This window comes from Stegastes partitus, unplaced genomic scaffold, assembly GCF_000690725.1.
Source record: "Stegastes partitus isolate 25-593 unplaced genomic scaffold, Stegastes_partitus-1.0.2 Scaffold49, whole genome shotgun sequence".
Taxonomy (NCBI): domain Eukaryota; kingdom Metazoa; phylum Chordata; class Actinopteri; family Pomacentridae; genus Stegastes; species Stegastes partitus.
Window position 1 is genome coordinate 1 of NW_007577780.1, and position 70,331 is coordinate 70,331.

At 41.4% G+C, this 70,331-nt stretch overlaps 7 protein-coding genes across 8 annotated transcripts in view; 5 read left to right on the forward strand and 2 right to left on the reverse strand.

Annotated features, from left to right (window-relative positions):
- The first annotated feature begins 258 nt into the window (after positions 1-258).
- gusb (glucuronidase, beta) lies at positions 259-11,789 on the forward strand. Its single transcript, XM_008306890.1, has 12 exons — positions 259-545; positions 1,942-2,127; positions 2,266-2,447; positions 2,668-2,810; positions 3,011-3,198; positions 3,307-3,459; positions 3,666-3,844; positions 5,051-5,197; positions 6,470-6,554; positions 7,557-7,733; positions 8,649-8,784; positions 9,265-11,789. The coding sequence occupies exons 1-12, from the start codon at positions 354-356 to the stop codon at positions 9,459-9,461; spliced, it is 1,965 nt and encodes a 654-aa protein (XP_008305112.1). The 5' UTR covers positions 259-353; the 3' UTR covers positions 9,462-11,789.
- A 2,023-nt stretch (positions 11,790-13,812) lies between these two features.
- vkorc1l1 (vitamin K epoxide reductase complex, subunit 1-like 1) lies at positions 13,813-24,664 on the reverse strand. Its single transcript, XM_008306889.1, has 3 exons — positions 24,419-24,664; positions 21,126-21,235; positions 13,813-18,794 (listed from the first exon to the last, which is right to left on the reverse strand). The coding sequence occupies exons 1-3, from the start codon at positions 24,640-24,642 to the stop codon at positions 18,568-18,570; spliced, it is 561 nt and encodes a 186-aa protein (XP_008305111.1). The 5' UTR covers positions 24,643-24,664; the 3' UTR covers positions 13,813-18,567.
- Positions 24,665-28,957: 4,293 nt separating this feature from the next.
- On the forward strand, positions 28,958-31,227 carry znhit3 (zinc finger, HIT-type containing 3). The gene is made up of 5 exons (XM_008306892.1): positions 28,958-29,137; positions 29,808-29,839; positions 29,955-30,020; positions 30,607-30,684; positions 30,838-31,227. Exons 1-5 carry the CDS (start codon positions 29,070-29,072, stop codon positions 31,038-31,040), a joined length of 447 nt encoding a protein of 148 aa, XP_008305114.1. The 5' UTR covers positions 28,958-29,069; the 3' UTR covers positions 31,041-31,227.
- A 274-nt stretch (positions 31,228-31,501) lies between these two features.
- myo19 (myosin XIX) lies at positions 31,502-44,609 on the reverse strand. Its single transcript, XM_008306893.1, has 24 exons — positions 44,399-44,609; positions 42,359-42,506; positions 40,794-40,942; positions 40,182-40,295; positions 39,512-39,644; positions 39,361-39,430; positions 39,158-39,260; positions 38,969-39,065; positions 38,778-38,854; positions 38,450-38,540; positions 38,068-38,233; positions 37,771-37,844; positions 37,563-37,684; positions 37,252-37,365; positions 36,770-36,946; positions 36,546-36,683; positions 36,353-36,460; positions 36,188-36,258; positions 36,024-36,097; positions 34,099-34,238; positions 33,810-33,939; positions 33,403-33,488; positions 32,994-33,317; positions 31,502-32,900 (listed from the first exon to the last, which is right to left on the reverse strand). The coding sequence occupies exons 1-24, from the start codon at positions 44,456-44,458 to the stop codon at positions 32,787-32,789; spliced, it is 2,880 nt and encodes a 959-aa protein (XP_008305115.1). The 5' UTR covers positions 44,459-44,609; the 3' UTR covers positions 31,502-32,786.
- A 494-nt stretch (positions 44,610-45,103) lies between these two features.
- Positions 45,104-48,959, forward strand: pigw (phosphatidylinositol glycan anchor biosynthesis, class W). Its single transcript, XM_008306894.1, has 2 exons — positions 45,104-45,220; positions 46,946-48,959. Exon 2 carries the CDS (start codon positions 46,949-46,951, stop codon positions 48,446-48,448), a length of 1,500 nt encoding a protein of 499 aa, XP_008305116.1. The 5' UTR covers positions 45,104-45,220; positions 46,946-46,948; the 3' UTR covers positions 48,449-48,959.
- A 3,195-nt stretch (positions 48,960-52,154) lies between these two features.
- Positions 52,155-63,294, forward strand: ggnbp2 (gametogenetin binding protein 2). The gene is made up of 14 exons (XM_008306895.1): positions 52,155-52,235; positions 53,063-53,189; positions 53,473-53,553; positions 55,448-55,701; positions 55,870-55,968; positions 58,143-58,256; positions 58,345-58,554; positions 58,690-58,864; positions 58,949-59,137; positions 59,271-59,409; positions 59,531-59,656; positions 60,707-60,855; positions 60,938-61,150; positions 62,499-63,294. The coding sequence occupies exons 2-14, from the start codon at positions 53,097-53,099 to the stop codon at positions 62,700-62,702; spliced, it is 2,046 nt and encodes a 681-aa protein (XP_008305117.1). The 5' UTR covers positions 52,155-52,235; positions 53,063-53,096; the 3' UTR covers positions 62,703-63,294.
- An 817-nt stretch (positions 63,295-64,111) lies between these two features.
- dhrs11a (dehydrogenase/reductase 11a) overlaps positions 64,112-70,331 on the forward strand; it is a 24,772-nt gene continuing 18,552 nt past the window's right edge. For both annotated transcript variants that reach the window (XM_008306896.1, XM_008306897.1), the window contains exon 1: positions 64,112-64,446. In XM_008306896.1, coding sequence (XP_008305118.1) covers positions 64,315-64,446 — 132 coding nt within the window. In that variant the 5' untranslated portion in view covers positions 64,112-64,314. The remainder of the gene's footprint in view (positions 64,447-70,331) is intronic.

Sequence of the window (70,331 nt, forward strand, 5' to 3'; positions counted from 1 at the left end):
TTTAATGGGAGGGTATGAATACATTTGAGCAGAGATCACAGCCTGTGGAGCATCTTAACAGGAGACCGCATACAAACCTGACACTGTATTGACGAGTCTTCTTATTAAACCAGATTTAAATCTAATCTCTAAAACCTCGAACAGACTGAAACCTGCTGGAAACTATCACTGCAGCTTTTTGTCTCTGCCGCCTCACGTCTCAAACTCTCGTTACCGAAAACAACGCGAGAAACTGTGCGGTCACGTGACTACAGGACTACTCACGTGGCTGACTTAGCAACAACAACCGCGTAGTTCCTGCGGTAGTGGGGAGCAGTGGAGCCGTTCAGGGTGTTTTACCTGAAAGACTCGGGATGTTCCGTGTTTTGTGGCTGGTTGCCGTGTTGGACGCGGTGGTCCCGCTGGACGCCGGCATGCTCTTCCCCCGGGAGTCCTCCTCCAGGGAGCTGAAGGAGCTGAACGGGCTGTGGCAGTTCAGGGCTGACAGGTCCGCTAACAGGAACCAGGGCTTCGAGAGAGCCTGGTACAAAAGTCGGCTGGCTGAGGTGAGCAGGACTGGAGCGGACAGCAGCTCTGACCAAACGGAGCAGCTCACTTTGTTAAAGTGACAGTTTAAGAGATTAAAAAACAAACAAAAAAAACATCCTGCAGGCAATAAATCAGAAATCAGAAACAGATTTATTGCCAGGTGTGGTTTGCACAATACGAGGAGTTTGTTCTGGTGGGTTGGTGCAACAATAAATATACACAGTGAGGAGCAATGTACAAGATTAAAAATAAAAATAACTGTAGTAGTAAATAGTAATAGTAAATTGTGCCATAGCATGTATAAACATTAAAGAAACGTACTGCTTATTACCAGGCTTTTAACACAGGGGTCTCGAACTCCGGTCCTCGAGGGCCGCAATCCTGCATGTTTTAGATGTTTCTCTCTTCCAACACACCTGATTCAAATGATCAGGATCCTTATCAGGCTTCTGCAGAGCTTGATGATGAGCATTTGAATCAGGTGTGTTGGAAGAAGGGAAACATCTGAAACTTGCAGGATTGCGGCCCTCGAGGACCGGAGTTCGAGACCCCTGTTTTAACAGAATCACCCTTAATCATCTCATTATTGGACACTGCTTCCTATAGTCTTGTCAAATTGTGCTCATTTCTAAGAGGTTTAGATGTATTTGGAGATTAACATATTCAATATTCCAAAAGAAGAGAAACAAAAATAGAAGACGAGATAGAACTCTTGTCTTCTGGTGGCCATCCAAGACACTCCTGCCCCATTCACAGAGTATTCATCCCACAGTGTGTCTGTAGAATCTCAGTCCTCCAGGTCGTGGTAACCCTAAACGCTTCAGCAGCTGAACTTCTCTTTTTTGGTTGAAAGTGTTTTGCTTTTTCGATGAGAGGTGATGCAAGGACGAAAAAAGAGAAGTTCAGCTGCTTTCTACTGAAGCTCTTATAACAACCAAAACTATCTCAGAATAAACAAGTGAAATAGTTTTGATCGCAGCAATATTACTGCTAAGGATTATTATCGGTATCAGTAGTAACTACAAAACTCACCCAATAGGAATTTTATTTATTTAACTGTTATTTTACCAGGTAGGTTAGCTGAGAGCTGGTTCTTATTTTCAATAACGACCGGGTCAAGAGGCGGCACACAAACAAGACAAACAACAAATACAGATAACATGTACAGAAAATCACTTGTAAACTAGAGAGGCTAAAAACAGGGGCAGTGGTCCTGACGTGTTGCTCTAGCTGATTTTTTTAAACGACGAGAGCGGTACGTATGAGGTCAGCTTTAGGGAATGTTGCAAAGACTTTCAGTCATTAGAAAACTGGAGTGAGGATCGATCGAAAGTGGTACGGACTTTGGGAATGTGGAGGTTAATGAGACTGTTATATACTGGAATAACAGTGTTGACGTTTAATGCTCCTCAGACTGGTCCAGTGATTGACATGCCAGTTCCTGCCAGCTTCAACGACATCACACAGGACCCCTCACTGAGAGACTTCATCGGCTGGGTGTGGTATGAGCGAGAGGCGGTGGTGCCTTCCCGCTGGATCACAGACCAGGGAACCAGAGTAGTCCTCAGAGTGGGAAGTGCTCACTATAATTCAGTAGTGGTGAGTATGACATGCATCTTCCCACGTTGTCTGACCCATACAGTGGGATAAAGAGGAAACGAAAAGTCATCTGCATGCAGCTCATCCCTTCATAGTCATGTCTTGTAACAAGGTGGTCACTGTCTTTAACCTTTGCAGTGGGTGAATGGGCAGAAGGTGATGGAGCATACAGGTGGCCATCTTCCTTTTGAGGCAGAGATAGGCAGTTTAATCCGCAAGGACCCGACGATGACATGCCGGATCACCATCGCTGTCAACAACACACTGACTCTGGAGACGCTTCCTCCAGGAACCATCCAGCACATGAGCGACCGCTCCAAGTAACCTCATTGTCTTTAGTCTGAATTAAAAATAAGAGAGCTTAACTTTATTTTTAGAATTCATGTGACGCTTCAGCTGCTGTCATCACTTACAGCTAAACTTATGTGATATTTGCAGCTCTTTTATTTGCTGCCACTTAAACTCAAACTTTAGCTATTATTGCCAAACTAGCACATGTGAGAGTATTTCTATAATGAGGAGGATGTAATTGCTCTGCAGGTATCCTGATGGGTTTTTTGTGCAGAACATCTACTTTGACTTCTTCAACTACGCTGGGATACATCGTTCTGTTCTTCTGTACACTACTCCTAAGGCATATGTGGATGACATCACAGTGGTGACTGACTTCCTGGATAACACTGGTGAGAAGAAAAAAAGCACATAAATACAATGATTGCTAAAATCAGTTTTACCACCTCACCCATCACAACCACTTAAGCATCTGTAATAGAATAAACCTGTGGTGTCTATAAACATCACAGAGTGAGAGAATGATCTACATCACATGTAACTTATGGTTTAAGGCCATTTAATAGACAACGCTGTCTCCTCTGGATTCTAGGTCTTGTCAGATACAACATATCAGTCCAAGGTGCTGCCGCAGCCACCATGAAGGTTACTTTGATGGACAAAGACGGTCACTGTGTGGCCTCCTCCAACGAGGCGTCTGGAGTGCTCAAGGTGGTCGATGTCAAGCTGTGGTGGCCGTACTTGATGCACGAGAATCCAGGTTATCTTTACTCTATGGAGGTAAGACAACATGAACGCCGCTGCGTATTCACACAAGACTACATCTTCCAAGTTTGCCAAAACAGATCCAACAAAAATACTTCCTACCTTTTCTGCTTTAACATCCAGGTTCGCCTAATGGCAGGCGATGAGAGAGCAACATATGAGGATGTGTATGCTCTACCAGTGGGCATCCGCACAGTCAAAGTCACCAACACCCAGTTCCTCATCAACAACGAGCCCTTCTATTTCCACGGAGTCAATAAGCACGAGGACTCTGATGTGAGTACCACTAGAGGGAAGTAAAAGCTTTGCAGAAGACTCAGCCTAATGGAGCTTTGTGACACCATGTCTGTTCTAGTATTCACACAGATTACAGTTTCTGATAAATAAACATGAAATTTGCATCAAAAAATGTGGACAAAAAGGAAAATCTCATTCAAAAACCTAATCCCCATTTTTCTGTTTCCGTCTTTTTTTTTTTGTAGATTCGAGGTAAAGGCTTTGACTGGCCTCTAATCGTGAAGGACTTTAACTTGATAAAGTGGTTGGGGGCCAACTCTTTCCGTACCAGCCACTACCCCTACGCTGAGGAGATTCTGCAGATGTGCGACCGCCATGGCATCGTGGTGATAGATGAGTGTCCGGGGGTGGGCATCAAAGACATGTAAGTGTCACCGCTCACATCTCTGTGACCTTTGGGTGTGTTTGAGGTTTCAGGGTTGGTCAAGAGTGTAAACATCTAACTGTTACAGTGTATGAATACAAAGGACAGACTTACATGTTCATCAGCACTGATACTGAACACCTGACATGTTGAAAGGTCCTGGCTGAGTATCAGACTGGACACACTCACTGGAACATGGAGTCTACAGAACACATGCTTAAAGGGAATGTATGGAAGGGAATGTAGATGCTAAACGTTAATGTGTTAGGGTGCATCTCAGTACCTACACTACAATACTATATTGTGTGCCAAACAAAGATTTGGTTTGTCCCAATACACAGTAAGTCAAATGTAGTACGCCAAAAATACCAGGAAGTCTGACTACATCCAGTCACAAATTGCAGCATGTAAGCTAACATGCTTTTCTGGCCAACCTGACCATAATCCTCGGTGCAGTTATGTCACATATTTGGCAAGTACAAACCAGCTTAAGCTGCCAAGCACGCACAGACGGACGATGGTTAAATTCGCATTACAGACTGTGATGGTCAAAGTTTAGGGCGCTGTATTATGACAGAGTAGCATGTCCCAGTTGTATGAATTCTCATTAAAACAATACATAGTGTGTGTGAGGGCTGCTGCAGTACGTAATTAAAGTGAAAAGAAAAAGTACGACATTTAGAATGCAGTCGTAGTGTTGCCGTTCTTGGTGTGTTAGCATTTAGCTCAAAGCCCTGCTGTACTGTAACAGTAGAGCCTGTCATGGCTGCTAGTTTGACTGTGAGGACAGTTTTTAGGAGCTGAACAGATTCACATCTTTACAATGTAAATCTAGTTTGTAAGCATCAGGTTAGCTTCAGCTGAACTTTTTTTGCATTGACTTGGATAAAGTATAACATTTTCAGAGGATTATTTTAATCATAGAGCTCATGTGCAGGTGTTCCATCAAAACAATATCACTCGTCACTATCATGAGGGAACACTGAGGCTGCATCCTGGGCTTAGCCCCGCCCACAATGACAGGCCAGATATCAAGGGATGTGAATACATTAAATTTTTCCCTTTGTGAAATACTAAAAGACACTTTAAATGTTTCTGACAAGCAGAACAGTTGGAGGCTTTGTCTGGTTAGTAGCTGGAAACTTTGGATGGATCTGGTCTGTTGGTCTGTCAGCTCAGTGTGTCTTTTGTGCCTTGCTGATATAGTCGCAGTTTTGGAAACGCCTCTTTGGCCCACCACCTGGATGTCATGGACGAGCTGGTACGTCGGGACAAGAACCATCCTTCTGTGGTCATGTGGTCTGTAGCCAACGAGCCCGCTGCAGAGATGAAACCTGCTGAATTTTATTTCATGTGAGTACTAGAGATTTTCTTCTTAGATGTGAAGCACTGAATATATCCAGTCTTCAAATGTTCATTACTACAGAGACAAACTTTTGTAAACATGCAGTGTGTCTGTAGATGAGATACTTTCCTGTTTGCCAGTTAGTCGGTCCCTATACTGAGGAATGTAGGAGGAGCACTACTGTACCCATCAAGTAAAATGGTTAGTGTGTCTGTGAATGTAAACACACTGATCAGCCACAACATTAAAACCACCGGCAGGTAAATGAAAAACATTATTATCTCATTACAATGGTACCTGTCTAGGGGTGGAATATATTAGGCAAAAAGTGAAAAGTCAGTTCTTGAAGTTGATGTGTTGGAAGCAGAAAGAATCTGAGCAACTTTGAAAAGGACCAAGGCCCGTGGAGGCAGTGTTACACTCTGGGCAAGGTTTTTCCGAGAACTTTGGATCCTGGTTTTAATGGGGATGTTACTTCGACACAGACACTGTTGCTGACCGTGCACATCCTTCATGGCAGCAGGACTCTCTGATGGCAGCATGATGCTCTCTGCCACACTGCAAACAGTGTTTAAGAACGGTTGGAGGAACATGAAAAAGAATTTAAGGTGCTGACTTGCCCTCCAAATTTTCCAGATGTCAATCTATCAAGCAGCACATGTGTGGGATGTGCAAAAAACCAAGTTTGATCCATGGAGGCCCTACCTTATACCTTCCAGGACCTAAAGGGATCTGCTGTTAATGTATTTGTGTGTGATGCCACAGGACACATTCAGAGGTCAGGGTTTTTCCTGGTTTAGAACGGGCCATTTGGTGGTGACTGTGTATGACAGGAAGCAAAATCGGTCAGTTAACAGTTAAGGTAAGGAGTCTTTGGTACCTATTTGACAAAAACCTCTGCCTTTTCCAGTTAAGCATAAGTATGTATATAAGGCTGAATTAAATGAAATCCATTTTGGGGGGGATTTATATAACTTTTAATGGCAAAAATCTCTTTTGGGAAGCTAAAAAATTTGGTCTGCTCTCGTGGAGTGTATGCCTTAATCTGCTGTTTTAGCAGCATGAATGGGAGCTACACCATATTTGGTATGTTGTGGCTGATCAGTGGATTTTTCTGCATAAACATGTGCTTTGTCAAACCACAGCTGGAACAGACAAGCTTCAGATTACACTACAGCAACAACACTTTGCCTGTCAGCGGTTATATGTGATACCTGGATAACCCCCTCACTCTGCACTGCGCTGACAACATAGTCACCTGCATTTTGTTTTTCTTGCAGGACTTTGATAAAGCATACCAAAGCTCTGGACCCGACCCGGCCCGTCACCTATATCACAGACAGTAACTATGCCCGGGACAAAGGGGTGAGTCGCTGCTTTCACCTCAGTATCAAAGTGAAAGCTTCCAAGTTGTGTGAGGACATCACTGCTGGGTGTGGTCTGAGACAAAAGAGAAACTACTGAACAACCTTGTTTAAGTGACGATTTAAAATGCATTTAAAATAATGTAAAAAAAAATGTTGGCTACCAGTTAGCAGAATGTGTGAGCTGCTAATAAGTCATATTTTCAAATACTGAAACTATACTACAGTATGTGTGACAGTGCTCATTTTGATGCAGCTCACTTGTCTGAATTGTGTAGCAACAAACACACACTGAGGGGCGCATACTGATGATACACTGAGACACAAGCTTATATGCATTCGGTTTAGAGTGAAGACGACTCACGCAAGAGGTATGTGCAGATAAAAAAGGCAAAATATATCTTTGTGCCTCTCAGTGCTGCAAGTCGGATCATGTCACCTCCCAGAATGTTCTCATACGTTAACACAGGGGCCTCTGGTGAATGAGACAGAGCCAAATAAACAGTGAGGGAGGCAAAGTCAAATTGTGCAGGTATCTTCACGGTTTTATCTGTTTGAATTCAGAGGCCCATGTTGACCCAATGTCTAACTAAGCTGTTGACATGCCTGAGATTTTCACATTCCTGCACAGTGAGGAATATCTTTCAGCATGTTCTCAGTAGCTTAAAGGAACCAACTTTCCTGCTTCTTTGTAAAGACCTGTAGCTGAGTTAATACCTCTGAATTCACTAATCATTTATGGAAGAGCAAATAACAGCAGTGACAGCTACTTTACAGACTTTCATATTAACGTATTGATAGAGTTCAAAAAGGTGACCTTTGCCTTCAAAAGTGTCAGATTGTCATGAGTGTCAAATATGAATGATTAGGTCGGTCCACATGAAGTCATCGTCACTGCCTTTAACATAAAATACTGATCGAACCAGTTTAACAGCAAGAAAGTCAAGAACACATTGAAGAAACAGCTCTGCAAGTCTCTCTTTGTTGTTTGTCTCGTCTCCAGGCTCCCTATGTGGATGTGGTGTGTGTAAACAGCTACTTCTCCTGGTACCATGATCCAGGTCACTTGGAGGTCATCCCTATTCAGCTCAACGCTCAGTTTGAGAACTGGTATGGAAAGTACCAGAAACCCATCATCCAGAGCGAATATGGAGCGGATGCGGTGTCGGGGCTTCACAGTGTGAGGAATCTCATACACACACACACACACACACACACCTACCTGGCTGTGCTGCACCTCCAGTCTTATTTACTTTTTTTTTTGTGTGGGTTTTTAAGGCTGCGCTGAATGCAGATTGCAACAACTGTGATCGGCCCACTTGGTAGTAATATGCTGGTTTAGCATGGCACAGTAATTTGTGCAAGATAATGCTTCAGTGAAACAGCATGTAATATGTAACAGGCTCTAACTGTATCTGGCTTGATTATAAAGCAAACACAAGGGCCATTTATCTGACACTGTAGCTATTTGCTGTTTCTCAGTTTTCAATGCGTCACCATTCGGTTTATAGACGGAAACAGCTCCGGTGTCTTCTTTCTTTTCTGTGCTGGAATGATTTTGTTCAAATAACTGCTGAACATTTATTAAGCGCAGCTCCAACATGATCTGCTCTGTTTCAAGTACATAACGAAGCTCAACACATCCATCTGTTATCTACACACCACTTAATCCTCACTAGGGTCACAGGGGGGCTGGAGTCTATCCCAGCTGACTCAGGGTGAAGGCAGGTTCACCTGGACAGGTAACCAGTCTATCACAGGGCTACACTTAGAGACAGACAACCAAGCACACTCACAGTCACACCTACGGACAATTTAGAATCACCAATTAACCTCAACATGTTTTTGGACTGTGTGGGAGGAAGCTGGAGAACCTAAAGAGAACCAACGCTGCACAGGGAGAACATGCAAACTCCACACAGAAAGATCCCGGGTGTCCTAACTGAGATGTGAACCTTCTAGCTGTGAGGCGACGGTGCTACCCACCGCTCCACCGTGCAGCCCAAGCTCAACACAGTGGCATTAAAAACACCATCGTTAACTAGCGTTTCACTGGTGACACTGCAGAGCAATAAGGTTTATTTTCCGTCCTCAGGATCCACCCATGATGTTTACTGAGGAGTACCAGAACGCAGTCCTTCAGAGCTACCACGACGTATTCGACCAGAAGAGGAAGCAGTATGTCATTGGAGAACTTATCTGGAACTTTGCCGACTTCATGACTGCACAAGGTACTGCAGCGTAAATTTGCCTGTTTATACAGTCCTCCTGTTTGTGTACTGAAGCAACGTTTGCTGCTTATTTTACTTTTAAAGAAGAAGTTGTCTCCTCCTGGTGAAAGTTGGTTCATACATACATTTTCCAACATGTACTGTGAGTGTTGCAATGATAGTTGTAACTTAAATGAATATCTAATTAGATTTTAAGATAAATTTATTTATAAATGCAGACAGTTCCAAAGAGTTCACATACTTTTTCCTCACACTGGACACAGGGAGATTTAGTTGGCATCACTTTAGCATCATTTAAGCCTAAAATGGGTTGAAAATGCCTCACAAGAAATCACTGACAAATCTGAACAATAAAACTATTTTTGCTGTTTTTGCTCACTCACAACTACTTATACTCAAATGCTTAACTTCCGAAAACCTCTAGTCTTTTTCCTGCTATGTTCATGACCAGGTTCTTGTCGGTCTGTCTTGTGTCTGCAGGGATCACTCGTGTGGTGGGGAACAAGAAGGGTATTTTCACCAGGCAAAGACAGCCCAAAGCAGGAGCATTCATCCTGAAGAAGAGGTACTGGAGGCTGGCGAATGAAACGGGCAGACTTCCTCCTTGGACCAAGTACCCTGTTCACTCTGACATGTTGTTGAGGTGTCCAGAACGTCAGAGGCTTGATCCCATGTAAGAACTACGCCTTCTGGAAAAGTGCTGGCCCTGAAACATTTCAGTGTGTACACACAAGGTCAGGCCGTCTTGAATTACAAACAGCTACGCTATTCCTTCAGTGTGAATCTAAAGAACAACTTGCAGGTCAGAAACCCCCTTTTTATTTTATATGTAGAAAAATGAAAAAAATATCTCAGTATGTCCACTACAGAGAAGTTTTAGTTTTTTATGCCAGTCTCAAAAACAGAACTTGGTCATGATGTCACAAGAGGGAGCATGGCCAAGCTAGCTCAGGTTTAATAATAAGAAATATGGTTCCTAGAAGTAGTTTTGACATTCAGGAGGTCATAAATGTTTATTCAGAAATATGAAAACAATTAGTCCTGGAATCATGAACCTGCCAGATGTCAGGAGATCAGGTGGATTGTGGTGTGAGGACAGAGCAGCTCAGGTGTCTTGCTGAGTGAGTGACGTTTGATAACTGAGCTAACGTTGTGTTGCACCTCCGTAAAGTTTGCCGTCATCTAACCGGGTAGAACAGAACTAGTGTTGGCTGCACTGATCAGCTGGTCGTATCAGGCCTGTCTAACACAAACCGACAGTTTTATGCTGCCTCATGGTGAGAGAGAGCTGACAAACAGCACCACAAGCTGCGTGAACTGAAGGAACCGACCAGCTATCAGTTCACATGTCCAAACTTAGACATCCCGTGCTGAACTTCATCGTATATCTGGAAACATAATCTCCTGTCTGAAGTGAACGCTGCACGTGTCTGTGTTTTACATTTCAGTCACAGCACCAGTGAACTCTTGTCTCTTCATGTGCTCAAAGCTGGCCCCAGCAGGAGAGCAGCTTCGTTAAAAAAGTACAAAAAGTGTGGACTTGACATCCTGACCAGCTGTAGTTTGGGGAACGCGCACAAATACGATAATTCACCATGATGAGAAACTGTGAAATGCAACACAAAGGGAAACTTTCTAAATTAGAGCCGCTTAGACTCACGACGACTCCCTCCTGTGACGAAAAGAGATTCTAAGAGCCCTGTTTAAAATCCTGCATCTGGATTTCTGCCTTTCTATCTTAAAAACATGAAATCGTACATTAACTTTTCAAATGACCAGAACAAGAAATATTGAAAACGTAACCTGCAAGTTGTTCTTGGAGAACTTCAACAACTAACACTATAATCATTTTTCCAGTCTGGAGCTTTCTGCAAACACATGTAAGACATTTTTAATGTACGTTAAAAATTAGCCTCTAGTGCCTCAACAAAGGTGAAGAGTTGTGACGTGGTGTCCTAGAGCCTGACCAATACGAGTAGGCAGATATTATAACGCTACCATAGCTGATATATATACAAAAGACAGATTGATACCAGATTTTTTTTTCCCCCATGAAATCTGTAATGAAATTGGCCCCAGTATCAGTCAGGCTCTACTGAGGACACACTCTGCTTCACAATGACATTTTTTTTAAGTTGAATTTTATAAATTGTATAGAATTTTGTCTTAGATGAGTTTGTTTCAGGTTTCACACAAAATAAAAACTGATCCACGTATATGTCCACACAGTAACACTGACTGGACCAACTGACAAACATTTGGCTCATCATTTGTGGTTTATTGATAATATTGTAGAGCGAGCAAAGGGAAGAGCTGGACAGTAAGTGTGGTTGCTTTTTGTGTTGTTATGTTACTAATTTTGTCTGAAAAATGTCTTCAAGGAGGCACAGATTCCTGCTGGAGCTACTGCTGTAGTTTGGTCAGCCATACTTGTAGTTTTCATTTATCCAGAATTTAAAGCAAATGAGTCCAAAGGTGCAGATAAATGCACACGTTTCACTGAAGTGTGACTATTAGTTCAATGGAAGCTACAGTCAGTGTCCATGTTTGTGAGACCAGAGCCTGAGTGAAGACTGACAAGTTCTAACAGGACATTCTGATAGAAACAAGTCAAGTGGAGCTTTCTGCTGTTGTCATTAATGAGGGCAGGTCAGAACCAACTACATCCATCAGTGTGAAGCTCTGCCCTTTGCTCCAGTGTGATATGAATCCAGCTGATAGAAGGGAGTGACCACGCTGTCCCCTCTCATTTATGTGTCTCAGGAGAGAATTTATAAACTAAACAGAGTTCGATGTTGGACGTTTACAAAAAATGTAATCTGTCATTTCTGTGCGTTGCGCGACCAATCAGAATGTATGTTTTTATGAAGGCGGGGATGTGATTTATTGTAATGCTGAATCAAACCAGAAAGGTTTTATTTTTTTAAAAGAGAAAATCAACAGATATTCTATTGCATTTGAAATGTTATTTCCATCAAGGTATTAAAGACAATATGCAAACTGTATTACTGTTTCATTATTACCTACATTGTACTCACAGTGCAGTTCTAATGTGTACTCCGGTACTTTGGCTCGATCCACTGGGCCCGAGTGTGTTCTAAAATCCACATACAAATAAACAGTTAATGTTTGTTTGTGTGAACGGTGGCGTGACTGCAATCAGACCACACATTATCAGCGACTTTTCCTGAACCCTCATCACACGGCTGACCTTTGTGTTACTGAATATTTACCCTCACCTTCTGATTACTTTGGACTTACAGTAGCTAGCAGTGCATTTACTTACCTCATAGACGAAATCTACGACATGAAAAACAATCAAAAACAGTATCTTTAGACACTTTTTTTCCTCCAGTATTTTCAAGACTTTTGGATTCGGTCCAGCTGTAATTACCGTTCACGATGACTGAGTTTCATAAGTGGATGTTGATGTGTCATTAAACTCACACTGGAACACGTCCATGCACCAATAAAACCTATCAGCACTTATTACACTTCAGGGCTGTCTGCCAGGCATGTCTGATCCACTGTAGATACCTGTTCTAAGTTACCCGGTCATCAAAGTTCACACACATGGTTGGAGAGATGATGAACAGTCATTCTCAAATGTATTCACAGCCTTCCATTAAAGAAAAGCCAAAACTCACAATAGTCACTCAAATAACTAGAAACTGAAAAAAGTAATAATAAATAAAAATTTGCATCAATTATAATTTAGTGAAATAAGACGTTGCTTTTGAATTGTGGTTGAAAAGAATAATTAAAAAAAAAAACTCCTGGACAAATTAGAGCACTTTGCTGATGAGCAGTGAAATCAGAACACCTGTCAACAGGTGCAGACGTCTGACTGAGAGTTACAGAAAACACCTGATGGCAGTGATTAAAGGGTTGTTCAACTAAATATTAGTTTATGGGTCCCATTGTGCTTGTTTTTTTGTTTTTTTTTAATATTTCTGTTGAAAAGCAATTTGTCAAAAGCAATGTCATGATTTTAATACAATTTTTATTTATTATTACTTTTGTCAATTTCAGCTTATTTCAGTGATATGAAGTTGGTGTTCAGCAGAATTTTACTGCATCTGCACCCATCGTTGAATTAATTATTGAATCTGAATCCCTCCCAAGTCCTTCATCAGTTTGGTGCAGGTTACAGAAATATTTGATTACACACGATTCAATATAAGAATGTAAACATGAAGACTGATACTAAGAACCAAAATAACCTACTGGCAGATTAGATATAAACCACTTTGGGAAATTATCTCTAAAGCATCTTCTACGAGGTTCTTTCTTAATTTGGAAAAAAAGACTAGAACCTTGTAGAAGATTAGAACATTGTCTGAAACCCAAAGTCAAATACATGATCAAGCAGGCTATGTTTGACAGGTTGCTCCCACATTGGTGTGTTCTGCCCTGGAGTTCCCAGTCAGACGTCATGTTTCCAGAGACAGAGCTGTTGAGGCCTTTCAACAACCAAAGCGTGACGTCACGGCGGCTGCATCCATCTTCTAGTACAGTCTGTGCTTGACATCATCTGACGCCTTCAAACTTGGGATATTGTAGTCAGGGTATATGTGCAGCTTCAGTTTTAATGATTTTGTTTTAAATTTGTCGCTAGTGAGTATCATCGTTATTTTACCAAACAAACCAGATGAAAATTAAACCTCAATCTTGAAGGTTGATGCTTGCTGTAACCATCGGTACTGGTCTTTAGGAGAAGTCCCTCGAACAGAGTCTGAATAGAAACGAAAGGGGAAATCAATCCCTCCTTGTGTTTCCTAGTTGTTGCTGACTGAGCAATACCAACACAGAGAGAGGCAGTGCTAAAAAAAAAAACTTGAATACATCATCTTCACTCAATCTGTTTAACACAGACTGCTCAAGCCTCATATTTGCTTTAAGTAAAAGCACTGGACTGTTGTTCTGAGAAGGGTTGAAAAAAAAAACTGTTGACTTATTATTCAGTGTCAGCAATGTTTAGCTCCTTTTAACGCTATTTACTTTTAAATGACTTAAAGTGACAGAAGGTTTCAGAGGGAATGTTTTAATGGTAGATCATTTCCACATGACAATGACACAATTAAAAATGTTCTCATGTCAACCTTTTCCACAGTTTTCCCTTAAGGTAAGCTGGATTTAAACAGATTTTTTTTTCCCCGCACCCTCCTACCATTCATGTAACACTTTTCCATGTAAGAAAATACAGCATTTTAAAACATATTTGGCAATACAGAAGCAAACCCAGTAAGTTTTCCTCCACAAAGAAATTTAATAAACATTTTATGCTGACACATGGATTCCTAGCCCTCCAACCCTCGACTTTTTTTTTCTTTTTTTTTTTTACTAAAATAACCCAGAATGTTAACAGTCTATACAGCTAAGGGACATAATTAATGATGGAGAAGAAAAAAAAAAAGAACATTACAATCGTATCATTTGCACAGAGTGTAGCTAACGAACTAGACAAAATAAAGACGATGATTATAGTGGAGTTCAGGAAGGAAAAAAAAAGGAACGGCCATTGATTTGACAGGGCATTTTTATCTGGCAATTTCTGAATGGATTTTTGCACTGATACCGGACATCAAATCTTTGGGATTTACCAATTTATCAGGTTACATGTTAAGGAAGGCAAGCACAAGTGCCTGTTGCAGTTACCATTCTTCATTTTACAAGGCTATTACTGTTGCTCGTCTTTGGCTCAAGGCCTAGTGATCAAACAGAAGGCACTTTTGTTGGCATTGGTGATGCAACTAACATGGCAGTTATACCTCAGGGCCTAAATGAATATTTATGAGAATGTAGTATTGATCAGTTTCACCTTCTTCTTTTTTTTTTTTTTACATTAAGTCTTCACACAACATCCTCTTCTCAGGATTTCACAAACTTTTGACCTAACACCTAAATTCCTCGCCCATTTCTTTAAAGTAACTTCACACAACTAGTGTAATAGGCTTGCATATGACTGGAATCGTGAACATAACGATAGGCTACCTACTTGTCAGTTCTATGTCAGTACTCACAGGACTCATACTTGTTGCCAAAAAAAAATAGCAAGTTATGTCAGTTTGACTTCTCTAAAGAAAAAAAAATAAAATTTGACTTGTGCAAGTGAATCCATAGGAGACTTGTCTTATGTAAGAGTGCACAGGCTTTCCCAGAAACAGGACAAAGACAAAACAGTGTGTGGTTGTTAATCTCATTACGAGCTGAGATCAAAAAGAACCTGACGTAAGCCGGACGAGACAATACTGTGTGTAAGGGAGTCCTTACAGAAGACCTGCTGAGATGGGATGCAAACAGTTGAGTGGTTCTACTGAGGACCGCGGTTTGATAAACAAGTCCATCGGTTCTTGGATGTTTTTGACACTTTACTACCCAATCATGTTAACCGGCGACCATTTTCCAAAGCAAACCAGTGTTTAAATGCAACGGGCTTTTCCTGAATTGGAATTTAACCTGCACCATTATCAAAATAAGAACTTAGAATAAAAAAATATAAGAATAATTTAAATGTTGTAACATAGTTTTGGTAAGTGGAGTTTCATTTAGTCGAGCATAAGAGGCATATCTGTTTATCAAATTGTCATAAATAAGAAAAATGCATAGGTGCCTGTCTAGTAAGGTAACAAATACTCGTAGCCTTTGGTCAGTCTTATTTACTATCGTGTGTCGTCTCCCCACAAAGGCCCATTCTGAGCCTGGAGAAACCCTGGACAAGTTCTACTCCAGGCAGTGATCGGCTCCCGTTCTATAGTAAATGGCATGGAAGTCAAGTTTCAGAAACTTTACATGCGCTTAAAGGAGAACTCACAGATTACCATGACAAATGTAACACCCCCAAATCTGTGTCAGTCAAGCTGAGCTGCATTGTAGGAAATTAATTAATTGCATAAATACTAATGTTTTTTTTTTTGTTTTTGTTTTTATTCCCACAATCAGACCCAGTTTGTTCTGATGTATCAGTGGAGTGCTATGAAGTGATGCTACCCATCAGAGTGACGCTGAAGCCTATACTTAGCTCGCAGGCTGACATTATTTACTTAAAGATAAAGGACAAATATTGACATGGTAAACAGCATATTGGAGCTTTACTGTGAAGGATCCACCGATTATCACTGTTACACAACGTATGCTTTGGAAAATGGTCAACAGTGAACAGCCTGCACACCAATCAGCCACAGCATCAGAACCACTGACAGGGGAAATAAATAACATGGATCATCTTGTTCAAAACCTGGGATCCTGGCGTTCATGTGGATGTTATTTTGACAAATATCTCCAACCTAAACATTGCTGCAGACCACGTGGCAGCAGCACTGTCCCAGCAGAACACTGTGTCCTGCCACACCGTGGAAACTAAGTGCCCAGGACCAGCTCGAGGAGCATGACCAAGAGCTTAAAGTGTTGGCCTGGCCTTCAAACTCTCCAGAGCCCAGGTCAATAAGCATCCACAAGATGCGCCGAAACAAGCTTGATCCAGGGAGGCCCCGCCCTGCCACCCACAGCACCCAAAGGATCTGCTGCTAATATTCCAGTTCCAGGTAGCGCAGACGCTCTTCGAGGTCCATGACTCGGTGGCTCAGAGCTGTTTTGACAGCACGAGGAGACCTTCATGATAATAGGCAGGTGGCTGTGATGTTGTGGCTCATTGGTGTAAATTGATGACACATAGAAAATGGGTCACCACGGGCAAGACCAGAAATGATTTTACAAAACTGATGATTCCAGAATTTATGGTCAGAAGCACATGACTGAAATCACTTTGCTGACAGCGGCTAGCATCCACACTCGAAGACTCCCCATGAAACAGCTGTCCAGGAAAACCTGAATTCTACTAAAAGAAGATGGAGACTAGCAGTGATAGAAACTATTAACAAGCTGGTTTATCACCACAGATGAATCACTTCATTACAGTTAATACTGCGACAGATCTTTGACGGTAAGATTGTCCGATGGCCAACATGATGCTTAAAGCCAGGAGATAGTGTACCATGCACGTGACCAGTAGGACACTGGATGGAACAGAGACCACAGTCCTACTGCCACTTCTATACGGGTCCTTTTATCCAAACAGTGATGTATCTCGGCTCAAACCTCGTCATGTTAGATCAACCACTTAGTGTATTAGCAACCTGGATCGTTCCTGCTGGAGCAAAAGAACCCCCCCCCCCCGGACTCCACATATGGCTTAACACACCGTTTAGTTTCCTCACACCTTGTTCCGTTTCAGCTGTCAACACAGCGTTTACATTTCCCATGTTTTGTTCACGTCCTGCAAATGAACTGTAACTCAGCTTGGCAAGATCACCGTTACTGTTCAGTTGACATCAAACGTATACAGAAGCCAGATGAACATAAACCCAAACAGCGAGATAAGAGACGCTTCTGCCACCAGGCCGCTCTACCCTTGAGCAGACAATCACAGTGTAGCAGCCTTTTGCTACCTCATGAGACTATTAGGGAGGGAGAAACACTTCACTGGTATCTTAATTTACAAAATTATGATCATAAAAATAAAGCCTTGGACCTGTGACAATAAAACAATGAGGAAAAAAAAAAAAATGTGGTGTTAACATGACATTACCCGCCCACACCCAAAAGAAACAAAACAAAACAAAAAGGTAATTCACCTTAACACTCCTTTAGGCACATAAGTCTTTATGGATCCCACTTGTGTGGTGGTCAGGAATGCTCTTCACACAATAACAAAAATAAGAGTGAGGGTGCCTTTATGCGAACTTGGTGAAAAGAACCTGCAGTTCTCTTTGAAGGACTTGTGTCTGTGGCTTCGGATGAAACAACAACCACTTAGAACAAAGAAATCCACACACGTCTGAACTGCATGCCTGACCAGGATTACAGGACGGGAGGCGTCCCGAGCGCGTCCACCCACCTGTGACCTCCTCCATCACTTTTTTTTTTTTTTGTTCCAGATTTACTCCTGTTTTCTCGTTGGTTGTTTTTAAAATTTTTCCTTAAAGGTTGGTGTCAACACTAAAAAAATCACAATCTAGCCTGGAATATTGCTCAGCAGCTATTTACAGAATTGCAAAAACAAACAATCTGACTGATCTACACACAATATCTCACACTGTCCCGTCTGGATTTTTAGTGGTCCTCTTCAAAAAGAAACGTACTACAAAGTGTAAACATGGAAAACAAAAAAAAAAAACTATCCTGTAGAAATGTTAATAATTTCATCGCCCCCCTTCTCAGCCTTGTCCGCAAACTGTGAGATAACCTAATGAGTGTTGTTTTTTTTCTAATTTTGGGACCCTTTATTCGGCTCCGAGTTTTAGTGCAGATGCGCTGTGCAGTGATAGGAGCTCTCTAACCATTTCAACCTCTTCAAATGTCCCGTTTTTGTTTTTTTTCTTCCGTTCCACGATCCTTTTTGTTCGACTGAGAGCTGTCCTCCATCGCTGTGTATTGTGGCCTTCTGCCTCTGCTTGCTCGGGTTGTTGTGTTTCCCTCAAACACACACACAACCAGCTCCCTTCCTTAAGTGAGTACAATGTTAAACAAGGACAAAGAAATTCAAAGAAAAAAAAAAAAAATCACCTTTCACTTACAAATCCTTCCGTGTTTGCAATCAACATTGAGATGTCAGGCCCAACATTTAAGTTAAATTTCTTCATTTTTTTTGTTTTTTGAACACACAGCAGAATAAACATTGTTTGGAAGCAAGGTCTCCTGGTGGCAAGTCAAATGTTCAGAGGTCACATTTCTCTTTTTTTTGTTTGTTTGTTTGTCGTATTTTTCTTGCCGTTCTTCGGCAGCTTAGTCCTGCTTGGCCTGGAGCTGCTGCTTCCAGGCCTCGTTCAAGTAAACCAGTCGCTTGTAGTTGAGGATAAAGAGAATGAAGTTCAGCGCATATGTGGTGACGCAGATGATGCAGAAGTCCTTTAGGACAAAGTAGAGGATGTAGCCCAGGTAGAGCGAACCCACCACCGACAAGATGGATGTCGTCATGAGAATAAGGGCGGCCATTGCACTGACAGTCATTCCTACGGCAAGAAACACAAACTAAGGCTTAGGCAAGTAAAGTGAAAGAAAAAAGAAGAAGAAGACACAACTTTGCAACACACAGGCAACCTGATGAGTCTTCTGTTTTCACAGAGCGTTCAGCCTCTAAAAGGTCCTCTATTTTTATGATCGGCCTCCTCGTGATGACATTCAGCCTGAACGCTGAGCAGACTGCTCGTACTATTCCGCTGTCACATGAGGTTCAGTCATACTTCTGAGGCTAAGTCTCCTCACTGTTTGTGCTCGTTGTGCGTCGCCAGGCTGCAGCTAACGACTATTTTCACTGTCGATTATTTTCTCGATTTATCAATGAGTTGTTTGGTTCCCAAAGCCCAATATGGCGTCGTCTAATGTCTCTATTTATCCAGTTAACGGTCACAGAGGAGTAAAGAAACCAGTCAGTGTTCAAATTTAACAAGCTAGAGTTTTGTTTTTCACTAATAAACAAACTGATTAACTGATTGTCCAATTTTGTGGCGGTTAATCTAATATTTGGCAGATAACTGATGAACTGTTGTAGCTTTGGTTTGTAACAATCACACCCAGACAACAGACGAGGATTCTTGTTTGCTACCAAAATTATTCATTTACTGCCATTATTTAATCTTCCCTTTCCACCTGATATGTATTTAATTTATAAATCTAGGCTGTTTTATACATGATCTCTGACTAGCAACACACACAGCTACGTCTGCTAGAAGTGGACGGATTGTCGTTACACTTTTCTGATTAACTGCATTGTTTTTTTTGTTTGTTTTGGTTTTTTAATGCATTCAGAAATGCCCTACGTTGGCTCTGATGCAGCTGCTGGTCTCTGTCTGTAGTCACCACTGTGAAGTCTCGACTAGCATTTGGTCTGCAGCCCTATCAGAATGCTTATTACCGATCGACGTTGAAAGACGGATGTTGAAAACGCCTTTGAATTAAACGCATGGAAAACATGAAGGCGTTTTAAAAAGTTTGGTGTCGGAGTTTGTGATATTTTAAATTCCGAGATATTCATTTTTATTCCAAATGTATATAAATTCCAAATGCCGGCGATCAACATTGTTGTAAAGGCCCTGAATACAGCATATCGTCATGGACATGCTTGACTCACATGCAGAGGTGACTCTTAAGGCATGAACGAACCGTAAATCTGAAGGCTGTGACAGACCACAGGACCCACTGTGAGGCAGGCGGGTGTCAACGGATGTGCCTGATTTCATGTAACAGTGTTCAATCATGCGATAAGTAGATTTAATGGAAAGAAACTTGATCAGCGCCTGTTTTGATAGTTTTCTGGATGACCCAAAAACAATCAGTGTGTTTTATCATTTAACAGCTTCTCAAATAAACACGGTATCATGACATATACCTACATCACAGTGCATAATGATTCCCTTGATACTGCTTAATGAGAAAAACTCTAATAAAAGTGATTACAGACCCTGTGCATGAGCACCACAGAAAGCGGCCCAACTATAGCATTAATTTCATGTTTTGCAACAACAGTTCCAAGCTGTACACTGGCATTGATCACAGATTAAAGCCCTGCTTATGCAGATTTTGGAGTCATGCCTGCTGACAAATATTGGCCGCCACGAGGATAATCAAGGTTCTGAGACCAACTGGTCTCGTCTTTAATATGGAAATCTTGACCCGCTGTAGCAGTTTGGGTTGACTGGGATGCTATTGTGTTAGTCAAATGAGTGGTAACTGCTGCGGCTAAAAGGACCTCTTGTTCTGTGCCAGCGCCAGGTGGCCAAGCGGGCCTACAGACCACTCGGCAGGCAAACATGTCAAACCAGCATGACTGAGTCAGCAGCACCATCTACGTACTGAGGGGAGGAGAACGTTCATGTAACGGAGGCAGGAAAAAAAATCATTCAAGTTAAAACAAGTCGCACATGAGGAGAAATATCTACAGTCTAATAGTGACTGAAAAGTCCCCATGAGTGTGTGACAAACACAAAAGTATTACGAGATAACCCTAAAAGGACGACGCCACTATCTGGAGAAGCTTCTGTATTCTTATTACTTACTTATTATTATTATGTTCTTATTTTATCCCTGCAGTCTGCATTGAAATGCATTTATAAAAACATAACTTTTTCAGTTTAGTAGGATGAGCATCTGACAGTTATTTTGAGCGCATAACTGTATTTATACCTGCTCTCTTAATGCCAAAGTCATGTGAGTCAGTCAAATATAGCTGTGACACAAGAAGTCAAAGAGTTGAGTCAGCACTTGTTGCTCTTGCACAGGCCAGGGAAATGTGTCACCTACATTTGTAATGTTAACAGATGACCCTGAATAAAACGCCATCTTACCTAGTAGAAGCTGAAAGGCATAAAAGACGATCCCATAGACACTGTTGGGTTGGTTCAGTGCGCTGTCGTTTCCAAAGATTGAGCCCAAGAGTCCAAATCCTCGACCCCACCTAAAACCATAAAAACAGCATCAAAGACGACAGTTACAACTTTATTTAAAGATGAGTGATGTCGAAACTCCCTGAGTCACACTAATGAGTGCAGATAAGATTACAGACAGAATACAGCAATCAGACTCAAGTCATGTGATTGGTGGAATTATTTCCTGGTTTGTCTTCTAGCAAGTTGACTCACCAGCTGTGCGAGATTTTCTGTTTATCAAAACTGTGCATCAGCGTAACTCACACAACAGCAGCTTAGTGTACAGTGAACTAATGATTACAATTGAATAGATTTGACTTTATTGTTATTGTGCAAGTACACAGTCAATAAAATGCAGTTAGCGTCGAGTGCAAACGATTAAGTGCAGGTAAACATACTGCAGCATCAGGAATCCATGTGTTCAGTAAATACGGTGTTACTGACAGTAATAGTGACACTTAAATTGTAACTAACAATAAGTATAAGTTGTTACCTATTAAATTAATACCCATCAATTTTGATTTGCAATTACTTGGTTCCAGAAAATTTTCAATGACAAAAAAAAATGTTTGCAGCTTTTAAAATTGTAATATTTTCTCGTTTCATTTCTCCTCTATTACAATAATAAATTGAATATCTTTGGGTTGTGGAAAAAAAAAAAACAACATTAGAGGACGTCATCTCAGGCTTTAGGAAACACAGATAGATAGAAATGCTTCAACATTTTCTGACATTTTATTCAACGACCCTGATACCCGAGAAAACAATTAGTCGATTAATCAACACTGAAAATATTTCTCATGTGCAGCTCCCATTTTCATTATCAACTTAAGTCTAGGTTGTTTTCTTCGTAACTTTTTTTGTCCACAAAACGTCACAAACAAGTAAAAACTGTGCAGCAGGAAGTTTTCCAGACTTCAGCGTCGTCTTCGGACCAGAGTCTGACGAGGACACTGCAGTCAAAGCAAGTTTGGCAAACTGATTATAAAAAGAGTTTCCCTTTACCATCCTCAATCACTTGAGCACCACTGTCAGGGTTTGGGCTGAATTTAAGCGTCTGTGGCACAACCGTTAGTTCTGTCTCCACAGCTTAATACCATTCACCCCGTCCACCACCACCATCTCCAACCGAGGGAAAGAATTGTGTCTCATGCCTGCGTGCAGTCCAGGAAACAAGAAGTTTTAGCTCTGCTGTACAGCAATTTGTCTTCAAAGCCTGTTTCCATTAAAGGCAGATTTCAACACTTCTTTCCCACCAGCAAACTTAGGAGTTTCACTCATTGAGGAAAACAGCAAACATGTTCCAATGAATCAGGACAGTCTTCCTGTTATAAAACACTATAAACGTCTGCGTTACGTTTCTTGCACAACATGACAAGTCGTATGGGCAAAGTGGTGTTTGTGCATTTCTGTCAAATGACCTCAAAAACAGATTAATTAACAAGCTGCAGAGTTCAAGCCTCCAAGACCTGTAGACAAACCGAAAATCACAGTGATGGATTTGTATCATAGCTCATCTATTTCTATACGTACAGTGTATGGCTATTCATAATGCATTACTTCATCTCATCTGTACTAATGTGCAGTGAATGAAGGTCCTCATGTCCGTTTTAAAGCTCTACAGCAGCAGCAGCAGCAGCACAGAGATAAGAGGCTGGTTCAATAACTCAGACCTTTGTTTTATTTCCTACAGCAACATGGTTTACTGTACCTCACACTAACTATCCTGAGAATGCTGTTAAAGGAGCCGACAACACATGCACAATGTTTGAACAATCTCATTTCCTCCACTGGGATATTAAAACACTTGGCATGCTTTGACTATGGCGAGTACTAGTACTTCATCTTTAACTGTATTTGAAGAGGCATGAACAAAACAGGCAGATCAGCATCACATCGTATCACCAAATTTAGGGTATTCGCTTTATCTATATCCGCTGATAACAGACTAGAATGCAGGGAACCAAGTTTGTTTTAGATTAAGGTTGGCCACGCTGTGACAGCCTATTCTGTAAAACAAAAAGGCAAACTGCAATTACTTTTCATTCATCGGGTGAATATGTTAAAGAAACAATGCACTTGTAACCGATAGTTTCCTTCACATGAGAATGGCGAGACTGTCAGACAGAGAATTCACCCACTCATCAAACAAGTATGTCATATGTCAGGTTACATTCCAGTTATGATGCAAGTTTGTTCAACGCCTGTAAAGACTCATTGAGTCAGATTCACAAGGTGGGGTTAGCTCAGCTCATGAGGAGCTGCATGGCCACAGAGGAGCTGGTAGCTGCACTCAAAGTTCCTCCAGCAGGACCTGTGATCTTCAGAAAGCTGTTGGGTCTTGTTATGAATGACTATGTTTTCCTGCTATTTTCTTCATTAGAAATAAATCCAAGTATCAGTGCAGCAGCAGCTCTATCTGTAGCACTGGGGGCTACTTATCTACCCAGTAAGCATGTGTGATGGTGAGCAGGGACAGTGTCCAGTCCCCTCCTCTGACCTCTGAACAGCTCCGTGCACTGTCCCTTTAGGTAGCCACCGTTTAACCCCCTGGACTGACACACAGCCGGTGACATTAGCACCAAAGCTAATGACAGCTGCATGACAGCTAACGTGGAGGCTAGCCACTAGGTTACACAGTTCTCGTCACCCAAATTCACCAACACCGAACCAACTAACCACCAGAAACACTAGTTTAGTTTAGAGGGATGAATGGCTTCACACAGCATTCATACACTGACAACAATAAAGCACAAAGCTACCGTCAACTCCACAGCTAAAGTTGGTGTTACAGATGTGCTAGCCTCACAAACACACACAGAGCAGCCGGTGGAATCAGTTCACGTTAGCAACCGATAATTAAACAGTCCTCAAGAGTGTGTTGATGGCGAGCAGGCTAATAAGTTAGTTAGCTTTAGTGTTAACCAGAGGGGTGCGTTAGCTAACGGTTAGCAAAGTTAGCTTCGCCGAGCTAGATAGCTAATGATGTACTTGTTACATGTCAAGCTAACAGTTAAGTTGTTTCAGGCAGGTTGTTGAATAAACAAATATCTCGCAGGTTGCCAGCAGTACTTGTTTGCAGTTAGCTTTAGCGGGCAGGCGTTAGCGGGCTGGATTTGACAGTTTGGAGCGAGCAGCCCTTCCCAGACTGCCACAATAGCAGCAGCTTCATTGAGCGCCACTGTCGGCGCTCTTTGCTGAATTCAAATTACCTTGAGCTGAACACTTTTGAACAGCTGATGGAGCTGCTGACATCGCACATCGCCTTATAACTCGGATCCCGTGCCTTTTCCCTCTCGACGTGAAAAGCATATAGAGACAGCAGTATGCCCAGCAGGCAGACGAGGAGCCTCGCTATTCTCTCCCACCGAGGGGTGGACACTCTCAGGACGGGCGCCGCCATCACTCTCTGGCCTAGCTGGAGACACGCATACATACGCAGCCAGTTCGCCTGTGAGGCAGAGCTGCGACGTGGATAAGCGTCAGGACGTGCTCCACCGTGAGGGGCGGGCCGCCGAGCCCAGGAACAACAGTCCACAGCGAGCACGGCGCTCTCTGCGGAAACACCCAACGTGCTGGTAAACACAGGCGTGGATTTCAGGGGGGATGCAGGGAGACATCCCCTCCATCTGAGGAACATGGGTCATCCCGAACACAGATATGTGTGAATGTGTTTTGAGCAGAAATGTTGCTGAAGCGCATCTGAGCTGTTAAAGCTTTATAAATAAATTAAAATGTATTTAATTACCCCTGATGTGAACAGGTGCCACATGCACTATTAAAGAGATCACTGTCCCAAACAAAAGACACTGAACAGGACAGAGGAGTGAATCTGAGCTACATGTGAGCTGATCAGAGGTCAGATTAAATAAGAAAAACTGATCGATACTTGAAATCAACACATAATGATAACGAGAGCCTGACTGCGCTATTGTCTTGATTTGATTAGATTTTATTTTTATTTTATTTATCTATGTATTTATATTTCTTGAACACTTTAGGTATCTTATTTTATGTTATTTTTAGTTTTTTTTTAAAAAAATATTTTATTTATTTATTTATTTTTGTTGGACTGGATGCAGGCACTAAGCACATTTCACTACGCATTGTAGTGTGTATAATTGTGTATATGACAAATAAAGTTTATCTTGTCTGATCTTCCTTCATGTTTTGAGTTGTCACTGAATTTTCTGTTTTCTCTACCATAACTAAAGATGTTTCAGATGTAAATTGGGGGGAAATGAGGAAACTGGTACATAAAAACTTACCAAAATACAGAAAACAAAGGGTTTGATGCCCCCCAATAGTGAGTCCTGTTAGGAGGCTGTACTCTGGAGTTACATCCTATCAACTTTTTTGCCAAACTATTTCTCTACAGATGTTGTTCCTATTCATAATGCATTATAACAGCACAACATCTCCTCTTTCAGCCACTTACAGCCAAATACTTCAGCCAGAAAATGTTCAGACTCATTTTGTAGCATTTTTTTTCATGATATTTTAAAATGAATGGACAGTATAACATGCAGCTGTTCTGACATGTTTGCATTTGTTCATGTTTCTATTGGTTAGAGTGTGTGATGTAGGGTTAGCTGTGGATTCAGCTGAAGCTCTTTAACACTTTGGGGATTGAAACCTACTTTGAAGAGTTCTGCAAACTAACTGCTGAGGACTGAGCCAGAACCTGCAGCTATAAGAAAAGTGTGGATGTACACAGTGTGATGTCTCAACTCGGGGAGAAGAACAAGGGCCCTTTTGTAATGACAGTCCTGTGCGTGCTTATCTTATGCAATTTGAATTGTAATGATCTCATGAGCTCGAGCTCAGATTTACAAAGCATACCTTCATAAATCATCCCAGACTTTTTAATCAACGAAGGCCTACATAAACAGCTTATTACATTGTATATGAGTGCTCCTATGCTTCTATATGGCAGTGTTGCCTGCACAGGCAAACAATAAGAGTGAATGACCACAAAAATGAGTGTTTGGCCTCCAGCAACAAAGCAATGTGTCACCACAATGTAAATACTGGTCTCAGCCAGGATAGACGTATAACAGCTGTGTGGCTCCATCTCTGAATGCTGGGTGTTCACTGTGGTTTGTGCATTAATTTCTATAAACATATAGTGCCTAGAAGAGTTACTGTGTGCAATTTAAACAACCAACATCCACATTCCCTACAAAATAAAAGCCCCTGATGCCTACTTTACTTCCAAATAGTGGAAGAAGTGGGATAAAAAAAATAAAGAAAATTTAATGTTATCACGGATGTAGGAGCATACGAATGCATGCAAAGTGAAATCTCAAACAATGAGTAGGATTTGAGAATATCCCGTTTTAAAGCGAGCACTGTGTGTTTCCTCAGTCGGCTCTGGTCACGTGACTGCGTGTATATAAACACAGGGTGACATCATCTGTTTACTCCGCTGCTCCGTCTGCAAACAGTCAGCACCGTCTGCGTCCAAATGGCCACAGATATGGAAAGATTCGTCTCTTTCGAGGAGGCTTATTACGACCAGTACGATTATTACAACCTAATGGAGTACTCGTGCCACGCCGGAGGCAAAGGCAGGTCCAAGAGGGAGATCGAGCTGAACACGAACCGCCATTGCCCCGCAGGACACGAGAGGAAGATCGCAGAGAAATATCACAACAGCGAGATGAAGCGCAGGAGAACCAAGAGCTCGTCGTCTTGATGTCTATGCTCGATGTTTACAGGTGACTATGTAAGTCTGGGTTATATGTTTTTGGGATTTTAAAAGTCCTCCTGCTCGCACATTTCCACAGGGAACGAGATCCTGCAGACTCAGCAGGCAGCTCACACCCACGAATGTGAAGTGAACAACACCTGCTTTGTGGGTGCAGTCAGGACATTGTGATCTGAGCCTGTACATTCATGCTTTACCTCACCTGAAAGGTCACTGTGATGGGGAGAGACTTGTGGATCGTGTATTTCTCATCCACCACGGCTTTATTACACCTGATCTGTTTGTGTCACGCACAAAAACAAACCAGGCTCTAGTTTCTGCTCAGGTGGACTCACTGATGTGGTGTTTTGATTCCCTAAAATGTGATTTACAGAACATCAGTCAGGTTCCAGCTTCTAGGATTTCCTACTCGTGTTTTTTAGGTTGGATGTGTTTTGGAGCTGAAACTGTTTTTGACATTTTTTGACCAACTTATACGTTCATAAAACAACCTGCAGATGAAAAGATAAAATAAAAATCTCATCACGTATATTTATTGTGCTTCAGCTATATTTTCATTCCTGCCAAATAGAAAACATTTTATAAACATGTTTATCAGGTGGAACTTCTAATGAAAAGCCCGCTGAGGACAAGCTGTTCATGATCATTTCATTCTTATTTCCACACAGATTTGATACCCGGGTTGGATTTCCGATGTTGACCATGGCCAAGTATCTCTGCCTTTCCTGATCCAGCGAATGGAGCGCTGTGACACCGGGAACATGCCCAGCAGTCTGTCACGAGACAGCCCTCCATTCCAAACTCTACCCTGTAATCAGACCTGCTCCTCTCACGTTACAGCTGTGCAGGAATAGTTTGTGTTGAGCTATATAGGTCAGTAGTGTGTGCTTGATAAATATATATATATATATATAGAGGCATGTCTGTGGTCTGTGGGTGGAGAAGATATTTTATTGTATTTTAATTCAATAAAGTGGTGTTAATTAAACCGGCATGGGCTGTTTTATTACTAGTGCTTGTGACGGATGTGTTTTTATTGTTCCTATAAAAGAGGGATTTATCCCTAACAGGCTTTATAAAGTGTTCCTTCCTGTCTGTGTTTAGTGACTCTCTGGAGGAAGGAGGTTCTCTGTTTACTTTCTGTATCAAGGACAACTTGCAGGTCGTCTGAAAATGCTCAAAGACACGACCAAGGACCTATCAAGTTTTATTTTCTGCAGCTTTTTTTTTTTTTTAAAGTCCTAATATTATTTTTAGTGATTGAATTATACCACATTAACCTCTAGTCTTGGCCAACAGGGAAGTCAGTTAGAGGGTCACACAAGCACTCGTAGAACAGCAGTTACATGCAGTAACTATTATTTTTCTGGCAGAACATCTTAGCGGAACAATTTCTCGACTGGTACAGCTGCATTTTAACAACACAATCACGCCCCATCTAACCACATATAATTTAAGTCAAAGATACTGTGTTACTGTCATTGAAAAGTACACACAGCATACAAATGGATCCGCTTTTATGTGTAAATAAAGAATGTGATTGTATAAGGTTTTTTTTTAATCAGAAAAAGTGTGTATAATTTAGGTTTAACTGTGGATTTAGCTGAAGTTCTTGTACAGACTCCTAAAGTTGTAGAAACAAACTGCTGAACACTGTGACGCTGACCCAGAATCTACAGACAACAGACTAAAGGCAGTGTGAAGCCTAAACTAGTTGGGTGTCCTGTGCAAAACAACAAGCGTCTTACATACTTGTAATCATGTTATAAGCTTTCTCTAAAGTTGAAAAGCAAAACTTCAGAGACAGTTGCAGATTTTAATCATTTGAATGTTACATAGAAAAGCTTATTATACTGTATATGAGCCCTCGTGTATTTACACATAGCAGTCTTGCCTGTATAAGCAAATGATAAAAGTGACTAAAACAGGACTATATGACCTACAGATGTGATGCTGTCACTGCAAGAGGCTCGTCACTGTTTTGGTTTTAGTTGCAGTTGTACCTGAACCTTGGTTAACTTGCGTGCTTTTATTTTGAAATGAGACTTGGTCAACAGGAATTACTTCATTCTTGATCCTCACACATGTAGCGACCGTCAGGGAGCAAATCAACCCGATTATTTCCTCTGTATTGTCTTCTACCTGCCGGGATCATGCAGGTTTGCAGCGTGTGCAGCGAGCAGACACCAAAGTACAGATGTCCAGCCTGCAAAATACGATAGTAAGTCAACCATAGCTCACTGTTAGCAAGCTAGCCGCCGTTAGCATCCAGCAGTGTGTTTAGCTACGACGTTAGCTCAGCTAGGAGAGTTATTGGAGAGTACAGTTTTCAACATCTTGAAAAGGGATATTTTTGTTTTTGCTGTTCTTGTAAATCAGTTTAAAGAACAGCAAATAGAGCAGTTTTATCGCCATGAGGCTGAAAACTCAGTTACGTTTTATAGCGTTGGTGTGTTTAAATACAGATTCACAGAATTTAAAAACATTACAAAGTGTTAAAATAAAAATAAATAAATAAATTACCGAGTATCCACTGATTATGTCAACGTCTTAAAGCAATGTTGTTAAAAGTAAACTGAGAAAACACCGGTGAGCACGACGACCACATGGGACGGCAGCCCGCGTAGGCCAAAAGGATTCGCGATTTTATTTTTATCGTGTTGACATTGCTAAACAAACCAGATGCCATTGATTTTGAACATGCTATTGAAGTTTGTCAAGTTAAACCAGAATTTTTAGGTGTAACCTATTAAATAATGAACCCCCAAGTTATTAATAATCATATTGAACATTTAAATATCACCTTGTTAACTTAAGTCTGCACTAAATCGGTTGTTTTTATGATCTGCAGCATACAAACTGTCTGTAATTATTGTTTTTCACTTCTACAGTTGTTCACTTGGCTGCTACAAGAAGCATAAAGGTAACTGATCTCACTATTTCTCACTAGTTTTTCATGGTGATAAGCTGTGACTGTACCCCCAGAAATGTTCCACATCTCATCATCCAGTGATCAGTTTGTGTCTCTCTGTCCACAGACACTTGTGTTCCTGTTGAGAAGCCTCCGTCTCCTAAAACTGAAGCTGAGGGTGTTGTGAGCTCTGGTACGGTGGTGTTTCTCTAATAATTCCTGTCATTATATTTTTAGTGTGTCAAAATCAAGCAGCAAGAGCACAGCTTTGCATATAAATGACAAGTGTGCAACATGGATCAGGTTACAAGCACAATAGAACATGTTAAAGGATACCATAGTTGTGCTGGGAAAGAAAATCTACAGCTTAAATGATAATTGTGCACTTAAATGCATTTTTGTGAGATCTTATCAATTTATCTATTATCTATTTATTGCCGTTTTAGATTCCAGGGCTTATCCATTTAATCATGAGACTAATAAACAAGTGCTGTATATAAAAGATGATAATCTAAAATACTTCTTATCCAATGGCTGTGCATTTCATTGAACCCATAACGCTGAGCTTTTACTACATGACTTTATGAACTGGTGGGAAATACTTGTCTCAAAGTTGCCAGAATTCTGTTTGTTTAATGTAACTTCAGTAGATTCAGTTGTAGCAATAACTAGTAAGAAAACTGCTCTGAGGCACAAGAAGTAAAATACAAGTTTAACCTTCAGCATGTTCTGCTGATTTGTGTGAAAAGCTCTTCTTTTCTTTTCTTTGCTCTTTGCAGAGTCGTGGACGGTTGATGATCTTCTGCATGAAGATGACATCATTGACAAAGTGTCTCTGCAGAGACTCCAGTTGTTAGGTATTATTCAAACATCACTTTTTTTTTTTTTTTTTAACTCCTGAACTATAATGCCTTTTATAACACTAATCGCAGCAGCAGCAGCAGCAAGTTTTAAACAAAAAGGAAAAAGTCAGGAGCGGGCAGTTGAACTTGTTTTTTTCCCCCCCACAGGTCAGTCAAAAGGGCTCAGAGATCTGCTTTGCAACCCTCATCTGAGACAGTTGTTGCGCTCCATCGACAGCGCAGACAGCAAAGAGGACGCGATGAAGGCCGCCATGCAGGAGCCTCTGTTTGTTGAATTTTCAGATCAGTGTTTGAAAATTGTAGAAGATAAGAAAAAATCATTAACATCCAGTGAGGATGGTTATTTGTAAAATTGTGCTTAGATCAGTTTTTGATATTTTTGTAGTGGGTTGACCTACCTTTTTGTATTTCTGTAAAAATATCCAGGGTTAGGCCGCACATGCCATGAATGTTGTATAGTTGCTGCTATTATTCTCGTGCCTTCTTAATGCTACAGATTGTATATAATGTTCAAATAAATGCTAAAACTTCCTCAAACTGCATCAGTTCCTGAGTTAATACTGAAGACTTTACAGTGTAATTAACCAAACCATTGCTGAAGCAGTAAGTCAGATACAAGTCGCAAGGAAAAGCTGTAATTATTTTTAAAGACATTTATTTAAACAAAACAGTCATTTAAACAGTAATATCAAGTTTGTACAAACAAAACTCTACCAAGGAGGTAGAAGAAACAAAACATGTGTGTAAAGTGTACAGAAGTGTGACTGTCCTAATGCCCTGACACATGAACATGAATCCACGGCTGGATGTAACACCAAAGAAATGACAACGCTGTTCCTGAAGGGAACATGTACGATTAAAGCTCGGAGAATAAATATGAGTGTTAAGTTACATGCACTGTTTCTGTTAACATTGTGAATATCATAAAACTTGACAGCTAAAAAAAAAACAAGTTCAGTTAAAAGACAATCAAGTCCGTTCTCCCACACAAACACTGTAGCGTAAAAAGACTTTGGTATGTCGTACAGTACTGGCATTGCTTTGGATAAAAATCCACACAAAGCGCTTTAGTCAGATAACTTGCTGATGTGCGTATTACAAAAGACCCTTTTTCAAACAAAGAGCAGCATTTTGAAAAACCACGGCTTCGTCCTTTCCCTGTTCACACCGGCGAAGTGTCTGCTTGTTACATCTGTTTGTCTGCCTCTTGCTCTGTGAGCAGGTGTGTGCTTTCAATGTGCAATTCGTGCTTACATGTGCAATACTTGCTTAATTTTCTCGAGCATAAAAACCACACTAGCAAATGCTGAATGTTAAAATCTAAATCATATGTGCAGCTGAATCATATATTTTTCACACCCAAAATTAGCCTATGAAGTCAGATACAATCACCGAGATAAATACATGTACAACTAACAGCTCATTTGTGATCTGAGTGTAGATTTTCTAGAAAGGCACTTGCCACAAGGCCTAATACTTGGATAACTATGAGATGTTCCAAAGAGACAGGAATGAGATAAAAACCTGCTGTCCTCTAGTTATAAGGTGCTAAGATTGTGCCACATATTTTCAGTTCAAAAGAAAAACAAATAATGATTTTAAAATGAGTGATGATAATGTTTGTCTGTCCTGCACTTACATCATTATAACTGCAACTATATGTGCGACAAATGGCACATATTCCAGAAATGGCAGAGAACATCTCTCCTACCCTGACTGAAGTGTAGCAGAGGACAGTGCATCTACTGACTGCGATGATTTTTGAGTCTCTGGAACCTAAAGGCCACTACAGAGGATTTATGAGAAGTTAACACTGCATCATCTTACATGACCCCCTGTTAAAATATTACTACACAAGAGTGCAGGCTTTTGCAAATCCCTGCACGCACAAAGGGGACAAAATAAAACTTGGACATTCTTAAAAACAAAACCATTAGTGTTATAAATTAGTTGCAAAAACATGTTTAGTGGCAGCATAAAATACCTGATCTGGTCCCTCTGTGTCGGATTAGAGATAAAACAGCTGCTCAAATGCAAAAGTACCTCTGTGCCTGATTATCTTTTAGTGGAATTAGTGTTTTGCAAAGAGGGAACTCTTACAAAGTTTTCTCTAGCAGGATCTCATTGAACCCTGTCACGTCCTTCTTCAGGTCTGGGAGTCTGTCAGCATAGAGAAGTGGAGATCGCTGACAGTGCAGCTTTATAGATCCCTGTGTGGAAAGCATACGAACACTCATAAAGACAAATCCCCCAGCTGACAAAAACATTATGGGAGATTTAATAACATGTGGATGTGTCCTTACCTTGGGTTGGGCTCGTATGGAGGCAAGCTCCTCTGTGCACTGGTTGGTCTTCACCTTGTACTGCCCTCTCCTGGATGGCAGGTTGAGGGAAGCCACGGCGGACATCATCTTCTGAAAGCCTGTGGCTGTCAAAGAGACGGTGATGGACGGGGCCGAGGCCAGAGCCAGGCCCATGGGCCACCCTCTCACTGGGACAGGCTCTGGGATGGTGGAGAGCTGCACCGAGCCCCGTTCCCTGACCACAGGGTTCAATACTGGCGCCTCCTCTTCCACAACATCCTTTGCATCATCAAGTTCTGCTTCAGCCAAGGATTTCAGCAGTGTCTGCCACAAGAACAAAACAGTTCTTTCATATATATAATTCCTAGTCCACATTAAGAATGAGCAAGAAACACTGTGAAAAGCTTACCCTCCACTTCTTCCAGGTGTTTTGGATGACTCCAGCTGCTCTGTTCCATCTCTTCACCTTTTTCCTGACCAGCCAGGACCGCACCGCTGCAAGGAGGTTAAAACAGTTTTACAGGTTAAATCACTGCACAGCTTGTCCTGTACAAAGACATGTTGATGCAATCCCATTCAAAAGTAGCATCAAACAGCATCTGCCATCAACAGTCAATCAACTGAGCTGCATATGTGACAGGTTCTGTTTCTGCAGGGATCAACAGCCTTCAGTACAAACAGTTTTCAGACTCCACCAGCTGGTTCCTGTCGGCCAGACAATCAGGTCAAAATCGACAGACTGACACAGTGGGAGCCAGGCCACAGGGCTCTGCTGATTCCAATCAGCAGTACCCGGCCAGGTCATTAAGAGTTTACCTGCTTGGATCAGAGTAGCGGACTGCCGGCGGGTGTGGCGTCTGCGACGTTGGTACCGCAGCCAGCAGCACTGAATGGAGAAGGCGCACTGAGACAGGATCTTCTTCCTCTGATCCTCCAGCAAATCAAGCTGTAAGACAAGTCAACAACATCAATCAAGGATTATATGACCAACCAGAAAAAAGGGGTTCTCGTCATAAGGTGATAAAGCTGCAAACCATTACACTGGCATGTTAGTACTAAGTTTATATTTGAAATGAAGTGTGAGAATGCTTTTACACTGACTAACCATTGCTTGGGTGAGAAAAACTTTAGTCCTCCCGCAGTGCACCAATGAACTGTGTTTGTCACTGGAAAGACGGTGTAACGCCACAGCGAGAAGCTTCTTCACCTCTAGCTGAAGAGCGTCACTGCTGTCAGCCTCCAAATCTAAGAGAGAAGCAACCAGGAATTAGACGAAGAGAAGCACTGGAGACATAATTCACGTAACAGCTGAGCAACACTCAAACCATCTCAAGATTCAGGTTTACCACATAGCAGTTGTTTGACATGTAGTCAGTGAGGTTAGACGTGCATAAATCAAGTGATGACAGCACGGAGAGGTTCATCAGAATCAACAGTGCAGCTTACACAATCACTGACATCATTACTGTGAATTCATACTCAGACTTGATAACATGCACGTGCATGAAGACAGAGGAAATGTGAAGAGTGTGATGTGGCAGCATTCAGTGTTAGTGAGCAGGTGTTGTGAACATGAACACATCAAGACTGAGAGTCTACAGATGTGATAGCAGCGCTGTGAGGCTCCACTGAGCTGAATGCCGTCATCAGAATCGACCATGTTAACATGCTGATGTCAGGCCGGTATAATGTTTAGCGTGTTTACCATCTTTGTTCTGCATGTTATCAAGCTGGCATTTGCTAGTTGGTAAAGTCCACCGAATAAATCAGCCAGGTCGATATATTTCAGTCTGATATCACGTTGCTAGTAAATGGCAAGAAACTGAAGGACGAATAGATGTTTGGAGACAATGTCACCGTTCTACCCTTGGAAAGTTAATGTTTACACTGAACAGACCTCATTCCCCAAAGACCATCAAGTTGTACTAGTCCTCTCTCTCTGTGGATGTTTTTTGTTTGTTGTATTGTTCTGTATTGTTCCTTTCTGAATGTTTTGTGCATTTATCATCACCTCTATCATAACACCACATGTTTGTGCTGTCTGCACCCTTGTATTCACTTTATTGCTCTGATGTAAAGGGAGGAAAAGTCCTGCACATATCATGGCTGCACTTGTTAAGTTAAGATGATAATAGGAACATTATCAAAAATATTTATTCATATTATATACCATCTAACAACAAATAACAGCCAATAAATATATAATAATTGGGTTTTATTAAAGTCCTTAAATATTGATATTGGTCTAAGTCAGACTACATTAACTGGCACTAAACACGCATTAAAGCTGCTGGGGCTAGTGTCATTAGTTTTGTATGTATTTGGTAATAAAACTAAAAATTGGAGAAATTACAATGTTGACCTCATGGTGATGCTACTGGACAAGTCTCATCACAGTTCATCCAGATGGGAATATGAATGTCTGCACCAGATTTGGTGATCCTTAAATAGTGTCTGAAACATTTCACTACAACCCCAAAATGTCAACCTTGTGGTGGCTCTAGAGGAAAAGTCAGATCACTAAAGGCAGCAAGATTCATGCCCGGTAGACCGCACATGTCTGTACAAAGTTTTAGAGTAATCAATCCCATTCTTGTTTGTGTATTCCAGTTTAAACACAAGAGGTGGACTGATGGACAGACAGCCCAACCCTGCCATCCATGGAGCTGTGCCCAAAGCATGACTACACAACAGCTGAACAGTGGGGTTAAGGTGAATATATTGTAAGTATGCAATAATCAAGAATGAGTACGGAAACATGCAAAGCAAGCTCTGATAGTCAGACATGCATGCATTTACCTGGAAAGTTCATAAGAAGTTGCAAATTTTGTTAGAAAGTCCCGTTTTTATACACCAGATTGAAAAGTCCCAGTGAGAGCAGAGAACTGAGGATCACATTTACTAAGAGGACTAACGAAGGAAAAGAGGAATAAACCAGCAGACCTAAAGAGAGGAAATAAAATCACTCTTTGTCCAGAGCAAACATGCCAAAATTCACTGTGAATGAACTCAGCAACAAGCCGTACTTACCAACACTGTGACTCCCTGCTTTTGAATATTTTACAATCAGTCCGTAACGCTGCATGAAGCTTTCAAAAGGAATTCTGTGCGACAAAGATAATAAGTCAACGGAGACCCAAGAAAAATGAAACAGTAAATTAAGATTAAACCTTGATAAACAACAGATGTTTTACCTTATTGGAAAGCCAGCAGCACTGATATGAATCGTCTCAACGATCCCACAGGCCTCCAGCTGCATGATAACCTGACAGCACACATGAGGCGACCATTAAAACCTTTTTCTTTTGTTTTCACTGTCGAAAAACAGCCAGTAAGAAATGTGTGAGCGGGACATCTACCTCCTCCTTCTTGAAGGTCAGCGGTTTGCAGTCGGGGTTGGGTTTGATGCAGCGAGTGTAGTGAGGAGTTGTGGTGTGAAGGATTTTCATCAGGCTCTCCAGCGAGTTCTACAATCACATGTTAACATCATCAGCATCGTGACTGAACCCAGCCAGGACACAAGCTAACATGAAATAATCAGCTGGCTCCTACCTTGAACTTGGAGACCACAGTGACCTTACTGAGACCTCTGTTCGTCGGATTCTCAGTTGTCTTGTCAGTGAAGATCTCGCGAAGCAGGGGGTTGTCAGACTTCTCGAGCAGGTTGATGAGCTCCGCTGGCACTGGGTCCTGAAACATAAAATCCACTGGATGATGAGTGGACGGATCAGTGTGTGTGAGAACTTACCCAGACACAGTTTGGAAGTTTTTCTTACCTTATTTTTCTCCACCATGCCCTCTATCTGGTAGTTTACTTTGCCAGCATAATGCGCCACAGTGAAGTGTGGCACCTTGCTGAATTTATCCCAGCTGATGTTGGCATTATCACAGAGCTCCTTCTCCAAACGAACCCTGAACATTTTTGCGTCTGAGACTCTATTGAGGCGACTCTCCTGTAAACACACATGGAGAAGGTACTGTTACATCCAATTAGTAGAAATACATATCGCATGTCATTTTAAATCCAAGTAAATATTAATCAAGAAAATCACTGCAGTTCCTTCTACATGAACAAAGGGTTAAGAGAGATGAAGGAAACTTGCTCTTACACTATCAGTCTATTAAAAAAGGCTTCAGCGGCAGGACATGTTAGAATACCACATCCTCAATGCATCTTTGCACAAAACTTGCTACTGCAAATCCTGCTGTTCTGTTAGTTTAAAAAAATAATGTTAGATGTGACAAATAACCACCGTACCTCATTCAGAAGAGAGAACACACTGACAGGGCTTCCTTCTATAAGATCCAAACAACTCTGGTTGTCTTGATATTTGATAAAAGACCACTGCAACCCCTCCGACACATATTCCTCCTGGGAGAAGCAGAGATAAACACGAATATTTAAATACACAGTTGTTGTGTTTTTAATCAACATCGATTTTTGTGAAAACTGAGGAAGCCTCCTGAAGGTTTGAGGTCTGGACGTTGATATAACAAGCAGATTAACATCAGAGAAGTTGGAGCTCTGCTGAGATCTCTGCATGGAAATTGAAAGCTGACGGACGCTACCTGCTGAGCTCTGAGATAATGGGCCACAAAGTGCTGCTGCAGTTTCTCGTTGGCGTAGTTGATGCACAGCTGCTCCAGGTTATTGATCTGGAAACACTCGAAGCCGTACACATCCAGGACTCCTGCAGGTTACATAGGAGAGGACAGTGTGAGCTTGTGGAAAGAAGGCCAAAGTTTGTAAGTGCTGTCAAGAAAATACTACTTTTACCTATGAAGTTGCACCACATGGATTTGTCTGCACATATGCTGTTGTTGATGAACGTAACCAGCCATTCAAATAACCTGGTGGAAAAACACAGAGAGCCTTTAATGAAGATGAACAGACATATCCTTCTGACTGTTTACTATAAACAAAAAGGCATGATGGTTTCACATTTAAAAGTCTGGTGGAAAGGAATGTTTGACTGGACAAAAACAAGCTTGAGCATCAGCAGCCACTACAATACACTGTTATCACAGTCTGACAAACTGTCGTGTTATTTGAATATCAAATCATCACTCATACTGTGCGTAGATGAGCTTGGCCAGGCAGTCTCTCCTCACGCTGCACTCTGCCTGGGAGCAGGGCTTCAGCACACTTTGCTTCCCCGCCTTCAGAGTCCTCACTCTTAAACACGTCTGAAGCTCCTCAGCAGGGACACACAGCAGCTCAGCAGCCCTCTGCAAGAAGTCTACAAGACAGGCAGGAGACGTGTTTCATGTCTGTTGATTGGTGTTGTCAAAGAGCAGAGTGACGTCATGGAATTTACTGTTCAACGCAGCATGAAACATGGAAAGACAACCAGCGGAAAAGACCTTTAAAATGTTTATGTTTCAATGTTAGCCTTAGTATTCTAAATGTAAGGCTTTGTTATATTTCTATTGACTGGAAGTCACTGGTACAATACCTTTGGACTGTCCACCGAGGTTACAAGGATGTGATTCATCTGTTGTAGAGGAGAAACTCACATTCCCCAACTGCAGAATCCCTGCTAATATCTGTAACACATTACAACAAATGGAAAATTTATAATATGTGTTTACAGAGAAAAAAATAATGCACACAAATATTTGACATTTGGTGAGTCGAGGTAACGTGTTACTTTACCTTTAACCATAGTAAGGAGCTTATGACACACTATAATCTAGTTGTAAGCAGTTCTAAGCAATGTTTTTGTGTGGAAATGTTTTGAAGGTATAGCATGTTAATTATGTTTAATAAGAGGCAACCCTTACCCTAAATATTTGTTGTTGTCTCTCTGCATGGATGCCCAGATGAACCATTGCTTCCACAGTCTCATCAAAACAGTCCTCTATAAAACATTTAATGAGATGTTATTCATAAAAATCTGAGTCACAAAATGAATGCAAATTATACAAATAAATACAAAATAGGACCGTAACCCATGAAAATGCTGAATACCAACCTTCAATTGTTTTTTCTGAATTTGGCAGCCAAGCAAAACGCTGGTCATGTGGCATCTTCCACTCCTTCCTCTGCTCATCTGTGGCACCTTTCATCATCTGAAAAACAATCTCTCACCAGTTAGCTCTGCGTGTAAATGAATAACAAAAGAAAGTGACATGTGAGCTTTAGTGCAGGTCTGTTGACTCACTTGGTAAAAGACATGGAAGTTCCTTTCGCTGGCAGGCTGGCAGGTCACTCTGGTCTTCTCCAGCAAATATGTTTGCACTGACGCACCGACTAACAACTGACACCTTGGTGCAAAAACGACATGTTGAACCAACAGCGAAGGACAGTGATTGGACGGTCTGTGACTGATTCTATTACATCTGATAAGTAAAATGTTGCAAGTACCTGTCCAGCTGCAGCTGGATGTACTTTCCAAAGCGGCTGCTGTTGTTGTTCCTCAGTGTGCATGCGTTGCCTAAACAGAGAGTAAACTGCTGTTCAGTGATTGTTTAGCAGTCAAGTTCATTTACAAAACACCAGTGATTGGATGTCTTACCGAAAGCTTCCATTATGGGGTTGGAGTCCAGCACTCTCTTCTCTATCCTCTCTACTGTGTCCTGACTCTTCATCACTGAGGAGGAAGCCGCCACAGTGGCGTAGTACTTCATCAGGCAACGAGACGTCCATGTCTGCAAAGAAACAAATCATTGAGAGACCATCTGTATTTAGAAAAGAATTTTTTTAAAATCATTAGCCACTTAAAAACTTGTTTTACTTATCATGTGACCAAATTTACACAGTGTTTTTTCTTTTTTATTATTTCATATTTATTTATGAATTATTATTATTATTATTATTATTATCAACAACTGTCAGTCAGTATGAAAATATTCTCAATATACACTCAATTATTAGAATTCTTATTTTGCCTTTAAATTATCAGAAAAATGTGACTCATGTCCATTCCTTGCTTGGTTTTTACCAATTTAGTTTAGTTAATTTATATTTATCTAGCAGCAATTATTAATAGTTTTCAGGTCATTACTCACACATACTTAAAGTTCTTGAAACAAGCCAGCTTACTAAATGTCTAATCAGCTTAGTTCATATACTGCGAACTGCCCAGTGTCACCGCTTGAACAAACAAACATCTAAAGTGACTGTGAAGCCGTGTTTGATGCAGGAGGTTTTGTATTCTTCCAGCATAGCGTTCTGTGCTTGTTTACCTTTCCTGCACCACTCTCTCCGCTGACCACCAAGGACTGGTTCACGGGCTCCAGCTGACCCTGAATGTTCCTGTAGGCTTCTTCTGCCACAATAAAGATGTGTGGTTTGAATTCCTGTTGACAAAAATATCCAAACTCATTAAGTGAAGCCAATAAAATGAAATGTATGCATCAGCCTGAAATGAACAATGACTGCCGATAACACATGTAAAGCTAGAAGTTCACATTTCTGGTTTAAAATGACACAGAAAAATAAATACGATATGTTTTACATGTAAGTTCAAGAATTTTTTTTTTATTCTGCCCAGTGACTGTATACATTTGAAAAGCATTATATTTTATGCCTGCATCTGTCAGTGGGCCATCACAATAAGAGGAGGCATAATAATGTGTTAATTCCACTTTCAGAGACACCTGATGCTCTCTGCTATTACATAAACAAAATATGTGCGTGTATCTGTAACAGCAATCAGCCGAAATGAGATGGAAAATACTATCGGATATCAGCAACAAAAATCCAATATTGTGCATCTTAACCCACCACTGTCCATCACAGAGAAGTGTACATAGGCAATCTGAATAACTGAGAGACTGCTGTGATGTTGTAAATACCTGCGGCTGGGAAGCGTAGTGATACTCCTTCATCACATCCAGAGAGTAGAGATCTGGAACGGGCTGGAAGGGGTTCAGAGCTATCAAGGTGCAGCCAGCATGGGTGTAAAACACCTTCACACTGTACCTGGCCTGCAGGCATTTCAGCACTGCCAGGAAAAAAAACATTACATATCATTAGGTATTAACGGGGCAGGCCACATTTTTACAGACAGTAACCACCAGAACAAAGAACAAGAGAATACCACAGAATGAGATTCAGCTGATACAAAAGGGTTCTGTCAGTCGTGTCATCTTGGTGCTGGTAAAAACCTACAAATTTCACATATCTCACATCAGTAAAACTAGAGATGCAGATAACTTTAAAAAGAACAAGAACACATGTACAAAATCACTTAAGCTAAAACAACTAAAACACAGGTCTGACTCAACATATTTACTCCCTTTTGGATAAAACAGAAACAAAGCTCTGAACAATTAAAATGGCAAAAAAAATAGCTATAGCATATTTATTTTGTGATGACCCCTGAGGTCATCTTGTGGGTGGTTCTAGTTCGTCTATTGGTTCTGTGAGTGGCTGTTTGAGCTAATCAGGAGCACCTGTGACACCCAGTGTCCTCCTGGGTCACTTAAGGGCTCACTGCAGTCTAATCTCTCTCTAGTCTGCTTCCCTCCGCAGGCAACACACCGGTCTGGTTATGGGTTAGTTTTTTTTGTTTAAGACGTTTAGATTTACAACACTTGCACAGACATAATTCATGCATACATCACATACACATCACTGACTCTATGTACTCTCACAACCCCATACTGGTTTGGTTTTTAATTTGGTGTAATTTAAGTGAATAAAGACAAGCTTTAATTATTCAAACTTGGTGTGTCTTTCCTTTTGTTGCAGCCGTCTTGAGCCGGGTCGTAATAATTTATATAACATCCCTTTTAATACACAGTAACATAATCTATAAAACCTACAAAATCAATACTTTAGAACAGATCCTGCAGCATTTCTGACCTCTGCTGTTAGTGAACTGTATTGTTATATTCTCTCCCTTTAGAATGAAACATGATTTACGAACAAACACCAATCTATACAGCACCAGTATACCTATTCTATTATGTCAACATGTTTTCAAACAATGGAGGATGAATATGTATGTATGATGTCTAATGAACACAAGAAACTAAGTGTGAATGTTGTCGGCTCTCAGAGAGGCATGTAGAGTGACTCATGTCCTTGGTTCTGTCCCTTTAGTGAATCTTGCTCCCTATCCTTGTGCCCACTGCAGCACTTTAATAGCACAGCAACCATTCATGCATTATTATATTTTATCATTCCCTGCAGATTTTATCTTGATGCAGGCAAATACTGCACAGCAAGCGCTGCAGTCCAAGGTGACACAAGTAGGAAAACACAGCGTACTGACCCAAAACTACTCTAAATAACTGAAGTATTTTAAATTCCATTAGGTGACACAGCAGGCACAGCCGAGCCCCGGGACACATCGTGTTAACATCATCAAGTGATTCTCAAGTGTACGAGCTGCAGGGACATTACTATTTGGTACCTGTTGTTGGGGTCACCGGGTTGACTTTGGTGAGGTCATCATAAGTGTGGAGTTGGTCTTCATCAGTGAGGAAGGCCTGAATTTCTTCGTCCAGTGAATCATTCAGAGACGGGTGAGAGGAATGGACGTTCTGGACGCATCCCTGCACCTGAGGTGGCAAAATGTGAGATTTAAGAAGAAAAAGATGATCACTTGGAGCAAAAACCAAACAAGATGTTTCAACAAAAGCCAGTGAGATGAGGGCAATGTCTTTATGAATGCTGCAATTGTTATTCCCATGGCAAACATTCAAAACACAAACACTTCTCTGCAGAAATCAAAACTCAGACAGCTGTCTCCAAACCACTGACGTCACCATGACATCAAGTCCAATTGCTAAAAATCTCAGCAGGTTCATTTACAACATTTAGCAGCTCCACAAAATCGGTCAAACTTCCCTGAACCACGAAGCACCTCTCTACATGTTTTAATGGTACAACATAATGCATGGATGGACATGGATAGAATTTATAGACCTAAAAAGACCATACATTCATACATGGGTAACAGGTACGTATGTATTTTTGCTTAAACACTTGCGCTAAGCGTTTAGTGTAATGCATGCATTCATTCATTCACTGAGTCAGAATCACTCCGGCTTTATAAACGGAAGTCCTCTTTATCCTGTCTGGATCACATGGCCTCGACCTGCAGCCCGCCTGAGGATCGTCAGCAGTCTGAGGTACAAGCAGATTTAATCCTGCAGCTGCTAACCTATATCCCATCATTCTGTACGGCCGCTCTAACACCATGTAAACAATCTTAATGACATTAATTTAATACCTGCGGGACTAATACTCCGAGTACACACATTGTGACGTATAGTTAGTACATGAAGTCCCTGTTAAAGTGGAGTATTCCGACTTTAGAGAGGAGTAAGTAGCTTAAGTATGAACAATGCAAGTACAAATATTAAACATAGGTAGAACATGAAGTGCACATTAGTGAAGGGACTTTACATGTTGTTCTCATACCACACTCCATTCAGAAATTTGGCAATTCAGCCGATGTTGATTTATATAGAGTCGTCCTCAAATGTATTCATCCCCTTCCATTAAAGAAAAGGCAAAATTCACAATAGTCACTCAAATAAGTAGAAACTGAAAAAAGTAATAATAAATAAAAATGTGTTAAATTATAATTTAGTGAAATGAGACATTGCTTTTAAATTGTGGTTGAAAAGAATCACTAAAAAAAAAAGAAAAAAAGAAAGAAAACTGTCCAGGCAAATTAAAGCAGTGATTGTTCAACAAAATATTAGTTTATGGGTCCCATCTTGCTTGTTTGCTTGTGTTTTTTGTTTGTTTTTTAAATATTTCTGTTGAACCACAATTCAAAAACAATGTCATGATTTTCAATAATTTTTTAATGTATTTTTACTTTTGTCAATTTCAACTTATTTCACTGACAGCTGTTTTTTTTTCCTTCTTTAATGGTATAAATTAATTTGAGGACGACTGTATTTATATAGGCAAACTGGGAACTACTCTAATATAAAGTATTGTGTAAATATTATGATCTAGATACACAGATTTATAACTTGCATATTATTCCAATGTTTAATTATTATGAGCCACTGACACTCACAAAACATTACATCTTGAAATCCACCGAGTTAACTGCTGCTGAGGCACATTTAAAAGTGACAACAACTTAACGAACAAGACTCACAACCCGCAGGTGTGTTATTTGTCTGAAGCAAGAACAAACATTTGTCATTTTGTTCTAGTAAGTTTTGCATCATTTTCTCCACTCATCGGAGGGACTATTTAAATCTGGCGCAAGAAACATCGCATTACTGCGTCGTTATCCGGCGGCAGGTACGTATTTCTTAAAATAACGTTTGTTTACGAGCCAACAAATCAAAACTAAGAGCAGGTACAGGTTGATAAAGGCTTTACAAGTCAAGTTAAGCAGTCTCAAGCTTTTAAAACAAAAAGACAAACATGTAAACCAGCAGTACAGAAGCCGTGGACGGGTGTTCCCCTCGTCCTAACGTACCGTTGCCCCTCCATGTCTGTATCCAGCTCTGACGTTACGTCGGTCGTCCGCAGAACTCATTGAATTCTCCGTTACCTTTGCCTTAAAAGTCCGCCGAAACACTCCGGGAAGAGCTGCGTCTAAATTACGATTCAAGTGTGTTGCTCCTCTATTCTTGAGACCTGGAACTCAAAATTTCCACTGGCGTCAGGAATTCCTCAAGGACGACTCCCTGCGCTGCTGCCTGTCCGACCGCCGCGTCCCAAACTCCCAAACTGCACGTTTATTCCCGCCCTCTTCCTGATACTTCACGGACCCAGCCGTGCCTCTGGAACTCCACTCATCGGAGGCATACGGGTAACTTTTTTCCCCCCTAAAATTAAAATTGATAGTGGGTGTTATTGTGATAGCCCTATCAGTACTCACGTTGCAATCGCTTTTTAATTTCCCCTAAACCTATGCTTTTATAACTGCCAGAGTATATCTAGTTTTTCTGTCTTTCACATAAATATCCGCACAGTATATCAGTTATTTGTTATTGTTGTCATTTTTCCCGAGCCACTTTGCCCTTTATATCTATAATCTAGCAAATAATGGTAATGGTTGCATTATTTTGTCAATAGTTTTTAAATGCAAGAAACTCAAGCCTTCGCTATGTTGGAAGTTGCCAAAATTCCGAGCTGTCCTGAATGTGCTATAAAAACCAACACGGAAGTAAGCAGAGGAGCTCCCGTGTTGCTGCAGGCATGGTTGGATTAGACCCTGGTCTCAAAATAAGAACAATGCTGTAAAACAGGTATTTTTGTGAACCTGTATTTCTCACGTCCAACACGCAAACCTGTGGTAAGTACTGACAATCAGACACACAGCTACGCTGCTAACGTTAGCAGAAGACGTATTACCGGTTAGAGAAATCCATTGTCTCCGGCCTTGGTGAGTCCCATGAAATACTACCTGAGATCATTCAAAAGGGAAGTAAAAATCTAGCCTGAGGAGAAACTTAGAGTTATTTTCGAGTACGTTTGTGCAGCCAAGCTAAGTTCGACAAACAAGGAATTTGAACAATGGATGAAAACAGGTTTTAAATTGACGTTTGTGAAGAGGAAGAGACTTACTGATCAGACTGCTGACAGTAAAGACTTTGGATGTGAATGTTCCAGAGTTTGTGGATAGATGTGTTGCAGCTTAAGTTTTTTAATGCTGTTACACAAAAATGAATTCTATTCACCTCTATTTTATTGATGCATTTCTGAATCAGATGTCAAACTAAATCTAGCTTTCAAAATGATTCCACTGGGAGGCAGCCAGAGATTCTCCCTTCCTGAATGTTCTTTATTGAATTAAATAAAAAAAGTTTATCCGAAGCACTGTATAATATCAAAGGACAATAGTACAACACCTCAGTTGTATAGGCTTATACCCACATACACTGCAGTGGTAGAGCATTTAATACTTCTATTCATTATTAGCATACCAGATACCAGACAATATCTTACAATGGACGAGCCCCCAACTTGTTGCGACTGGCTCTTAGGCCACAACAAAGGAGGAGATGCACACAGAGGTTCTGCAACTAAGACTAACAGACTAAGACAAAGAACAAGCACATGGATGGCTGGATGTGAGAGAGAGATCTGGCTTAGCAGGTTGGCTTATATAACAAGGGATACTGGCCAGGTGTACCAGGTTGGCTGGTTGTAGGCTCCACCCAGCCAGAGACCTGCAGGAGGGAGACGGCCGAGGCTCTGTGGCTGTAACACTATCAATATAACTGATGGTTCAGGGAACACTTAGATTCCTGTCATACATAAAATCATTTATATGCATTGACCCAAATAAACTATCTACTTAGAGGCTTAGGATAATAAATGATGTTGTCACTATTAGGCTGACTGTCTGTTGTATTTGTTTACTTCATTCATTAGATTAGTTTATGCTTGTTGCAATGCCACTACTGTAGGTATTGTTGTATTTAAGCAGCATAACTTAGTCTTTAAGTCTTAAAAAACCTGAAAGAAAACATTGTTCAGAGGGGAAAAAAGTTTGCTGAAAATAAAAATGTATTGATTAGAGCTCAACCAAAGGACTTAGCTCAGCTGTTGGCTGGTAGAGAAGCATTTAGGTCAATACAATTACATGCGATCATAATGCAGGAGATTGAAATAATGAATGGAGTCACCTGCTGTGCCACCTTTATAAATGGTGTTCAGTCCCTTTTTCAGTTTGGAGTGATGCTACAGCTGTTTGACAGAGTCAAAGAAAAGAAAAAATTCTGCTCAAAAGCTTGTTTCTGTAACTGCATGTGAGGTGGTAATTCTGGAGGAGAGGAGACTGAACTCCACCAGAGTCTGATTTGGACGTCAGGAGACAAAGCTCAGCTCTGATGGGCGTGGATGTAAACACTTTTAAAGCCTCACTTTTAACAGCTCTGAATCAATAAGTTCACACCTGTCTGAATTTTACATAATAATGCTTCACTGTCAGGCATATTCAGACTCATTTGCCACTAATTACCTTCATGTTTCTTATGTTTTTATGTAATAAATAATGAATTGTACTGTTTTGCAGGTCATGGCTCAGAGGGAACTGAAGGAAGCGTTTGTCAGTAATCTCAATGGGACCAGCCTGGAGGAGGTGGCACTGGGCTCGTTTCTCTCACCGGTGTGTCTTATCAACAGAGGGCTCATTATGATCCTCTACTATCAGGCCAAAGGGACTCTGCCGCTGCCACTTCCACTGATTTCTCACCTGCTTCTAGACTTCTCTGTGGTTGTTCTTCCTCTCGTTGTGTCCTGCACTGTTCTGAGCAGCGCCCTTGTCCAGGTCATCACGAGCCTCTTCTTCGCTGCAGCTTGTATGTTTTGCTACGTCTACAGCACCAGCAGTCGTCCTCCTGCTCGGCACCCGCAAAACACCATCAGCACCTTCCTTCAGAGTCACGTTCAGTTCGACCAGGTTCCCTTTGTGACCCTTTTTAGAGTGTTTGTAAATGTGAAAACAAGCATCAGCATCCTCGCCGTAGACTTTAGTGTCTTCCCGAGGCGATATGCTAAGACGGAGACCTACGGGACAGGGGTGATGGACTTTGGAGTCGGAGCATATGTCTTTGCAAATGCTCTCGTCAGTCCTGAAGCCCGGAGGAAGAACATCTCAGGATCCAGGATAAGTCATATCACAAAACAGGTCTTGTCTGTGTGGCCCCTGGTTGCTCTTGGGATGGGAAGACTAATTAGTGTCAAAATGTCCGGCTACCACGAGCATGTGACAGAATATGGTGTCCACTGGAATTTCTTCTTCACGCTGGCCATCGTCAGGATTGTGGCTTCTATACTTCTGACTGTTTTACCAGCCAAGCAGCTGTGGGTCTTTGCCCTTCTGATGAGTGGATTTTATCAGTTCGCTCTGGAGACGTCTGAGCTGAAGGCTTTTATTATCCACAACAACGACAGAGAACAGGACTTCCTGCATGCTAACAAGGAGGGACTGTTCTCTGTAGTGGGCTATGTAGCCATCTACCTGATGGGAGTTCAGATCGGACTCTATGTGATGCAGCCAAGATCTCAAGTTAGAGAGTGGCTCAAAGCACTCTGTACCCTCCTATTGGGAAGTTTTGTCCTGTATGCTGTCGTGTGCACAAGTCAGACCCTCTTGGAGCCAGTGTCTCGCCGCTTAGCCAATCTACCGTTCTGCCTTTGGACTGTTGCTCAGTCTTTGTTGTTTATGTCCGGCCTTGGTTTAGCCGATATGGTTTTACTGTTTTCCAAAAAAACAGCTGGTTGTTACTTTGTGCCCTCATCGTGGAATTTGTGTGAAAAACAATCAGACTCTGACAAAGTGTCTGACAAAAAGAGGGGAGAAGTAGAAAGACTGTGCCTCATTCAAGCTGTCAGCAGGAATCAGTTGCTGTTTTTCTTGCTGGCAAACGTCATGACAGGACTGACCAACTCGGTGGTGGACACGCTCAACTGCAGCAGTTCGTTTTCAGTGTGTGTTTTGCTGTTGTACATGTTCATGAATTGCTTTGTAATATATGTTTTACATCTCTGTGGAATTACAGTCAAATTCTGGTGAGGAAAAAAAAGCATTTATGAAACTACGAGGTTAAAGTTTGTATTTTAAAGGGAATTTGGGGGGAATGGAGTGACAGAACGTGATATTCAGGACAATTACAAACATTGTGAACATTTAATGTTATAAGAAGTGATCTGTAATGCTAATCAAACTGTGTTACATGATGTTTATTTATTCCAATGAATACCTGTATTATACGTGAACATGTGCATGAACAAGTGAGATTCAATCGTTTTGTTTTTAACAGTCTAGCCTTTGCTGCTAATTAATACGCTCTGCTTATGTTTGATCAGACTACAGTTTGATGGATCAATCAACAAATTTTACAAAGCACTTTTCAAATGAGGTTTATGTGCTTTACAAGTGGCAAAACATGGGATGTTAAAGGGCAAAATATCAGCCTGGGCACCTGAGGCTATAGCGCTGTATGTTTTGTTGTTGCTGTTTTATCTGTCATTCCGATGATGCATTAAACCGCTCAAAAAAATAAGAAGATATTGTTGATCAAAAATGCAAGTAGCCTACATTTTGTGCTCTGTGTGTGTCCATAAAGCAGCAGATCTATTTAACACTACGCAGCACTTGTGCATTTTGTATGAGCGTATGCAAGCACCAGTTGTGATTGTTGCCATCTGCTGGTAGTTTGTGACCTAATTCACTAAGATAAAAGCTTTTTGTAAAGGAAAAAAGATGAAGACAACAAGTTGCATGAGAAGAAGAAGAAGGGTGGGGTGGGGTGGGGTGGTGGAGAAACAGTTATCTCCTGTTACTGTAGTTAGATAAGTTCTAAGGATAAACACGGGAAGAACTTTCAGTGTTTTTTTTGTCAGCAGCAAAGACAGAAGCTTTGGTCTGATTATCATTAGTTATTTATTTTGGGTTATTGTGTTATGGAACTTTATGGATGAACTTTTAACCGCCCCAGCATGCATGCACGCCTCCTCTCCTGGGCTATTTAAAGTGTTGGTCGCCCAGACTGCAGAGTATTAATAACCTATAGGATATACAAATCTCACTCCAGCTGACGACCCTGTTGTAGCTTAGTGGTCTACAAACATTTGTGTCTCAAGGCACAACTTTACATATGAATAAAGCTTTAAATGGTCATAAATAAGACTAAAGCCAAGGTACACATTTAGATAACCGCTATTCTAGCTGATTGTACTCAGTGTGATAATAATGTGGACCATGGACTAAGCATAGAAAGAACAAGGGGCAGAGTGTCTCACATTTTAGAATCATTTTCCTCTGAAAAACTTTGAAAACTGCAATTATCATGAAAGAATTCTTCTAAAAAAAATGCATTTATTGTTTTTTATATAGCTTTTATTCTTACATAGTCTATACAGAGTTTCTTTCATTTATATTTTCTACGCTAACACTTTTTTAAAAAAATCTATTATTTTACATATATATTCCCTGTTTTTGTTCTTTTTTGAGCCTACTGCAATGAAATTTCATTCTGATGTGCACTGTGCCATGTAAATCTGAAATGACGAATAAAGAAAGTCTAAGAATTCTTCACAGATCCATTTTATGAGACAGATGCATAAGACAAGGATGAGCATTTCTGTAAGTTTCAAACAATATACTACCGTACCATATCAACATACAACACATACTATAGGAAGGTATGAAACACAAAACATAATTACACTGAGTGACAACTTCCAAAAACACACAGAAAGTAAAAACCATAAATAAATTCAAAAAAAAATTACATAAATACAATGTGTTAAACCCTATGATATGAGCGCTAAAATATCAATGCCACCTGGGTGCATGAGTTTTCTTGAAGTGCTCCATCTTCCTCCCACGATCAAGCCATGCATGTGAGGTTTGTTATTGATTATAACAGCGTGAATGTGAGCGTCCATGGTTGTCTGTCTCTAAGTGTAGCCCTGTGATGCACTGGTGACCTGTCCAGGGTGTCCCCTGCCTTCGTTCTGAGTCAGCTGGAATATCTCCAGCCCCCCACGACCCTAGTGAGGATTAAGTAGTGTATAGATGATGGATGGATGGATTTTACTCTAACTTTTAGTTTTACAATTATCAGATGACAAGCTACAGGTTTATAGGCTGGTTTAAGCCCCAAATGTTTTAACAAAGCCTCTGGTCAATTTTTAATTTCCTCAACCAGAAATAAGGCCTAAATGGTTTAAATCTAACGTCATCGAGAACATTAACGTATACAGAAGTGATTATTAGAGAGAAAGGACGAAGGGAGGGGCGGGGAGGGGAGGGGCCACAGGGGCCCCATGGCCCCTGCTGGAATCTGATTGGCCCCCTCTCGTCCCTCCCCCGGTGGAATGCTTGTCTTGTGATTGGGTAGTTTCTTTGAGGAGCGCGAGCTAGTTGTTCCAGCGCAGCCTTATGGGGGAAGGGTGAACAAAGTATCGTGGTGGTGTTAGTGACGGTAGCGGCTGGAGTTTAAAACAAGCACACCTCGTCTCTCACTTCCTCTTTGCACTGACGGACACGCTGAGACGGTGAGGGCCAAATTCAAACTTGCGGTAAATTGAACACAATCGAGTCGCTGATGTGTTTTGTCTTAACTCGTAGGTTTACCCGTTATCTTTAGCTCATAATTTAACATTTTGATGGCAAAAAGGTGGATGGCAAATAACCGTCAAGCGGTTCCTGCATTAATGATTATGTAACACGAAATCTTGCTATGGTGTGTTTTTCTTCTTTTTCTTCTTTTTTGAAACAAGGAAAATGTGCTAGCGTTAAATAAAGACACTTTACGTAGATATTTTGGGAGCAGCCAGGGCATTCCCAATCCGAAGTTTGAGTTGCAACTGAATGGTGGCATGTAGTCTTTGTTCCAGCGGCGGCGGGGCTCAGACATGTCAGAAAGAGGCGCAGTTCAGGACTCCATGTTCCCATACGTAGAGGGTCTCTGGGGGTCCGCTGGACCCCAAGAAAGAATATGTGCAAAAATAATCGTTGGTATTCATTAGAGACTTTTATACGACGTTAAATACGTTTTCTAATAAGTTGACATATTTTTGGCTCCAAATGCATATTTAAAAATAAAATCTTTAAAAATCATCAAACAATACCTGTCACCTAAACCAAATGGCCTGGGGTCCAAAAGAGCCCAAAAGTCCTGAATAGTTAAGAAGAAGCCATGTGAGGGTCAGACCAGTGAACCCAGACAGGTCCAGGGGGACGGTTCTGAGGACAGGCATCCAAAGCAGGACCAGTCCAGCAGCTGGAGCCCATCATCAGCACCACAGCAGGACAGACAGACGTTCCTCAGAGCAAATGAAGAACAATGTTAATATAAAAGAGGAGAGCATTGTGTTTATGTGTGTATTTACATGTACATTTACAACATAAAGAAGCAGTTATTGTACATTCCATATTGTACAAGTATGTTCTGACCAGAAACCTTTTCCAAATCACGTTTATTTTGTTAGATCTATTTAATCAGGTTACGTCTATATTTAGTTATACAATGTGAGTACAAGTAAAGAACACTTCTGGAGAACATCTACAAATAACGCAGTAATCGGGTGCCCCCCAAAATATAGCATCCCCCCCCCCCCTAAAAGTAAAACCTAGAATCGCCACTGACTGAAATCCTGATCGCTTTATTTGTGTGAATGAACACCGCTTTTCTCAAAATAACCCTGAACTGCGCCCCCTGCTGGCCGCACGCTTCACGACGTCAGCGTACGTGCGGAGGCCAAAGGTGAAATCAGTTATGTAGTGTCTGCCACCGCAGCAGCCTTACTCACCGTCGCACTTGTTTATTTTTTAGGGGAACTTTCACAAGAGGGTAAGTGAAAACAGTACCGGGTTTTATTCACAATTACCTTGATTTTACCAAGGTTGCAGATTCTGGCCAATCTTTCAAATGTGAGTAGGAAAAACTGACCAAAGTGACACTCGCTAAGTAGCCACTCACCCAGTTTAACTTTATATTAGCCGTATATTAGCTTGCTAACGTTAGCCTCATGCTAACGAGTAAGTTAGCCAAGTTTGCTGGCATCGACAGGGCGTAGACAAACTAAGTCGGTATTGCTACACACCTATTATTTGTTAAGGTGTTGTAAACTCTATTGTATAGTAATAGCATAAGGGTATTAAGCACAGAATACACCGACCGGCTTCCTCAGTTTCTAAAACGGCAAATGAAATTAGCTAGCAGGCTAATGTTAACTAGCTAGTCGCCGGTATTTGGTTTATCGAGCCCCGCGGGTAGACGTTAGGGTGATTAAACCTGTCTTCATAACTTAAACAATTTGGGACAAAACGCCTGCATATAGATTTAATCAATTAAAACATGATAACCTTTCCTCATCCGTGCTCTCGTTTCCCAGGTTGTTTTGCTAACTTAGCTGGTTAAATCTGGGTCAAGACAAATCTCCATTTAAGTTACAGTCACGGTGTTTGTAACCGATTGTCAGACGTTGGTAATTTCAGTTAGTGCTTAATATCTTGCGCCGTGTTGAAATCTCAGGTAATCAGTTAAATAGCTTTTGTTCTGGTGTCAAGAAGGTGTTGTAGTTAGCCCGCAATGACCTGCAGTAGATTAGCATTAGCTCTGTGTAGCCGATGCTCGTGTCACATTTGGTCAGTCGGTCTCTTGTGTGTAACCTGCAGACGAGCTGCACCACAGCCCCGACTGCAAGAGAGGATGGCACGTCTGGTAGCAGTTTGCCGGGAAGGGGAAGAGGACTACCCCTTTCTCGCAAGACAGATTCCCTTGTACATTGATGACACACTCACGGTTAGTAAGCTTTTCCACATTTGTATGACCACACGGAGAATGTCACTGAAGATCACTGTTACCTTGCCAAATGTTGTCTTGTGACAAGATATGAACCCAAAGATTTAAGGACAAAATCGTAACTCTGATTATAGTCATGCATTTCACGTGTGCAAGGAATGTGACACAGGGTGGTCTCAGGAACATATTTATTCCCCTCTAACTATTATCAGCGCAGATTAAATGAGTCTTTGAGAAGTTTGATGTTGTGCATTAACTGTTGACTCTTATCTCTTCCTGTCAGATGGTGATGGAGTTTTCTGACAGTGTAATGGATGATGACAGCCATGAAATAAACGCTTCTCAATGGAAACAATTTTCTGAGGTGAGTAATTTTAATTTTACACCCCATCCCTCCTGAATTGTGGGAAAAAAAAAAAAACATATTTAGGGACGCAGAGACCAAAAAGTGGCCAACGTTATGCCACTTCTTCTGTAGTGATATATGCGTTTCTACAATCTTATGCTGCTTGTATTTTATGGACACATACCACTATCCACTGGCAGGATTTTACTTTATATTTGTCTGACACACTGCATATAGATCTTGGGTATAAGCTTGTCATTTTTGCCACGCATTTCATGTGGCTTTCTCCTCCCATTTTTGCTATCTAAGTGTTTTTAGAATCCACTTCACGATGGAAAATAATAACAACAACAACCTCAGAGCAGTAACCTACCACGAATTTCTGAGGATTTAGGTCCTGCAGTAAGGTAGCACTGATCATTTGTTTCTGTGAAATATTCGTTCTAATGATAGTGCTCACCTTCCTGCATGCAAATGTGCTGCTGCCACAATAATTCCCCCATCACTGTTTTGTAGAAATGCTGTCGCTGCATCCTTTGCTCACTTGCGTACCTTTAAAGAAATGCAAACAAGCCAGAATGTTTTTCTCCCTTTAGCAGAAGGACAGTGAGGTACGACGAACATACCTTTTGGTTTTCCACTCATGGCTGGTGATCAGACTGTCACAGTAGGACTGCCTAATATACGACATGTAAACTTGATTTAAGTATCCAAACTTTATGATGAATACTGTCCTGAATGTAAACTTTAATCTCTTTCTTAGCTGACAGTGTAGTGCAAGAAAATGTGCTTTAAATCATTAAACATTAAACTGTCTGTGAAGATTCTCAGTCATCCAGGTCGTGGTTATTCTCGTGGATTAATCGTAGCAACTGGACTTGAGCTTGAGTTGTGGATCCTTAAGGATATAAGGATCTGGAACTCCCAACGAGTCAGTCAGAACTGATGAAGCCTCTTGGATGAGAGGTGAAGCATCTTCAAGGAACTCAAGCAAGTCCAGTTGCTACGATTAATCCACGAGAATAGACAAACTATTGCTGAGCTACATGCCTTTAAATGTCTGTTTAAAAGCAATTTTATGTATGCCTGTCAGTGCAACAGGTGCTATATTTGAGTTAGCTTTAGCCAATGTAGCTATAGTTAACCTAACTAGACTGTTGAATTAAAAACCAATTGAAGGCTGACCCATCAAACTGTTTGCACATGTATTTGAATTTTTAGACCATTATAGTACATTCAGTCATATAGATTAGAACATTTGACCCGTATTATTTACCAGGAATGCTTCTAATGAAGCTCTAATCAGTCACATTCTGTTTTCACCAACATGTCACTCTAGATCTCACAGCATGCTGTTCATCGATGCCATCTGACACTGATATGTGCCATTTCTCTATTTTAGTGGCGCCCTATTGCTAAGGCTAGCGCAAATAGAAGCATCTGCTGCGTCTGCAAACACATATGAAATCATTTTGTAATCAGATGTTTTAAATGCACTGCAACAGAAAAGACAAGGATGTTTCATGACGGCACATTTAGTGTACCGCATTCTCAGTAAAGGTGGGAATAAACAAAAAAAATGTATACATACTAATGATAAAGTTAAACCATTAAATTCACATTTGCATACTTTTGTGACAGTCTGATCAGCCAAGAGTGGCCAACCAATATTGGGCAAAATCCTATGTGTCTATAAAATACAAATGACAAACCATCCTAGAGCAGCAGCATCACTGTAGAGTCAGTATATGCCACTGAACCAGGACTAGCATATCATCAGCTACTTTTTGATCTGTGAATTTCTGTTTATACCGTCCTACTATGTACACAAGCGTAGCCAAAATGTGTGTAGGCTGTCTGCAGGTGAGTTGTTCACTAAGTGGTGACAGCTGTGTGATTCCCTTGCCCTCAGTATCACTCCAAGTTGAAGCAGCAGGACTTGAATGTTGCCCTGATGGTGACATCCAGAGAGGTGTACACTGCATTATCTCAGCTGGTGCCATGTGTGGGCTGCAGACGAAGTGTGGAGCGCCTCTTCTCACATTTAGTGGAATCTGGGAACCCGGCCCTCGAGCCACTTACAGTGAAGCCCACGGGCATGCTTTCTGTCACCAAGGCCTGTTTGGCAGACGTGAAGAAGCTGTACACCCTCTTCTACGTCCATGGGTAAGATACAGAGAAACGCGTTTCATTTTGATTCCACTGGAAAATGGATTAAACCGTACATCAACACTTGATTAGATAGCTAATACTAATCAGTGTATTTCTAACATTTCTTGAAAACTGTGCTGAGTTTTTGCAAATATTAATGATGAATTTATTGTTGATTTGCAGGTCGAAGTTGAATGACATGATTGACGCGATTCCAAAAAGTAAAAAGAACAAGCGCTGCCAGCTGCACTCCTTAGACACACACAAACCTAAGCCTTTGGGGTGAGTAATATTCTTGTTATCACATATTTATTCATCAAACTGTATCAGTTGTTTTTAAATCAACATTTAGAATGACGTAAAAGCATTAGAGGCTCGCTTTGAGAAGTGGAATAATATTTTTTCCCTGCAAGCAGTACCAGTGTGTTGAAGTTGTCCTCTATCAGACCATGTAGTGAAGGGTTTAAGAATTACACTACAAGAGGTATAGAATACAATAGTGTAGACATCTTTTTCCCCTTTGACGGTTTGTGTCCCACTCGCAGGTAGACGAGAGTTTATCTCTTCCTTCAGGCTTTAGAAGATCTCTGGGAAGCTTAGCTTATGCTCAGCATTGTTGGCCTTGTGAACAGCAGCACATGCCTGAAGTGATGTCATAACCGCTGCCGTGTGGTGCCCTTTGGTGTCTTTTCAGCTGGCTCAGCTTGGCTCAGCCGGCACTTACGTGAAATAGATGAGCTGGAAGCGCGAGTCTGTGAGCAAATCTCTCTCTATGGTCCATTAAAGTAGGAGCAGAGGGATTCACACATGGCACAGAGGTTTCTCGTTCCTTCCAAGCAAATGCTTGCTCAAATTGAATCCAAAGGAAACTTTAGATCTGTTGGATTTTTTGGTTTAAAATTTACAGAGTCTTCACCGTACTGAAGTGTTATGAGATCACATGTGGCTCAGGTGGTAGAGCAGGTTGTCCTCCAATCGTAAGGTTGGCGGTTCTATCCCCCACCCCTCCACAGTCGTTGTTGTCCTTGGGCAAGAACCTGAAGTTGCTCCCAATGGCAGGCAGCAGCTTGCACGGCAGCTCTGTCACCATTGGTTTATGAATGTGTGTGTGAATGAGAAACACACTGTAAGACACTGCAGACCATTTACCACACCATGTGTGTTGTGAATATATAACTAGAACTGAATTGAACTTGTAGCAACTGGAAAGATGAAATGTTGTATAGAAACTATGGATTCTGTCCTTTATCCTACCTGCTCTGTTGCTATTCCAGCTGAGTAGATTGTATTTTCTCAGCTGCCACATCAGTCCTTTAGGAGAAGATTTCAAAGAGTCAAATGTGCCTCATGCCAGAGTTTGGAAAGTTATGGTGCCGCGGTCACAGTTCACATACACAATTAGTATTGCGTTAAGCATAACGGCAGCTTTATAGGCGAGGCAGTGCATCGTTGTTTTATTTCTGGACAGTTATAGACACAAACATGAACTTACATTTGCAAAGTTGGTTTAATGACAAATAGGTGGAACGCGATCTGAGGTTTTAAATGCCTTTTAGGGAGTTGTCTCATTGTGGTTATTATTGTGGTTTTGACAATGTGAATGTAACATTTTGTAGGTGAACAACATTTTTTGTAAAGATATATTTCTAAATGCATATTCAGTGTATGTACCATCATTGTGAGTGGGAACACATTTCTTAGTATGTGATCATTGCCTCTTTTTTTTATTATTTGAGGACTATGAACACAATCCTGCATGTAGAATATTTACAGAGTACGGGATTATCAAACCTGTACACCGATTGTTTTCTAGTAAAACAGGAAAAAAAACCCACTTACCCTGATGTTTTGTATCAATCTTCTCTTGCTTTTCTATAAATATTAAAGAGCTTTCAGTGGATTGCAGTTCAGTTTGGTTTTACCTACGGAGAAGAGAACAGACTGAGTTATGTCAGTGGGTCTAAAGCTGATAATTATACTGTGATTTGAACCGGGGTATTACCAGATATCCATCTCCTGGCATACATAATAATTTGATAGTTCTTTCTCACAGAAATTATTGCGCAGTGCTTGGGAACATGCAGTACACGGCAGCAGTTGCCAGAGTGTGATTACTGGGAATAGACATCCTCAGTCAGACAAAGTGGTGTTTGCACATAACGGCAAAGCATTTAGCCGCTTAACAGCCAAACATTTGCCATAATGTTGGTAGCAACCCAGAGCTGAAAGATGAGTGAATATTGAAATTAGATTGTCGAGGTGGCCAGAAACAAGACACATTTTTTCATGTCAACAAGATGTCAAAATAGCAGTTTCAACATATCAGCTTAAAAGGGACATCAGTGTGACACCTTTAGCTAAGTTTTGCTGTTCCCAAGTGGGTTTTACAGGTTTAAAAGACGATCATTGTGCTGTGTGACTGCATCAGTATAATAACTCTGTGTTGTATGTTACAGGGGAAGCTGGATGGATGTGTGGGAGCTGATGTCTCAGGAGTGCAGGGATGAGGTGGTCCTCATTGATAGTGCAGGTCTCCTTGAGACACTGGAGACATACTTGCGTAAACACAGGTAATCTGATCCTGTCATGATTTCTGGATTGTCACTTCCTCTGTTCAGCATTGTGTTACGAGGTTAAAAGGAAACTTTCTCTTAACAGGTTTTGCACAGACTGTAAGAATAAAGTGCTGAGGGCATATAACATCCTGGTTGGGGAGGTGGACTGCAGTAAAGAGAAGGGGTACTGCGCTGCCTTGTATGAGGGACTATGCTGTTGCCCCCACGAACGCCACATCCACGTGTGCTGTGAAACAGACTTCATCGCTCACCTCCTTGGCAGGGCAGAGCCGGAGTTTGCAGGAGGCTACGAGTAAGTCAAATTTCAAACTGTTTTCTGCAGAAAACATTTGCCATTGATGAATTCAGTTCAATGCTTTATCGCTATTTTATGTTTTTATGTATTAATTCAGTTGATGATTGATTTCTCCATTTGTTTCTTTTTAAGGCGCAGAGAGAGACATGCGAAGACCATTGACATTGCACAAGAGGAAGTCCTGACCTGTCTGGGTATTCACCTCTATGAGCGGCTGCACAGAATCTGGCAGAAACTACGAGCAGAGGAGCAGACCTGGCAGATTTTATTCCATTTGGGAATTGATGCTCTGCGCAAAAGTTTTGAGGTACACACGGCTACATACGACATATGTACCAGATGATTAATGCATTGTAGCTGTGTGATAATGTATTTATCACCCTGCCCCCAGATGGCAGTGGAGAAGATGCAAGGGATCAGTCGACTGGAGCAGTTTGTCGAGGAGCTGTCTGAGGAGGAGAGAGCCAAAGAGCTGAAGCAGGAGAAAAAGAGGCAAAAGCGAAAAAATCGGCGCAAAAACAAGTGTGGCTTTGAGATGTCTGAACAGGAGGCAGAGGACAAACAGAAAAACCTGGATGAGGTAATTGGCTGCTAACAATGACAGTCTGGGACATGAGGCTGCCCTTGTACTTTAATTAGGATGTTTGTGTTGCTCTGCAGCTACATATCTGTCTGCCTGAATTTCAGTCTGGTCAATTTGGTGGATTTTGCAGGGTTCTCTTGAGTCTGTGGAGGGCAGCTGCAAGGTCTGTGGCAACCACGATGAGGAGGAGGAGGAGGAGGCTGGCTGTGAAGAGAGCGTCGCCACCAACAGCAGCCCTTCCTGTAGTTGTCCAGACACCACCAAACCAGGTAAAAAAAAAAACAACACACAGACATCACAACAACTTGTATCATTAATGAAGGTTCATGCATTCGTAAGACAAGTTCTTCCAGTGCTTTGGGAAATCAGATTTCTCATTTGTTTCTCCAGATTTGTCCCCTCACAGCATTGGTAGTGACTACGGCTACTCCTCAAGTATGGAAGGTAGCGAGATGGGATCACGAGAAGGCTCTGATGTCGCCTGCTCCGAGGGAATCTGCAACCACGACGAACCAGGTCAGCTTTTAGCAACTCTGAGACGTCTTACAGCAGGAATATTTTCAGCATTTTAGTCAACATTATACCTACAAGCTAGTCACCCTTCTGCGACAGTGTAGAGGGACAGAGGGCTCCGACTAGCAGGGCTCCAGACTGAGACCAACATGGTCCCATTTGCAACTCTTTTTTTTAGAGAGAGTGAGAGTTCAGATTTCAAGTGGTCACATGGGCGCGAGTGCAGGACGATCACGCAGCTGTGTTAGTGTCGCTGTAACCGGCGCAGGCAGCTCCTGTGTTATAACAGTGGTAGAAAGTAGTACCTTTAAAACGTCAGTGCGCTGCAGTATTTACGCTTAAAAATGAGATCTTCTCGTGAAAACCAGAGCGCACCTGCACTCGCTGTTTTTTTCAGCTCATAGAAACGACCGCATGTAGAAAAAAATCACTTGGTTTCAACTTGGACAAATCTGACATTGGAATGCCCCAGTTTACTCTTTTTAAAGTTGTTTTTGGTTGCACACTGGTCTGAGCACCGCAGCCTGCAATGTGGGGCGTTCGTGAAACATGGGTACATTGTAGTGTCTATCGATAAGAAAACGTTCAGCAAGACATATGTTCTGCCTGTGACGAGGTGGGTATGAGGCCAAATGAGAAAGTTGGTTAGTTAGTCTGGAGCCCTGAATAGAGTTATACCTGAGTCAGAATTATGTCAGACAAACTGGACTTTAACAAGATAGGCCTGCTTCTTTATTTCTCTTTAAACATAAATACCAATAAATAAATCTAAACAAGAATAAATTAACAAATTAAATGATTAAAGCTTGTTATACATTGTGGTTAAGATAATAATCTAATTGAATATATGTGATTGTGTTGTTTTCATGTTGCATTCGAATCTGAATTCTTTATTTGTGTATTAAAATCAGAGAATATCCCTTTACCTGCCTGGTTTTGTTTATGGACCTTGTCACCTCTTCTCCTATTCTGACGTTTGCAGGTCTTAAACATACAGTATTGTGTCTTAATCTTTTTTTTCTGTCACTGTCTGCTTTTATTGACCCCCTGAAGGTGACGAGCCAAACGTCCTTCACTGTGCTGAAGACAAGGAGGAGGATGGCATCGACAGCTGCGTGGACTGCTGGCCACACGCTGTGGAAAACACTCAATGCAAGAGTAAAAAGAAGAAAAGAAAGGGCAAAGGTTTCTGCCACGATCAGGTGAGAGAGCAACACGGAGGACCGACGTGGTGTGTGCAGAACATTCAGCCGTGTTTACCAGCTAACGTGTGCGTTTCCACAGGGACGAAAAAGTGACGGTTGTACGTCAGTTGTGAACACAGCAGGCCACAGTCCACCATCAACACACGCTTGCCGAACCAAAGAAATGTTTTCCTCCTTATGTGGCGATAAATTTGCCAGCATCGCATTACGGTTACCATGGACAGCTCATCAGAAGAACCTCAGCATTGGTGTGAGGCCTCCAGAGGCAAACATTAGTCTTGTGGAACTTCTGGTAAGTCAGAACTGAGTTTAAAGATAAAAGTGTCTCATATTGGATCATTTAATTTATAACAGTAGGACACATATTGTCATGACTAATGTCTACACTGAGGTAGGTGCACATAACAAATAAAACTGCTAGACTTGACCTTTCTAACAATGCTAGTCTGTATGATGAAGTGTCTACAATAGTTCATTCACCAGATTTTTAACAGTTACGACCTGCATGCAGCTGTGTGTCTGTCCTCCATCCATGCTTTGAGTGACTCATGAACTCACTATTGCATCATGTCAGTATATACATATGTTCATTTCTATGCGTTGCAAACGTATCTACACAATAATATTTTAATGTCAAATCAGAAGAAACACTGGAACCAGAGCTTTTATTATTATGCTTGTTACATATTTAGACATACTAAAGTGATAATGTTATTAAGGCAGATGTCACTGAAGTATCACTTTTGCATATTTATTTATCTGCTTCACACTTCTGCTTCTCAGTTGAAAAGGTCATAAAACTCCAGTGATACCAGTTGTTCCTCTGTGCAACAAAGAGCCATTGAAGTACAGTCGTGACTCAGTAATTTGACCCTTAACGATCTAAAAACGTTGCTGTCTGACAGTTTTTTAGGAAAAACAAACGGAACCCGTAATAAATAGCCTTAACGGCGTATTATCTGACTGAACAATCCGACAGATTGGCTACGTTCAGACTGCAGGACTTAATGCTCAATTTGCATTTTTTTGTGAAATCCGATTTTTCATGAGTTCGTTCACATTTCCAGTTAAATGCGACTTGTATGTGATCTGCTGTGTGAACTTCATACGACCCAAAAGTGTCCCGCATGCGCAGAAGAGGACACGACGACGTCACACGCAGCGAGCGTGCTCAGTGTTTGGGGAAGTAACCACGGATGATGGAAATAGAACTGTGACGACTATCCTAAACTGGCATCAGCAGCCAAGTACTGCCTGTGTGTTTCGGCCACTTCCACCCCGTCGGAGCGCTCCCCGGGGTGGAAGTGTCCCCCCCTGGCCACACCAAATATTCGGATGTTCATCATTAATTGGGTCTGAATACCCAGAGACCAGAAAGTTCTATTGGGACCAAACCTACTAGTTATTATGACAACTATGAACAATAATTAACAACAAATGAGCCTTCAAGCATCAAGCTCTCCTTGTATCTGGACCTCCGTCTTGAAAATCCAACAGCCTTGCTATCCAACATAAAAGGTTTTACATTTAGTGTCGGATTATCGAGTCACGGCTGTAATTCAGTTTTCTCCCAATTAATTAACGTAGTAGTTCGATTCACTGTAACTCCTCCCTGTAACCTCTACTTCTCTGGTTCACAGGATGACTCAGAGGTGACTTCGGATGAGGAGAATTGTCTGACACAGGATGAAATCCAGGCGTTTTTAGAAAGAAACCAGTCTTTCTACGACAACCGCCAGCAGTACCGACAGCTCCTGAAAGAGAAATTCACAAACTACTGCCGTGCCACCGAGCGGCGTAAGCCGGTCTGTGGAAAGTGGTTCGCCACAACCAGTGTCAACTAACTGTACTTATGACATCTTCTCCTGGGACAAACACTCATGACCACTGCTGCAACATTAAGAGGAGATACATCTCTGGAGTATCTTTGGTGTCTTGTTCAGTCATTTCTCCTTTGAAGTAAATGTGATTCTTACTTTCTCTTTGTCATCTCTTTCTCTCTCTTTCTCTCTTTTGCACTTGTACACCAACACACTTTTCCATCTCATTTCTTGGCCACTTTCTTACCTGTAGTTGTTCTCTTTGACCAAGCCTAGCTATTTGTTGTTGGTCTTCTGTAGGGTTTTTGGGTAAGAGCACAGTGGAATCAATAATCGAGCTTTGCAAGCTGTGACATTAGGGATAAATTTTAGGAGTCTTATTTTATGTTTGTTTTTTTTTTCTATTATTATTTTTGGTTTCTATTCTGTTTCTCTTTGGTGACACTTCAATGTAGTTTAAAAAAAAAAAAAAGGTCGTACGATTACATGTGTACAGAAATTCTAAATATAAAGATTTTACAGACAAATAAACATCCATTTGTAATAAGAATTTGGGTGTGAGGTTCAGAGCGCAATGTGCAAAATTTACTAAATAAAGAATATTTATTAATATGCATCATGCATTTGGTGTTTTTTTTTACCGACCTTAAGTGTTTGTCTGTGTTTTGTTATCTTAAAGATATAGTTATTATTTTGCAATCTGCTTTGTCCAGGTATTTACCAATTAAGCTCTACAAACACAGGACCAAGGCGGACCGGGAGTGATACAGTCATCCTCAGATGTATTCATAGCCTCCTGTTAAAGAAGGAAAAAAAACATCCGTCACTGAAATAAGTTGAAATTGACAAAAGTAATGTTAAATAAAAATGTAATGAAAATCATGACATTGCTTTTGAATTGTGGTTCAACAGAAATATAAAATGTTTTTTAAAAACAAGCATGATGGGACCCGTAAACTAATATTTTGTTGAACAATCAGGTGTTTTCTGTGATTCTCAGTCAGACTTTGCACCTGTTGACAGGTATTTGGATTTCACTGCTCATCAGCAAAGTACTCTAATTCATCTAGGACAGTTTTTTTTTTTTAACGATTCTTTTCAACCACAATTCAAAAGCAATGTCTTATTTCACTAAATTAGAATTTAGCAAATTTTTATTTATTATTACTTTTTTAAGTTTGTTGTTATTTGAGTGGCTATTGTGAGTTTTATCTTTTCTTTAATGAAAGGGTCTGAATACATTTGGCTGTACATGAGAGCGACATGAACAGTGTTATTTGTAGTTGTGTCCAGTAGGCGGCGCCATGTAACCGCCCTCAGATAGCACCTCCAGGCCCCAGGGCTCAGAAACAAAGTGGGAGGTGATGTGAACCAAACATTTACACTCTCCAGGACTCTTCATATTTCGGCCAGAGGAGCGCATGGATCCGGGTTTACGCGCACTGGCTGCTGCTGCTGCTGCTGCTGTCCTGGATGCTGCACGGACTGACACAGAAGGCGGCTGCATCCCAACATTTTTTTATTTTTCTTTTTGAAACGTATCGAACCATAAAAGCTGCGAGTGTTGAGAGCCTGAGCTGAGCGGACAGAGGTTCGGCACCGGGAGCTGTTGTTTGGTGTAAACAGTGCGGTGGAGATGGAGCGGTGGAAAGGCAGAGTGGCCCTGGTGACCGGAGCCTCGGTGGGAATTGGAGCGGCTGTAGCCCGGGCACTGGTCCAGCAAGGCATGAGGGTTGTCGGCTGTGCCAGGAATGTCGACAAAATAGAGGTGGGCCATTTAATTAAAACCTCATCAATTAATGCTGCGAGACAGGTCGGTGAGAGGAGAAGCTAGCTGTGGGAGAGCAACAACAAACTAGCTAACTAACGTTGGGCGCTAGCTAACATTAGCTTTACAGTTGGAGCCTTTAGCCTCGGTGCTGCAGCGACTCTCGGGATCATCTGGGGGGGCATGAGGGGCAGCGGTGGCTTTGTTTGTCGGAAGTCAGGCATTATGCGACTGAGGTTGTCACATTCATTTAAGAGGGGAAAAAAACCCCGTAACAGCTTCTAGTTTCATAACATTTTTGCTCATATTAATTGACAGTAAAGACAGGAGCTAGCTCGTGTGTGCCTCACAGAGACACGTCCAGCAGAGCAAGTCCTGGATGTCACACACCAGCGTCCATTAAACGAGTCAATAATGATGCTGCTGGACCAGCATCCCTCTGCATTACCCCACCACACCCCTCATCTATAGGCTTCTCAATTATTAATCCCGGTTGGACATTTCACTTTCTGATGGTTGGTGTTTTCCTGTGAGGTCAGAGGTCAGGATGAGCTTATCTAATGGCTCTTAGGTAAGGCAGAGAGCTGCTAACTAGCCATGGTGTGGCAATAAGTGATAATAAATAATGTGAGTGTCTCTCATGATCACACACTGTGTCTCTGCCAGCAGGATTAACAACAACAATAAAAGATTTTTTTAAAAAAGTGACCCAAATTTATTATATAACCACGAAATTATTTATAAAAATCAGTTGTAGGAAGGCTTCACTTGAAAAATAGATCTGGATTTAGGGTTTATTTAAAAAAAATCTGAGTTAAACAAGCTGTGCATTGATTTATATTTCCACTGGGAATTTTTTTAATCTAATGATGTAACTTCAGATGAATGCGTGTCACATTTGTGAGGTCAGCGCTCTCTCTTTTTTATCTTTATCACAGGGTTTAAATCACTCCTACTATGCCAGTAACAGACTAGTCTTACTATTATTTAAATGCTGCTCTAATCATGACTGTGAAAGTAATTAGTGCCGGTGGTGATTATGCTTGAACTGAATTTATCATGCTGAACCTGTGAACTTTGGGCTATAATTAGAAAATTAAATAATTATTAAAGTTCAGTTCAGCTTGTGTGACACACATTCAGGCAGAGATGCTCAGAGGTATCAGCTGGAGGGCGGATGCCTCTCCCCCCGGGGGCAGGTGTCGCTGGCCCTGCCCCGCTAACTCTAGTCTCACCATAAGCCATACGCGCTGCACCTTGCTTATCTTGTCAGCCAGTAATTAAGCCTCCTCGCCCCACAGATTCCAGCACGGTGCCGCAGAACGCCTACTACTCCTACGTGTTTCAGACAGCTAATGTGTTGTTGTGAACTCTGTTGTGTTTGAATATCGCTGGTGTTGCGCTGTAGGATGTCACCTGAATGTGTGTATCCAACATAACAGTTTATGTTAGATAATGTGATCAGAATGAAGTAAATTATCCTTGAGTGATTGGCAGGAGAGATGCACATTGTCCATCTGGCCGTGCTCTGTTACAAAAGCCTTCCAGTTCAACCTACAATTCTCAACAACAGGCCATCCGTGCGACGTCATGTGACATTACGCATGATGACCTGTGATATCCTGTTGTCAGGCAAGAGACACGAGCATGTGGCCTGATGCAGATAGTTCAGTTCTTCACCCAGCATCATTCATCTTCTTTCCCCCAGTGGTCCAGCAGCGTGCTGCACAACAACCTTGGCTGTTACACCAGCTTCTCGTTACTGTTTGCAATAACACTGTTTGGCAAACCTCGGCAAGAGCGTTGCGGCAACATCCGTTTCAGGAACTTTGATGATGGTGGTGGTGATGTAGAACTAGGCCTGCGTGATATGAGGAACATCTTCCATCGCATTGTTGTTATATGTACACTGCTACCATAGACCCCAAACATGACATCACCTACTGAATACAGACATTAAACAAAAGATTTCAAACATGCTTTTATTGAGCAAATTGCACATAAACACCCAACCAGTTAAACGGAACGTGAATTTCATAAATCCCCTCAGATGAAAATCAACTTTTTTTCCACTTGTTAACATATGGTCCATATGGTCCATATGGTGCTTCTTATATAACCTAAATAATCAATAATCAGCGGTCAACACTACGGTTGAACATGTCCACTGTGAACCTGCAGTGAACCGATACCACTCTTAAAAACACAGATTTCCAGAGTTTCATGTGTAACAAACCTAAAAAAAAAAAACCTACAGGGTGGAGCCTTCTGTGTCATTATTCTTCTTTAGAATCGTTCGTGGTTGTTTGCCGGAATTACTGCAGTATTACAGCTGGTCATCAGGTAGCACGGAGTAGCTTCACAGTGTTTGAGCAGAGTCGTAGGTGAGCTGGTGTGCTCGAGCTGCAATGAGAGGTGGGCGTTGTTACAGCTCGATCATCTTGAGGAAGTAAGGGAGGGACTACCTTGATAGAAAAAAATCTTAATATGTAGTTTTATTACACAGATGAGTTTTAGGGGTTGAATCAATGCCTGCAGATGGACTTCAAATAGGACGCACGATATATCGGTGAGTACATCGGTATCGGCCGATATTAGTGTTTTACCGATATATCAGTATCGGTCCGATGAGCGAATTTAGCCGATGATTGTCTAACATTAGCGCCTTCGTCTCTACATTTGATATTGCTGCTATTTCACAGATGTTTTTACTCAAATGGTCCTGGATTTTAAACGTGTTTTACTTTTGTTACGTAATAAATAAGACTACGTGGTCTAATTTGGTATTATGAGCTTCTTCTGAATAGTTTCTCACAGTCCTTACTTATACTCATTTTTCAGTGTGAACAAAAACTGAATATCGGTAATATTGGTTATCGTCAATATCAGAAATCTTAATATCGGTATTGGCCAGAAATGTTAACATCTTGCTTCACTACCTTAAATGAAGCCAAATTATCATTTTCTTAATGTTTATTTCAGGTTCGGTCTTGTTTTATGACATGCAAGCATTTCCCCCACCTTGACTACACACTCACACCCATGACCACAGCAGCATGAGCGTTGTGCAACCGATGGCCTCCCTCCATTCATACTCTGGTCACATGTCTCCTCCTGTCAATAGTTAACTGCAGCAGCTGGTTTCAGCCCCTGTTTGTGACTTCTGCAAAACAAGGTCACAACATTTCTGATCTGTATTTTCCCGACACAGACATCAGGTAGTGTTGAAGAGCAGCCAACATTATTTATTATTTATCGTGACTTACAACACATGGCGTCAGAACTTATTCATCAGCTAATAAGTGATAAATAACAGGTTGTAGAGAGCGATTGGTTTCTGTCGCTCTCGTTCCATGTTGGATTTCACCATCTGTACGAGTCCTTAGAGAGATATCTGTGTGAGGGACAAAGCCAGTATTGTACCCTCCCTGCTATGTAAACTGGGTTCTTGCTGTTGTTGTGCCAAACCTGGCATGCTGCTAGTGGGGAATGCAAGTGTCCATGCATCACCAGGCAATTGTTCTGGACTTCCCTTTTGGGTTTTTATTACTTTGCTTGGGGGAAATAAAGCTCTTATAGTCGGTATTTTCTCCCAGCAATATTCTCCCACACAGTAGACCCGAGGAAACGTTGTAGGCTTCTGTTTTCTGTGTAAACAAAACTCTGAGAAAGTGGAGTGGAGAGTTCTGGCAGCGGTATTGTTTTGTTGTCTACGAGACTATAGAGTAGGCAGCGGGGGAGCGGCGAGCTGGAGGGAGACGTGTGGTCACCATGGGCTCTGGGCAGGAATGGAGACGCCAAGGAGCAGAAACACAACTTCGCATTAACTCTTGTGAAACCCCGCAAGACCGATGGATGGAGTTTAAAAGTGGCCTCGGTGCCGTCCAGAAGTGTGCCAACGAGAGCCACGCAGTATCACACATCCTCATTACGGCCAGGCACTGCAGCAGAGGAGGGACGATATCAAACAGAAGGAGCAAAATATAAACTGCCTTATTACAGGAACTCGTATCTGCTGCAGGAGAATAAGAGGACAGCTAGTCACTGATTGAACAGGCCCCTTTTTTTTCTTAGAACTCTCACCCACATAGCCCATATGTGTGTGTTTTATCTGCTTGCCTTGCACATTGTGATGCACTGCTAGCAGCACAGTTATGGGAGGATGAACTGTGGTTGGGACAAATATGAGATTCAAGACTATTGTTCAATTCTTTCACCACATTTGGCAGTGAAATATCCTGTAATCTGTAGCATAACTTTTCATTTGTTTATAGAGGTGATTATTGTTTTTGTTGACTAAGTGAATTTTGAGTGGTAATGAAATCTAGAAACAGTTTCATTAACCTGGTTGCTAACAGGACTGTCATTAAATCTGTGTTTACGCCTTTTAAATCCAACACAACCAGCTCCATTTTTGTCTTTTTGCATTATCTGCAGGTAGAGCTACAGCGATTAATCGATTAGTGTTCAGTTATTATGTCATTGATGCAGCCTGCTATTGGCATCAACGCCCCGTCACACTTAAACTTGTTCTATGGCACTTATCCATGTTGTTCTCTCCTGACTGGATCCTTGCTTGTGTCTCAGATGTACGTCGCTTTGGATAAAAGCATCTGCTAAGTGAAACTATAGAATTATCATCAACTAAATAATAATAATCAATTAAGTAATTTTTTAAGAAAAAAAGTAAACATTCTTTATTTCCTGCCTTTTTTTATTTCACTCTTCTATCGCCATGTTTCCATACCATATTATTCTAAAGCAGGGGTCTCAAACTCAACTCACCTGGGGGCCGCTGGAGATAAGAGTCTGGGTGAGGCTGGGCCGCATCAAGACTTTCACAAAAAAAGGGTTTCAAGTACCCAAAAAAGTACAACTGGTCCAATCTTCTCAGTCTTTATTAATAACAATTCAGAACATGAAAGGTTCTTCAGAACACAGGCTTCTCCTACCTACACTTCCTCTCACTGAGCTGAGCCACATTTGGTTTGAGGGAGGAAGCAATTGAGACCCTCAGTATGGCTTGAAGATGCTCATCAGGAAGTTTGGACCTGTGCTTTGACTTATTAAAGTTCATGGTGGAGAAGAACTTTTCACACGGATAGAAAAACAAAACACATTTGCACTGGGTGACAGGACATATTTTCCCTCCACTCAGTGACACTCCCAAATCACGTTTCAAGTGACTAACGTTGATAATTCGCACTGTTGTCACGAGCCTGAGCTATGGTAGCCCACAACTGATAAAAAGTAGAAAACGCCCAGAGCAACGACTCGCGTAGGGGTGTGTGAGAAAAATGGCGGGCTGCACTAACACTGAACTTTCATGTCTAGTAGGGGGCCACCAAATGGCCGCGAGTTTGACTCCCCTGTTCTGAAGTATTGCATTAGAAAACTCAACAGAAAAGGCAAAATTTAAAAGAAAATTTTGCCAATTTTACACTCGCCTAAGGTAGCATTTTTTTTGCAGATAGACTTTATGTGCATAACAGGTGATGGACACACCTTTCGCCATATGTTCGTACATCGTGAACCTTTAGCTCACGTGACTGATCAGCTGTTCTTTCATTGTCTCTGCATCCAGACAGCATGAAGGAGTGCAGCTTTCCCCGCCATTCCTGTAAACCCCTCTCCATTTTCCTCGCATAGATGGACGATGTTTTACTTGTTTCTTCTTGTTCAAAGATTTTTCAGTGGTTGGCAAACAACAGGAATTGTCTCGGGCCTACCTAACATATCGTAGCCTTTACCTCCTCGAAGACGTTCATGAAAACAAGCCCAATTTTTCTTTTTAAAATCTGTTGTGACGTTTTAAAAGCTCACTTCAGATTGACAGTTAAATGAAAACGCAGCTTATGACAGTAAACTGAACATCAGTTTTCTGA

Coding starts and splice junctions, on each gene's coding strand:
- gusb (XM_008306890.1), top strand. CDS start 354: ATGTTCCGTGTTTTGTGGCTGGTTGCCGTGTTGGACGCGGTGGTCCCG. Junction 2,811..3,010: donor TGACTTCCTGGATAACACTG/GTGAGAAGAAAA, acceptor TCTGGATTCTAG/GTCTTGTCAGATACAACATA. Junction 3,199..3,306: donor GTTATCTTTACTCTATGGAG/GTAAGACAACAT, acceptor TTTAACATCCAG/GTTCGCCTAATGGCAGGCGA.
- vkorc1l1 (XM_008306889.1), bottom strand. CDS start 24,642: ATGTATGCGTGTCTCCAGCTAGGCCAGAGAGTGATGGCGGCGCCCGTC. Junction 21,236..24,418: donor TCAAAAGTGTTCAGCTCAAG/GTAATTTGAATT, acceptor TTATGGTTTTAG/GTGGGGTCGAGGATTTGGAC. Junction 18,795..21,125: donor TGCCTTTCAGCTTCTACTAG/GTAAGATGGCGT, acceptor TTCTTGCCGTAG/GAATGACTGTCAGTGCAATG.
- znhit3 (XM_008306892.1), top strand. CDS start 29,070: ATGCAGGTTTGCAGCGTGTGCAGCGAGCAGACACCAAAGTACAGATGT. Junction 30,021..30,606: donor TGAGGGTGTTGTGAGCTCTG/GTACGGTGGTGT, acceptor TGCTCTTTGCAG/AGTCGTGGACGGTTGATGAT. Junction 30,685..30,837: donor GCAGAGACTCCAGTTGTTAG/GTATTATTCAAA, acceptor TCCCCCCCACAG/GTCAGTCAAAAGGGCTCAGA.
- myo19 (XM_008306893.1), bottom strand. CDS start 44,458: ATGAGTTCTGCGGACGACCGACGTAACGTCAGAGCTGGATACAGACAT. Junction 40,296..40,793: donor ACTACGCTTCCCAGCCGCAG/GTATTTACAACA, acceptor TTTTGTCAACAG/GAATTCAAACCACACATCTT. Junction 39,431..39,511: donor CCCCATAATGGAAGCTTTCG/GTAAGACATCCA, acceptor CTCTCTGTTTAG/GCAACGCATGCACACTGAGG.
- pigw (XM_008306894.1), top strand. CDS start 46,949: ATGGCTCAGAGGGAACTGAAGGAAGCGTTTGTCAGTAATCTCAATGGG.
- ggnbp2 (XM_008306895.1), top strand. CDS start 53,097: ATGGCACGTCTGGTAGCAGTTTGCCGGGAAGGGGAAGAGGACTACCCC. Junction 53,554..55,447: donor AATGGAAACAATTTTCTGAG/GTGAGTAATTTT, acceptor CCTTGCCCTCAG/TATCACTCCAAGTTGAAGCA. Junction 58,257..58,344: donor ACATACTTGCGTAAACACAG/GTAATCTGATCC, acceptor TTCTCTTAACAG/GTTTTGCACAGACTGTAAGA.